Below are 72,089 nucleotides of genomic sequence, written 5' to 3'. Positions count from 1 at the left end.
TATTAGTGTTTCGAAAGTGTCTGGCAAAGAGAAAGACATGGGGAGAAAGAAAAAGAGAGAGAGAGAGAAAAAAAGAGAGAGAGGAGAGCTGCTGGCAGTTAGTCCACTGATAGTGTCTGCCACAGTCTCGGCAGAGCCCAGCAGAGCCCAGCACTTTGGGTAGATATGAGCAGGAACACGCTGGGTATCTGCTCTCCTCCGACTGATTACGTGACGGATGATGTGAGATGAGGGGACACTAACCCGAGGAGATCGCAAGGCCGTCCGAAAAATATGGAAACTCTGAAACTCTGGCTCGCTGTTTCTCTTTTTTTCTTCTCTCGTGTCTGTTGTTTTCATTGTGGGTGGGGGGCGGGCAGGCAGGACCGCATGTGGACGACGGTGCCTCGGGATTGGAAGGCGAGAGGTAGTGGATGCCTCCTGACGCCAGGTTAACACACATTTCACACACACACACACACACACACACACACACACACACACTGACAAGCACAATCAGACCTCGCCAGAACACGCCCGAGGTCACTGTGTCAGAGGACAAATAAAAATGAAATGAGAGGAAAAAAAAAAAGAAAAACAGAAAAAAAAAACGAAGTTGGCAAACTGCTACTCGCTTCTGATGACAGAGATGAGCCGCCTAATGAAGGCGGCGTCAAGAATCAAGACCCCTTCCTTCCCCCACTCAGCTGGTGCTGCCTGCGTTGCCATCAGAGCTCTGCTTAGCCGCGACTCTACCCCCAGTCCCAGTGGACATGCCAGGGCACCACCAACTGGGCAATGCCCTTCTCCATGACAGTGGGCAGGCCGGTCATTAAGGCCGTGGAGTTTGTGGCGGAGGGTAAAGAGAGAGAGAGAGAGAGAGACAGAGAGATAGAGAGAGAGAGGGAGAGAGAGAAAGAGAGAAAGTCCCTTTGTTCATGGTTGCGCCAGACGTGTCAGAGGCAAGAGTGAGCTCTTTTGGCTGGAGATGGCAGAAAGTTTGACTAAGGCCTTTTGGGTGAGTGTGAGTGTTGGTTGGTGGAGAGTGTCTGAGAGTGTGTGTGTGTGTGTGTGTGTGTGTGTGTTTGGGGGGGGGGGGTGTGTTGAGGGTAGGTGGAAGAAGGGGCAGAGGACACAACAGTGACCATATGCTCAATGTGACCCTCATTATTTTCAATTACGCCAGCCATCCGTGGAACAGCCTGTGCCGAGCCGCGTCCCCCTGTCACACCTCTGCCCGGGCCACTCACGGGCCGGGGAGCAGCGCAAACGCACGCCTAGCGCGTAGGGGGGGGGTCTGGAAGTCGCGGCGGCAGGGTGGAGGGGTGCACGGCGGACGGAGATCCTCAGCGCTCCACTGCAGGGCGTCTGGATGGATGAGTTGATTGAGAATAATGGGGGTCACATTGAACGCGTGATGTAAACGGCCCTAACCTTATGCCGACTCGTTAATGAGATTATGAACTTGGCAGTGGCAATCCCTCTTGGTTCCTCCGGCGGTAGGGGTACTACAAGGAGCGCTTGGCGCTCGGAGTGGAGACAAGCGGAGAAGAGGAGAGTGCGGGTCTTTGTCTCGGCCCCCTTACATAAATAATTGCTCTGATGATGAGCAAGGTGACCGTTAGGCCTGAGGAACATGAGCAAGAGGAGGACGAGGAGGAAGAGCAAGAGCATCACCAAAGACAACACCCTGGTGTCACTGAAGCACTAACCACTTGTCAACTCTCTGACACTTTGTCGCCCTCTCTGTCTCTCTCTCGCTCTCTGTCTCTTTCTGTGCCTGTCACCATCTCACACATCTATCACTATCTTGTCCTCTCTCTCTCTCTCTGTTTATGTTTTGTTTGGAGATTGTTTTTCAATAGTTGATAGTAGAAATACAGTACTCAAAATTACTCTCAGACTCACTGGAGCCAATATGACAGGACATTGTCTTTTATAGTAATGAATGCAAACAAAGAAATGCTGGGGCGGACAGTTGTCTCAGGCAGGAGGATGACCCAAACATGAGCATGGTGTTCTGTAGATCACTGTAGATTTTTTTTTTTTTCATTTTAGGTTTTAGGTGTGAATTAAATATCACAAATATGTCAGTCATCGTTTTATGTAATTTTCTAATTTTCGCTGGAGACCTTAATGAGCCTTTTAATCTTTGTTTAGAGTGTGAAAGTGGCGACCTTCAGACCCACACAAACACTCTAACAGAGAGACCCTCTCACAAGAGTCATGCGCACGCACACGCAGGCACTCATCACGCACACACACACACATACATACGCACGCACACACATACATGGGCACATACACACACACACACACACACACACACACACACTCGCAGTGTAGCACCAGGGCCTCTGCTGTGGCCAAAGATACACAGACATACATCGAAAAACACCATGAGCCGCACACTCCTCAACAAAGAATCTCTAGAGTCTCTGGTAAGACCTGAGCACCAGGACAGACAGGCACATCAAAACCCTGATCAAGAGCCTCTGTGAGGGAACGGAGTCATGTTGGAGACGCGGGACAGACAGCATGGCCACTTCTGTCGGAGGGCAAAGACAGACATGAAGACACACAGCCAAGACAGACACACAGGGACTTCTGTCGAAGGGCAAAGACAGACATAAAGACACACAGACAAGACGGAGCAAGGCCACCAGAACCTCCATTGGGTCTTTCACAAGACACACACATGCATCGACATCGAGAGAGACAGACCGGAATGACTGCTATGGCACTAAAGACATGGGAGACAGACAGGCGAGATGTCTGTGGTTCTCTTCTGGAGAGCAGACATATCGCTTACTCCTCAGTGTCTCTGACATGAGAGAATAGCGCCTAACAAACCCTACATGTTTCATCATCTAGTTGATGTTTCAATCTATCATACTACTGAGATAAACAATGATTGAGTGTTCAAAAAAATAGACATTTGAACTCAGAAAAATACAGCACACATTTAGTTACCCATGGTTACATTTCAACATAGACTTCAACACAACATGCTTCTTACAGCCTTTCTCTCCTCCCCTGCATGTGCAACGATTCAAGGACTTTTATTCTTCACATACAGATAGAATGTAAGTCATGTAGTGAAATAATATATGGTTGCTTAATTATTCCTGATGGCTCACCAATGCTTACTAAAGAGAAATAAAGCCTCTGTATGTCTGTTATATTATGTGTGGTTGTATGTCTGTAGTGTATGTCTGTTATATTATGTGTGGTTGTATGTCTGTGGTGTATGTCTGTTATATTATGTGTGGTTAGTTTGCATACTGACAGTAAGAGAGAGAGAGAGATTCTCCTCCTGAGATGAAGGCACTCAGAGAGGTCGTGACCTTGGTGTCCACTGCGCTCCGGTCCTGTTTGATGGTGACTCTCCGTTGACACAGCGCCAGGTCTGGACCCTTCCTGACCATGGCCGCAGACAGAGATCCGCTCAGACCTTCACCCTGACCAGCCAATCAGCCCTGCTAGCCAGGTGGCCAGCCGGTCAGACCCCTCACAGGTCCAGGCCTCAAAGTGATGAGTGCGCTCGTTTGAGTTCACTACTCCTGACCCTACAGGCCATTTGATCCCCTGACACGAAGTTTATTTTCCTAAAGCTTACAGCCTGATATTCCAGCACTTAATTTAAGAGCACAGTTAAATCACAAAGGCCATAATGTGTCAAGAGAGATCCCAGAGGAGGGGGTGGGGTGGGGGGGGGGATCACAGGCAGTGCATGGACGGGGGGCAGGAGGGGACAAAAGAGTAAGTAATGAAAAAGCTATGATTGCTTTTCTGTCCCTCCAAATGACAGTTATCACCTCAATGACCTGCTGCAGGCAGACCCCATCACCAAATGACACGCCGAGGCAGAACGTCACCTAACAGGGTAGTTACAAAAATCAATACAAAACCCATTTCAGAGATACTCAGTGCGTCTGAGTGTGTGTGTGTGTGTATGTGTGTGTACGTGTGTTTGAAGGAGAGAGAGGGAGAGAATGGAACCTGCTGTACCATTCATTTATTGACTAGGCCCTTAGGGGCAGAAAAAAACAAACTTTTCTGATACACACATTACCAGCCCAACAGAGGTGTTTGTGGTGCGTGGGGGACACTGAGTCTGTAATTGTATTCTCAGTCTATCACTTAAGCTGGTCCACTTTCCTTTCTTTCTTACTTTCTTTCTTTCTTTCTTTCTTTCTTTCTTTCTTTCTTTCTTTCATTCACCATCACGACTCTTCGGCTTAAATCCGAACCTATGTGCGCCTCTTCTGATGCCATGAAGTAGGCTAGGCATTGCTTATGGAGAGAGAATTACTCGTGATCTGCTCTCCTTCTCCCTCCCACTCTCTTCATGGATCAATGGCGGCTTAGGCGGACACTCACAGCAAACATGTGTACACTGGACGATGCTCAACCGCTCCGTCTTGTCTTTGTGTCAGGCTCACAAACATCGCCATAAATTGTGGCCTTTGATTTGTTGTCAATACGCAATCAAGTGGGATGGCGGATGGCATGATGGGTGTGTGTGTGTGTGTTGTGTGTGGAGTGGAGGTGGAGAAGAAGGGACAGCAGCAGACAAACGACCTGGAAAGACATCAATCCGCAAGGCCGCGTCAGCCCAGACAAATGAGGGGCAAAGAGGCCGGCAGGCGGGAATTTATGGACAGTGACGCGGGTGAGGAGTCCGCTGGGAGGCAGTGTTGCGACGGAGGGTGGAGGCGGTGGGGAAAACCGTGGTGGTGGTGGACTTGTCAGACTGGCTGCCCGTTAAGCAGGAGGCTGTTTCATTGGGAGTGCAGCTCACCTCACAGTTCACTCGCACAGACTAGCTGCCTGTTAAGCAGGAGGCTGTTTCATTGGGAGTGCAGCTCACCTCACAGTTCACTCGCACACTCACTCAGACAGACACTTTGACTTGTGTTGTGTTCGGTGTGTTTACTTCTGAGTGGACCGTGCTGCTTTGTGCTGCAGGCAAACGTGTGGCAGAAATGTGGTCCTGTCGTCTGTTCTTCCCTCTCTTCTCCACTCCTCATCCTCTGCCCTCCTTGTGTTTATTCTCTACGCTTTCACCTCTATTTATTCCTCCCGTCATCTACAATATTCGCCAGAGCGTGCATGTGGTACACTCAACAGATATTCACAGTGCATTCAACAACACACACACACCTACATCTATATACTGGCACAGATATACACACACCCATGCAAAGACACACACATAGATACGTTCTAGTGTCACACACACACACACACACACACACACTCACACACACACACACACACACACAAACACAAGGACCCCACACACAAACGTCATAACACAGGTGGTGTGGAGTGACTTCTCGGTCTGATTCTTGTAATCAAAAGACGGTGTTGCAATCTGAAAAAGACACAAGTGGGAATGCCCCACTGACATGCCAGAACAGAGACGGAGCAATCAGCGGGACTGAATGCATTTCTGTATAGTATATATTTAAAGCCCTGCCACCCAGCCACACACATACACATGTTGCGCTTTCTATTTTGAAAAGAGAGAGAGAGGAGAGAGGGGAAGTATAGAGCGGATATGGCTGGTGATAGTCTATTACGAGCCATCATCAGCCTACTCTAGCCTAGATAGGAAAAATTCCATCACGCGCTTCCCGGCGAAAATGTAATACAGAAACCAAATTATGGCTGGAATTGAAAAGTCACAGGCTCATTCTGTCTTAATCAACAGCTGCCTGGAGAGCAGTGCACAGGAGTGCAGACAGGGGCAAAATGCACTGGCTGGATTATCAGTTTTGACATCTGCTCAACGGCTTTGGGGCTCCGGAGGGCAGTCGCTTCTCTCTCTCTGTGTATGTGTGTGTGCATGTGTGTGTGTGCATGTGTGTGTGCATGTGTGTGTGTTTGTACTGTTCTGATATAAGAGACGATCTAACATAAAGGTGAACTGACCTGCATAAGGTCTGCACACTGTCTTAACACAGACTCCTTTTTTGTGGTGTGTGTGTGTGTGTTTCTGTGTGCACGTCAGGGTCTACCTTTGGGTGCTGATATTATTTTCATAGTCTTACAGTACCAGTATATATATGAATGTCTCACAAAGAAATATTCTGGAAGATTCATCACCTTGCATGCTTGCTCTTTTTTGTTGTGGTTCAAACTATCACCAAGATGAAGGAGAGGAATGCTTACTGTTTAATTTCACAATCACAAAATGCCTTTCTCACCCAGCAGTACATACCTGTATTTTAACCAGTCCTGGAGACCATAGAAAATAGAATTTAATCAATAGTTTCATCAATAATTTAGGGTCATAATATACTACTATATGTATGTATGCGTTCCATGTACTATGCATGCTAGAAGACAACAAGCTCATGTCATGCCATGTGATGTGTGTGTTTGTAGCAAAGTGTAAATGTAGAGCTGAACTTCCTCCCTATTCAGGTAAACCGTGCCATTGGTCTGATCAGAAAATAAAACCATACAGTAATGTGTCCTTTTTTATATTGAAAAGCTGATGTCAGAACTTGGTCTTCATCCTAGCCTTACATACTCCCTGTTCTAACCCACAGCATTTGTTTTATTCATCAGAATTACATATTTATTTCCTCACCAGTTTTACATTTTGTTTAATATCAGAATTATACTTTTTGATGTATTCAAATAAAAAGTTCGGGTATCACAGTGGTAGCACGACTCCTCTGTGTTTTTGAGGATCAGATAAGCTCACCCTGACACACAGGGGAAGCTTGACCTTTGGCCTGGTCGAATTCCACCTTGATGCTTAAGAAAAATAAAAGGAACAAAAAATATTTCCAGACATTCTCTCTCTCTCTCCCTCCCCATTTTCTTCTCTCCCCCTCTTTCTCTCCTATCACGCTACCCCCATTTTCTCTTCCCATCTTTGTCTCTCATCCTCCTCTCCTCCCTCATTGTGGAGTTCACCCGGATAAGGAGAAGTCATCCATATTTAACAAGCACATGATTGAAATTTTAAATGTTCTGCCTCAGTGATAATAACAGTCAGACAGGGGGAGAATAATGAAACAAGTGGCACAGCGCAGGGCCCTGTTTTGAATAGGGTCTCAGGACGGCGTGATTTGTAGGTGACAAAGCTCAATTAGTTTGGAGTACGGGGTCCCTGACGAACCCGCGCGAGATTACAACTGACAAAATCCATCAAAATGTCTGATTCCTGAGAGGAGAGTGATATCAGGACTGTAACAAGCTAAGACTTTTCTAATGCACACAAGCACACAAACAGAAATAGACTCTGACACACACACACACACACACACACACTCCGGTCTTCATATCTGGAATAATATAGCAGAGTATAAAACATACTGTGAAGTGCTGGGCACCAGTGCAGTGTCTCTATGTTATGATAGCTGTTAGAATGGGCTCCATATGATGGGCAACACACAGTCCCAGCTCTAAGCTGCTAATTCATCTTATATGATTACGCTGGAGTGATAGCACTCCCCCATGCCAAACACGTACATGCGTTAGAGCGTGCATGTGTGTGTGTGTGTGTGTGAGTATGTGGTATGTATAATGTGTGTGTGTGTGTGTGTGTGTGTGCGTGTGTGTATGTGTGTTTGTGCGTGTGTGTGTGTGTGTGTATGAGTATGTGGTGTTTATAATGTGTGTGTGTATGTGTGTGTTAGGGGGTTGGAGGTGTTTCCAGGGTTCAGCAGGGGTCATGGCGATCATTCCCCCACGTGTCCTGAGGGCTCTCATATCTCTGCATCTTTATGGTGGGGGGAGGGCCATATCTGCTGGCCCGTGTCTGATTGGCTGCCCTAATACGCCATTTGTGGCTAATTCTCAACCCACTAAGTCACAGGTGACGACCCCCGTCTCGTAAATCTCCCCCGCCCAAATCCCACTCCTCCACCCTGCCTCTCTCTCCCTCGTTCTCTCCCTCCCTCCACCCTGCCTCTCTCTCCCTCGTTCTCTCCCTCCCTCCACCCTCCCTCCATGCATATGCAGCAGGCTGTTTATGTGACAGCCAGCGGTGTAAAAGTGACGAATGGCCGGGTGTGGGCCATCAAAGTGCACCGGCCTGCTCACGCTCCAACCTCCGCAACGCCTGCGATTGTTTTCTCTTCTCCTCAGTAATGCCCTGCTCGCCGGCCGAATGCCCCGACTCCCCACGCCCCCTCTCTGCTTGGAGAGGGGCAGTAGAGGTAACAACACAAACAAACAGAGAGGTGTTTGCCCCATTCTTGGGGTAATTGTTGACAGAAGTCCGATGCTAGAGAGTTAATGAGTGCCTGTGACTGGTCTTAGAGAGCTGTAAACAGGCTAGGACAGGTGAATTAACATGCGTCAACACGTGGCTGTATGCTTTCTCTTCTTTTATCTGTGTTTCGTAATCGATCATTACCAGAGAGGGTCTATCTGTGTCATGTCATTGTTTGTCTTTCATTGTTTTCTGCGTTCTTGGAGGACAGATGCTTCTTAGGCCCTGTCCACATTAAGCTGGGTAAATATTAACATGCTGAAATCATTGTACCGTTTAGCCCTTCCTTCCACATTAAAACAGCGTGTTCTGACAGTGAAACTTTTTAAAAACAATACAAATGATACATTTTAACTGCAAATAAAAATATGTGTATTTATATTTACATAGTTTAACATACACACAGCCTTGCCATTTATTCTCTTTGTTCTAGAATATCTTGGGAGTTTGAGTGTCTCCATGGCGCTGATGAGATCCATCGGAAGGCTGCTGTCTTGACTCTTGGCTTGGTTCAAACAGGCATGGAGTGTGCGGTGACCAAGGTCACGCAGACCAGAGTGTGTGCGGGGGAGTTTGAGTGTGTGTGTGTGTGTGTGTATCTCAGGGGCATATGAGTGTCAGAGTGTGTGTCCGTGAGTGATGTTAAGGTTTCAGAGGGCATGATGTGGGCCGGAACGTGTGAAGATTCATAAGGTGATGTGTAAGAATATATGTGTGACTGAGGGAGACATTATGGGCTCCCTGGCCCAGTATCGTGTCACGGTCGCACACTAACACACAAAAATAGTCCATCCAGAAACAAACTATGAGTCCCCTCAGAGTCAATTCCATTGCCCTATAACCCAGAGAATGACCCTCCCGTCCCAAGAGAAGTGGGCTAAAGCACTGATCATTCACACCCGACTTCTGAGAACGGACAGGTAAAGTCTGTCCACTCCCTCATCCCCATCCCCAGTAGCCTGTTGGCATGGAGCAAACCGATGGTTAAAAATGTAGGCTACTGAAGCTCCAGTCCACCCACCTGCAACCCAGCACAGTAAACATTAATCCTACTATCATGAAAAAGCATGGCTAGAAATAACACATCGTAGATATGGTAAAGCAGAGCCTTGACATAATTGACCGTTCGCAAGCCCCACCCATCGAATGCAGATGAGCCAGTGGCAGTCCAGTAGCTCCGCACAGGCAGACACACTCCCGACAACTTCAGTTCACGGCACTATTCACCTTCCGCACGCCAACAAGGGGGGCGCCATATTGTTCTGTATTGTCGTCGAACTTCTGGTTGAGCAACTCTGTCCATTGCATTACATTGGCACATCAGCTATTTTAGTGAAGATGTCCAGCATTATGTGTTCGGTGCGGGGCTGTCATAACAATTGGGTTAAAAGACGGGCAAACAATACTGCCCATCTGCTCTTTAAATGTTGTTTTTTGTCTCTTCCCACGTTAGCCTCTCCATGCTAATTCGCTGGGTTTTTCAACGTAGCTAACTAGCCGTATCTAACAGAACGGAAATGTACAGACAATGCGTACGTTTAAAAATGGGCAGGCTGCATAAGGTGAATAGAAATGCATTGGGAGCCGTGACTTTTTTCAGGTGTTATGGAATTTTATAGTGACGTGAGTTGAAAAGGACGGCAATCTTGATTATGCTTTCTGTCGTGGGCAGCCGTGGCCTACTGGTTAGCGATTCGGACTTGGAACCGGAGGGTTGCCGGTTTGAACCTCGACCAGTAGGAAGCGGCTGAAATGCCCTTGAGCAAGGCACCGAACCCCTCACTGCTCCCCGAGCGCCGCTGTTGTTGCAGGCAGCTCACTGCGCCGGGATTAGTGTGTGCTTCACCTCACTGTGTGTTGAGTGTGTTTCACTAATTCACGGATTGGGATAAATACAGAGACCAAATTTCCCTCATGGGATCAAAAGAGCATGTATACTTATCCTTAATCAAGGTAAATTAGATGAAATTCTCCAAATGCTAGCTAGCACCGTCACGTCAGAAAAGCATGGGGTTGTGCACAGTAGTGTAACATTTATTCACCATGAATTAATAAAGTGGCTCTGCAATGTAGAATCAACATGAACATTTTTCTCATTAGTACACACAGGGATGTAGCTCAGTCAGTTTCAGGTCACTCTATGACGCAGGAGACTGGGGTTCAATTTCTGCTCGCTGCAGCACTTTTGAAGGTGCATTTCTCACAGCTAAACCAAGCTAGATAGATAGCCCACAGTAGGTAGAGATAGAAGGTCGGGCTTGTGGAGCTATAGGCTACATGGTCCTCGCTTTAGATTGGGGGGCTGCAAAATGTACTACAAATAGGTAAGAAAGGTCTTATAAGCATATTAGTTATCCACCTCTTTGTCTTATACACCATTAACAAGCTGCTTATTAACACTTATAAGCTGCTTGTTGACTGTTTACAAATATGATTGTAAGTAACTTAAAAGGCTGCTTATTAACACTCACAAGCTGCATGTTAACAGTTAGTAAATGTTATGTAAGGGATAATGGCTGCCGAGGTGTCCTGTTATACGGAATTAATGGACAAGGGCGAGGGGCAAAGAACTCCCAGATGTGCAGCGGCCCATTAATCCATTAATTAGTCCATTAATTCCGTATAACTGGACACACCTCGAAGGCCGTTATCCCGCTTATCACCCGGTTGCCACTGTAAAGCAAAGGAAACACGCGGTTCCATTTAAAAAGAAGCCCACTAGTTCAGCTTTCGTTGGCCCTATAACAGCGATAGCATGGACAGTTAGCTTGTTTACAGTTGATTCCATTGTTGTGAAGCCTGCCTCCAGGCTCAACCCTCGTCCTGCTATGGTTGTTATAGTTACCATTCATAAGCATTGATATGGAACAGCGATTAAACTTTTTTTTTACCAGATCTACTTCATAGGTGTCCCGTTATTCAGAATTAAAAGCCACCCCGCCAGCCAATCAGAAGAGTATTTCTTCTCTCCGGGTGATAATAAAGGATAACAACAGTTAACTAGTAATGAATTGTTAACTGCTTATTATGCACTGTTAATACCTAATAAGCACATGTTATTCTACAGAGCCCAGGCGGTGTCATTGCAAGATATTTTTGTGTATCGAGAGACTGCGCGCTCATTTTACTAAATCGTGCGCTCAATTTACAACAATTGAAATGAGAGCACAATTTAGTCAAATGAGCGCACTATTTAGTAAAACGTGCGCACAATTTACTAAATCGTGAGCACAATATACTAAATTTACTAAATCGAGAGCACAATTTAGTAAAATGAGTACACAATTTAGTAAAATGTGCACACAATTTAGTAAAATGAGCGCACGTTTTCTGGATATACCAAAAAATATCTTTCAATGACACCTCCTGGACTCCGTATTATTCTAACGTATTGCCCAATTATTTTTTGGTCCTGTTCGAATTGTGCCATGAATTTCACATATGATGTGTGTGAATTTAAAATATAAATTTCCACATCAAGAAAGTACTGTTGTTTAAGGCTGCAACAGTTATGTTTTGTGTGAATCCGCTCAGTGGACTACATCTCTCAGGGCTGCTGTGGCCCACTGGTTAGCACTCTGTACTTGTAACCGGAGGGATGCCGGTTCGAGCCCCGACCAGTGGGCCGTGGCTGAAGTGCCCTTGAGCAAGGCACCTAACCCCTCACTGCTCCCCGAGCGCCGCCATTGTAGCAGGCAGCTCACTTCGCCGGGGATTAGTGTGTGCTTCACCTCACTGTGTGTTCACTGTGTGCTGGTTGTGTTTCACTAATTCACTGATTGGGTTAAATGCAGAGACCAAATTTCCCTCACGGGATCAAAAAAGTATATATACTTATACTTATACTCTCACCTCGACGGTTACATCTTGCTGCCAGCTATGTCACTTTAAAGTAGTTTATGTACAGTCTATGGACAAATACACCTTGTTTACCTGATTTGTTTTATCCTGACTCATAGTATTTTCATCAGCAAGGGAAGACCAAGTAAGACCTGTTGCTGGTATGCTTAATTCCGGTAAGGCTGTGAATGGGCTAACATCACTAGCGTTCGTTGGAATTTTACAATGTTGTAATTCAATAGTTATGAAACAAACTGCAAATGGCTCTACATGAAAAAATTGACAAACATCTATGAGTAATTCAAGGCACAAGTCGATCAGGACCAGAAAATAATTTCTCTTTTGCCATTGACTACCGTTTTTCCGAAAAATAGGTCCCATGGTGGCAAATGGAGAGTAGCCTACCTCCATGTCCTTGTCTCCATGGATTTGTTCAAATGAAGCGTAATGGAGAAGCCTATTGAGTGACAGCTCCCACACACCAGTCTGCACCCCTTTTAGTAATGTACCTTCGGTGGTTCTTGTGTCTACTGTTGAGTGCTTGTGTCTACTGTTGAGTGCCCATGATTCTGTGCAAGTGTCAGTGTGAATGAGATAATGTGTAATTGTGGGTTATTGTGGTTGTTTTTGCGTTTAGCATGGTGTATATTTGTTAGCGTGACTTTGGTTCTGCCTCATGTGTCCTCTTGTTGATGTGTGGGATTACTCTTGTGTGTTGCGTGTGCAGTTTAGACTACCCTTGTGTTCCCCTGTATTGTAATCTCTGTTACAATAAATGACCATGCTGGCCAAAGGTGATCACTGTCTGCGAATGTGATTGCTGCAGTATAGCATTATGCTATTGTGAGTTGACTAGCACCCAAACTACATTAACCCACTCAGCAGCCCTCAGGCAGGCCCAAGGGTGGGCTAATGACTGAACCCTCAGAGGAAGCAGCAATCCACCACAATGTCAGCTTCTTAAGGTAACAAATACAGAAAGGTCAAACAAACACTTGCTCTCTCTCTCTCTCTCTCTCTCTCTCTCTGTAGAGAGAGAGAAGCCTTGGAGCCACTAAATGATGTGTATGAGAGATAGCAGCAGCTAGCCATCAGCCCTAAGATCACACTGCCCCCTACAGGTCTGGGGGCTACTGCAGCCTGCCGTGAAACGACTCCAGGATGCCGAGGGACATATACAGACAGACCGAGATAGAGCCAGGGAGAAACAGCATAATGAGATGGAAAAAGAGAAGACAGGGAAATAGAGAAAAAGAGAGGAGGAGCGAGAGAGGAGGGGTGAAAGAAGGAGAACACATATCACACAGATAAAGATCCCTTAAGCTAAAAAAGAGCTAGATTAAAAAATCCATAAATGACTGCACTTTCGTTCCACTGGTGAGTTCTCAAGCTAATATTGGCTATTTCAAAGAAACATATGTATGCTAATGTCAAATCAAAACGTTAGGCATGGGAGCAAGCACAAAGTATGATAATATTAGTACAAATAAAAAGACAATTATTTAAGATATGACTGCCAGACACAACAACCTCAACAAAAACAGTAATTTCAGTATTGTGTACAGACGTGTGGTTGTGTGGTGTGATTGTGAATGCACAAACAGTGACCCCAGGCCTTGTTAAATTTGTGCAGGAAAGCACACACACACACACACACACACACACAAATACTCATACTAACACACATAAATACACACCCATACACACACACACACGTACAGCTGGTAGTCGTCAGGAGTCAGCCGTTTTCTTGTTTGAGAGACAGCTCCTTGTCTGACCTTGGCAATTAAAATATAGAATATCTCTGGGATGATGTCAGGCCTATTACAGAAATGTGATAGTGGACACCAGTGGTGACACTGAGCAGAATACACACACACACACACACACCCAAACACAACTAAGCCCGATTTGGTGGGTTTTATGAAACAATATGTGTTGCCTAACAATGAACCGAAGCACCTTGGCGTGGCATGGCGTTGTTGGGCCTGTACTGGCAGAGACATGAACTTTGGGCACGCTGACACCCGCACTGATGCGGTGCGGCTCGAAGCATCGGCGGCGTAATTAATGCACTCACCCTGAGAAGAAGGTGATCTCCCCTGTCAGAGTGTGACACAGCCCGTAGCAGCAGGTAGGAGCCAAACCATTACATGCTCGCTAGCAGCTGGAGAGAGAGAGGAGAGAAGAGAGAGAGAGAAGAGTGACTCAATGCGTGAAAGCTGGGTCTCATTGCTGCTATTTTTAAAGACAGATATTGTGTTCAGTCTTACATACAGTCACAGTTAGTGTGTGTGTGCGTTTGTGGAGGGGGGTGCAATAATTCATCAAAATAATTAATTATAATGTCAGACATTTTTTTTAAATAGATATCATGAAAATTAAAACAACAACATGTTTGCAATATATCATATGATCGTCTTATTAGTAATCAGTCAGTCAGCCTTTAAATTATTGTTAGTTTTTAGTGGTATTTCTTTCTTATTTATAAATCTTTTTTCTTATTTCATTTGCATTGCAAAAATTTTAATCTGCATTGTATTATTTTGTTCTATGTGTTTATTTTCCCCAATAACTAAAATGTCCATAACTTTCAAGACAGGACTGTAAATTTATTGGAACTAAATGTCTCCCTGGCTTCGCTGTCAACTTGTTTATTCCACAGGCCTGACCCTCTACACACACATTCACTCTCTCTCTCTCTCTCTCACACACACACACACACACACACTGACTGTTTCTCCCTTTCTATATATATATACTCACAGTATATATATATATATATATATATAGATAAAATACAATATATAGTATTGTGTGTCTCACTCACAAACACACGCACACTTATTGTACATATTGTTTGCGGTGGTGAAGGCTCGTGCCCATGCTCTGGGTCTATGAGGGTATCCTGAGGTGTGCTAATATCCCTGTAACACACTGGGACTTTCCTCACTGTGCGCACGATTGTAATAACAGAGACACTAAATTATAGAGCGGCTCCTCGGGCATTACACGGCTCTGGCATGTTACAAGGGCTGCACAGCCGATTGGGTGGTCTGTGTTTATTTACGCGCTGTACCCCATTGCTTAGGCACGCTCTTTACACTAGCAATGCAGTGGAGCAGAGAAATTAAGCTTTCATGTTCTGTTTTACCCATGGCAAGATATTAAGCGGCATGACAAGCTTATCTCCCGCCAAACCGCTTTAAACAACCAGCGGTTCTGTTCAAGGCAATTTGTGCGCCGGACTTTTTTAGGAAAGACATTGTCACAGAGATGTTTTTGTCCTTTCACTCAAATGTTTCGTCTGTTTAGCATGAATTTTGTCCCTGGCATGTTGCCATAGGCTCACTGGCGGGGTCGGGCTCATGTTCGGCTTTAAAGTGTCGTTCCGTGACAGTCTGTCGTTAAACGCGGCAGCCATGCAAATCACGCCAAGATGAACTCAAAATATGAACTTCTGTTTTTTTTTGTTTTTTTGTTGTCTCAGCCCAGCAATCACAGGTCAACATTTGGCAAGTCTGGGCACTGGGTTTGGGCTATTTATCAATCAAGCCGGCTACATTAAACGGATTTCTTAATGAAGTGCGATCTTTACGGGGATTATCCTGCCACCTGCAAGGTGCCACCTGCTCGCCCGACGTAATTGGCAGGATGGCAGCGCCCGGCGGTGTGGCGTTGCGCGGTGTAGTGGGGGGCGGCAGGCGGGCGAGGGCAAAGGAACGCGGCGGTGGCGGCGTGTCAGAGCGGATGCAGATGATGCGGCTCGCGAGTGAGTGAGCGTGTGCGGCAGGCAGCAGCGCTGACAAATAAGACGCTCCCGTGACACCGGGAGCGCCGCTGGTGGCTCGCGGCTCCGACGAGGCCCCCTGACAGGGTTCAGCCCTACCCATGCTGCACCGGGGCGCAAATCTGCCTATGTGCTAATGAAGCGGCTGTCTGTGGACGAGACAGTCAGGGGGGAGCATTGGGGGGAATGTCAGCCCACGTCACGCACACACACACTCACACACACACATACACACTCCAATCCCCTCACACACATTCTTCCTTCAGTCCTTATTTTACCCAATCCTCAGTGATGGTTTTCCTGTTGCCACTCTGAGTTCTGTCTTCTGTGGAATACTGTTTGCATATGTGTGCTTGTATGTATGCATGTTAGAGTGTGTGTGTGTGTGTGTGTGGCGGGGGTTTATCTGTGTGTCTGTGTGTGTGTGAAGGTAATGTGAAGAGCAGGGACACTGAAGTTTCATCAGATCACCGCCCTACCTGGGTTAAGAGTGCACACCTCCCGTTTGCCGGAACAGCAGTGCCGAGAGCCTCTCTGAGATGTACACGATGTCCTGGCTGCAGCGTGTTGTCTCTGCCGACCGACATGGTGGGGCCAGCAACCAGAGCCGGGAGACAGAGTTACTTTCCACACCCAGCAGCACATTCACACTCTCTCACACACTCACACACACACATATGCTCACACACTCTGTCACATACACATACACAGGCACGTGCACACACACACACACACACACGTACACACACATGCACTCTCTCACACAAACTCTCTCTCACACACACACTCTCTCTTTCTCTCTCTCTCACACACAGGCACACTCTCTCTCTTTCTCTCTCTCTTTCTCTCTCTCTCACACACACCTGCCCAGAGCTGCTATCACCGGCTGCCAGCAGAGAGATGCGATCAGTCTGTGGTGAGCCGGCTCTGAACTCCCCGCCCCCAGGAGGAGGTGTTAGTGATTACGCCGGCCGTGCCAAGGGACCGGGGCGGTTGGCAGTGCCAGGGTGTCACTCAACATGGCGGCATGACGCCACCACATGCCCAGGGAGGTGAGAAGGACAGACGCGCTGACCCCCGTTCAACCCCCGTACCCAGCTCCGGACAGAGAGAGAGAGAGAGAGAGAGAGATGGGCAGACTGGATCTGACCTGACCTTACGTGCCAACTTCTCCTGGGAAGTGCATGATGTCTGGAGCACTCAGAGGAAGTCTTTCACGCCACAGATCAATGACAGACTACACCCACCGACAGAGGGCACACAAAATGAGGTTGTGGGCACTGGGCAGCCTTTTGGAAAGACACAGAGACAAAAACTTTTCCAAGATCATTACTTCATGTCAAAGCAAATGTAAAGATAATGAAAAGAGCTGTTATTGTAAAGTCTAGTGGATAAAGAGGCACGTAGAGGCACATTTTTTATTTTATATTGTTTTTTATATTATATACTTTTAATTACTTTTTTCTGCTGTTAGTGAATGTGTGTGTGTTGTCTGTATGCTACTGAGACCTTGAATTTCCCTTGGGGATCAATAAAGTATCTATCTATCTATCTATCTATCTATCTAGATGCACACACAGTGAGGAATAACAGTGCACATAGCATCACTGGCATTACGCATTGACTAAATAGACTGGCTAGTTTAGTAGACTGCATTTATTGCACTTACTTGCTTATTTATTTACTTTATCCTTAAGTGTATTTCTTTCAGGAAAATGTATTCAGTGGAAACATTCTAAGTGAATCTGACTGACTAGCATAGCCCCCTGCACATTTTTTTTTTTTTTGTGTCTCATAAATGGCTACTTTCAATAGACTATGAATAAGTCAGTTGATACAAATGAATCCCATGTAGAGATGTAAAACGATCAATTGTAGTCTAGAGTCGAGGCATTGTGAAAGAACAGTGAATCTCCAGCACTGCCTCAGGCAATGTTAGCTTGGCTCAGTTAGTAACACTCTCAGTCTTATGTAACTAGCAGGCTAGCTAAAAGTGTAGCACCCCATGACTGCAGATAGGTCAGGGGGTTTTGATCTGTGATTATATTGCTGGTGTTCTGAAGAAGATGTAAAGCTTGGGTGCAGCTGTTAGGGCAAATCCTCACGTCGAGTGGGGAATTGCCCCTGGGTCTGGGAGTTTTTGCCCCCTGTCTCCTCTTGGGGTGTTACAGCTACAAAGGCAACTGCCAAGCACCAGAAACCCTGAGGATCTCATCAAAAAGAAAGTGCAGGCTACCCTCAGAGCCAGAAGAAAAAAGAGACAATGAGAGCAAAGGAGAGAGAGAAAGAGATAGAGAAAAAGAGAGAGAGAGACAGTCAGAGCAGGGGGGGGGGTGAGGGGTAGGCTAGGTCAGGAATGAGATTCCACGTTAATTACGCCTAAATAAAGAGGTAATCTGGAAACACACGCTGAACAGATTTCCTGCGTCTCTACCTCGGCCTCCAGCTGTGCTGAGTGCTAACAGCCATAGGGTATTTCCCAAAGCCTCCAGGTACCTGCCCAGGCGCTCACCTAGCCTAGCGCATACTCCTGTCCACATACCTGCAAAAGCGATGGTCTAATTACGCAGCAGATATGTTTGTTCAGGTCTACGGCTACAGCTCACTTAGTTGTAAGTGCTGTTTACATTCCCCCCACCTCCCTCAGAGAGCAGGGAGCTCAGACTCAGGCAGCTTATCTCAAAGACCTCATTATATTAATGCCGGTAATTATGTGTTTTGCTTACTTTTGATGTGTCTCTATTCAAATGGGTACAGGGAGAGAAGGAGGAGGGGTGAGGCAGGGGGGGTTTCTGAGAAGAGGATGACTGCAAATATGTGGGGGGGTTGGGCTTTAGGTTGCCTCTGTTTGTGTGTGTGTTTTTATGTTCCACAGAAATCCTCTGTGTATCATAGGTCTCCTAAGAATGGCCTTAGTCTGAGGTTAGAAAAGCTTAGGCTGCCTTTTTCGTGTATTATTCATTGCCCGTCCCCCTGGCATGAGGATCTGAATAGGGTGGGGCCACATGAGAGTGTGTGTGTGTGTGTGTGTGTGTGTGTGTGTGGGGGCATTAAGGGAGTGGATGGGGTAATTTGGAATGGGATGGTGAGTAGTGTTGGGGGGTTTGTGTTTGGGGGGGGGTCCTTTGTTTTTCACCCACAGTTGAGGTTGCGGCTGCCAAAAAAGGGCCTGCTTGCACACATGCACACATACACACACACACACACTCCTCCTGTGGAGGCTCACACTGGCATACTGAGACAGCCTCCCGCTTAATGAGCCTGAATTAAATACAAAAAAAATGCACAGAGAGAGAGAATGGATATGAAGACAGAGCAAAGCAGATTTGGGAGAGAGCCATTTTAAATTTCTCTCATTCCTTTTTTTTTTTTTGTTTTGTTTTTTTGAAGAGCAGACATCATATTCAACTAGCCCTGCTAATGAGTGAGAAAGACTCTGATGTAGGGACAGGTGTTACTAAAACACATTCTGGTGCTTGAATGCATTAGCATCGTTGTTCCTGTTTATTTATTTATTTTCTTCAGCCGTGATTTAAAACAAACACTGTGTGACAGCTTCCCACAACAGCAATATGGAGAACCACGCTAACTCTCACTTTCTGACAGTTTTCCTTCTCATGCCGAACATATGTTGAGTGTGTTGTGTCAAGGTGACTGTTCCAGGAGGATCAAGTGTAGCATGTAGTTGACAAAGAATGCTTGTGGTAAAAAAAGTGTCAACATCAACCATCTGAACCCATCTTTGATTAGCCTTTAAGATTTAAATGAGGCGAACACAATCTATATTCCCCTGTGGTTGCTGTCATATTTTATGGAAATAATAATACAAATGATTTCAGCTACTCTGAATTTCACGATTCTCCTGACGATTGATCATTTGTCATAAACTTTACTTTTCAGTCCAGCTCTCAGCTCACTACACCCGATTTTTCACACCAGATTTCAACAGTCTTGTCTTTAAGCAGTAAACAACACTTCTCTCTCTATCTGTGTCTCATGACCAAGCTCTGCTTTTAACATCTCTGTAGCTGAGAAAACTCTATTTATTTATTTATTTATTTATTTATTTTTTTCATTTTTGAAGTGAAGAGCATGGCCCCATTTACCCCAGTGCTTCTATGTAAGCACTGTCTATGTATTTGAGATGGATGGTAATGGTTTAATGTTGCCACTTTCCGTTCACACCTCACTTCTAAAATGGCCTCCACTTTAGCGAGTTTTCTTCTGTGTCTCTGTCTTCTCCTGAAGAGGGTTGAGTGAGAGAAAGAAGGGAGGAGATGAAGGGTGCAAGCTTACTGATGATACAAACCATCTGAAACCACCGTACACACACACACACACACACACAAACACATACACACATACATACACACATACGCTCTCTCTCACACACACCACCCTTCTGCTCCCTTGCTCACAGAGCCTGTGGTTCCTGGCTGGCAGAACGCGGCTCAGGTTGAAACATGGTGCGGTTTTGCCTTCCTCCAGTGTTGTGACAACAAGTTTCAGAAGGGCCCTCAGATGTGGCTTTCTCAGGCTCTGCGTCTTCTCCAGCCTCCGTGAAAGAGCTCCTTTGAATGGAAGAACATGCAAGCACTCCTTCAGAGGATTAAGTCGACAATAAACATAATCTCAAGTGTCAGCCACTGGGCTCAATAGAAACAAAAGGGAAATTTACATCTCTTTCAACAAATGGAAAGGTTAGCGCTGAAAGGTTGAAAATAGAGCCTTAGGATGGGCTGGGTGAGCTGCCATACCAAAAGCTTGCAAGAGTAAGATTCAATAGCTTTATCATCATTTTGAGGAAAGTATCTATTATCCTAACAGGCAAAACAGAGCGCAATCTCAAAGACAGCAAGATGTTTGTTTATTGGATATCCAGCAAAATGACTTCACAAAATTCTAATCCACTTGATGGTAGTTTTAGTTATGTTTTTAATGAAAGGTCTCGGTATGGCAAATGAATGCACATATGTAAATAAAGGTCAATCGTTTGTTGTCGTTATCAAAAAGGCCGCACAACCTACGTCATTGATATATTCATTCAACATTCATTCAGTAAAAGAAAAAAATATAGTGTAGTTTTAGCACCCATCAATTTTGCTTTACACTGCTATTTCACAAACTGATTAACATGGCAAGGACCTGCTTTGTGTCTAGCTCACAGAAGATAACATTGGACACTGCCATTGCTGAGTATTACATTAAAAGTTGTACTAGAAGCACAGACAAGAAAATTGCAAGCGCAGGCCAAAAAGCCAGTCTGTTAAAATGCAGAGTGTTAAGCTCCACTGTTAAACATTAAGAGTGATCAGAGAGGTGTAGAGAATTAACGGTCTAATATTCCTGGCCAGATATTCTGTGCACGGAGGATTAACACACTCTGGATTAGACGACGTGAGAGGAAGAGTCGTGTCGAACGGGCTGCCCTTTTATTTAACCTCGGCAGATAGTGGGAAACGACTCCTCACACAGGCTCCTCAGACACGAGCTCATGATGTAACGATCTGCTTAAATATGTAAAGTATCCACTTAAAAGTAAGAGTGTGATTAAGACCCCTCAACTCAATTCCACTTGGCGATATACGTGGAGATAGATGCGTATATACACAGAGATCCATGACAATTCGGAGTCTTATCTAGCCCGAGCTAATGGAACGAGACGTCGATCTGAAATAGTTCATTTGCGGCGGCTCTGATTTAAAGGCCCAGTGTTTTCCAGCAGGAGATAGGCGAGCTGACCGCCCCGTCTAGGCGCTGAGGAGGAGATGGAGAGAAGAGAAGAGAAGGGGAGCGTGTCCACAGGTGTGGAAAGCCAATTAGTGTCCCCTTTGGAGAGAGCAGACCGGCCGTATCTGAGCCAGGGCTATTATCTCTGGGGGAAGTTCATTTTACACCGACCAAGTCCTTCAGGAGTGATAAGACAGCGTGTGTGTGAGAGAGAGTGTGTGTGGTGGGTGGGGGATTCTCCTTAACCTGCCCCCCGGGCTCTAACCTGCTGATGTGACGCTGCTTGATCCATGCCTGATTTGGACAAGAACTGCTCCAGTATCAGCCATCCCTTACCTCACAAGGTGCCCAACATACTGCATGATAGCAGCACTAAAATGATACAGTATGTATGTCCACATTTTAGATTTATTTTAAAAAGCTGCATTTCAAACCCAGCCATGCTTACTGAACTCAACTGAAGAAAAGTCCTTAACGTACCATTAGTTGTGCTTTAACAGTCAAAGTGGAGGAGGTACGTTAAATTGACTTGGCTCTTAAATTCATGACATTAGAAGTCAATTTCAGCGCTCGGGGCATGCTGACAGCCTCTGTCAGGTCATACAGTGTAGACTAATCTTCAAGGGCACAGTGTTTTGCACAGAAGCACCTCAGGGATTTGAAAAAAAGTAAAAGAATGAGAATTTGAAAGAGTCAAGAATGGCTCTGAAAGAAATGACAGTTTCAGTGTGTGGTTTGCGATGAAGCGGTGGTTATGAATAGTAACACAAACAGAAAATGAGCCAGTTGGATAATTAGTGTCATCGACCACTCGGAGCCTAACAAAAGATCAGGGCCTTCTACAGGGGGGTCTTCAGAGCCGTTCCCTTATTGTCAAAGTCAAACCAGAACAAGACTATTTGGATCAAGCCTCTGAGGGAGAGAAAAACAACACGGAAATAAATAAATAAATTAGCGAATCTGCTCCGGAGTTGAAGTGATATGTGAGGAAAGGATGGAGAATGATGAGAGAGAAAAGAATGGAGGGATCAGAAAGGGCAGAGTGAGAAATAGAGAGAGAGGGAGGATAATGACATTGGTATCTAGATTTATTCCAAAGGCGAAGAGGGGGTTGGGGTGATTTTCTTCTTTCTCCTTTGTCTCTGCGCTCCCCTCATCTTCTCTCCTGAATGTGAAGGGAGACATGGACGAGGGTCAGAGGTCGTCCAGGAGGAGACAGCATTGTTCCGGAACCCTGTCATGCCCCGCCACCTATTTTGACATGCACAGGGCTGTTTGTTGTCTGTCGAACATGCAAATGACCCTAGGAGGGGAGCCTGCTGTCATGTGTGTATATATGTGATCAAGGTCTCTGTGTGTGTGTCTGTGTGTGTGTGTGTGTGTGTGTGAGGGTGTGTTATGGTGGCAGTGGAGGGAATGGGACCACCTGTAACTGCAGAGAAGCCTGATGGACAAGCATCAAATCAGAGCCCCCCAACCCCCATCGCCCCCACCTCACTCACACTGTGTGGGGCATTTTCACATCACAGTCTGTGTCTCAATGTTCAAAATTGAGGAGGAAATAAATGATAGCTGTATGTGTGTGTGTGTGTGTGTGTGTGTGTGTGTGTGTGTGTGTTTGGGGAGTCTCAGACTGATGTTTTTTAATGGGTTTCTGCCTGACCACAGCTGTGAGTTAAGAGAATCAACATGGACATTTCGTGTAGGCATGCTGCTCTTTGACTTTTCCATGGGTTTATACAATTTCATGTGGAAAAGCCATATTTGGAAACCGTATTAATATTGCATGAATAACTATGCTTGTATGCATGCACTTTGCTTTTATTTGATTAAAACCTTGGTATCTGATTTATTTGATCTTAATAGAACAGTGAAAATAAAGGTGTAATAACTGCTGTATTGAAACATTAACATATTGGTTTTAAAGGTATCATGCAGCATGAACCCCAAATTAATGAATGTTGAGTATGATTGTAATAATAATAATAATAATAATAATAATAATAATAATAATAATAATATATGTAAATATATGAATGATTGATTAATGTGTCTATAATCTGTTATAACCCCGTATTGACATAGAATGCACTATAAATTGTGAAGATGCAAAACACAGTGTTATATATTACACTAGTAAAGTATTTTATAAACGTAAATGTTATGATGACTATCTGTTTTTTCGAAACAGCACCCAAACATGGTTTATGATATCAGTATTGCCTGCCGCTCTCTTACAAGAAACCTACTTTCGTTGTTAATTTGGTTCTATTTCTTCCCCAAATGTGCCTTTAGAATGAATGGTGAAAGAACAGTGGGTAGCAGGCTAAACAGCATTCCATCACAGTGTTAATGACATACACAAACCCCATGCAGACAAGACCATGTAAACTTGCATTTCCCCCTTCTGATTCACCTTTTGCTATCTGTGGCTGCCAGTCAGTTTAGTAGCTTGTTAATAAACGGCATGGCCTGGCCTATCCTCCTTGCAGCCTTGTGTGTGCTTGTGTGTGGCCTGGGAGTGATATTTAATTTATGGGCATTCAGAGGAAAAGAAAAAAAAAGTTAAAAGAGCCATTTTATTCCCTGCAGGCACCTCTGAACTTCAACATCAAGAAGAGAAAGAGGACTAGGCCATGTCAATCCAACTTAATTTCAGTCATGCTCATATCCATGTAGGCACGGAGCGCTCAGGAGTCTCTTGTTGTCAATGTGCCGGGCACATGCATTCTGCCAAATGGTCCATTAAAAAGATGGGGGATTAGGCAGAAACCCTTTAATGATACGGCTGTAAACCATTCCTCATTATATAATTTAGTTCACTCAAATGTATTCAAATGGCACCTCCATCACCCAGGAGCTGGTTTGCATAAATTGAATAAATCTAGTCAGTTATTCAGAGAGAATCAAACATATCAAAGGTTTCCTGTCTTTGAAGTGTGGTAGCCTTTAATTCCAAAAACAGATTTTCATGATAAATAAATACATTATTTATGAAATGAGACAGCAATACACACACACTCACACACAAACATGTAGAAAAGTGTGCATGCATGCACACACACACACACACACACACACACACACACACACTAAAAATGCATGAAACATTTTAAGCCATGAAAATGTCAGGAGAGACAGAGTGACACATCTAGCTCATCAGCATCTCTCTCCCCCTCTCTCCCCTGTCTCTCCCTCCATCCCTCTCTCTCTCTTTCATTCCATCTCTCTCCCCCTCCCTTCCCCTATCTCTCTCTCTCTCTTTCATTCTCTCTCCCTCCTCCCTGTCTCTCCCTCCATCTCTCTCTCTCTTTCATTCCATATCTCTCTCCCTCCTTTCCCCCTGTCTCTCCCTCCATCTCTCTCTTTCATTCCATCTCTCTCTCTCCCTCCATCTCTCTCTCTCTCTTTCAATCCATCTCTCTCCCTCCATCTCTCTCTCTCTTTCATTCCATCTCTTCCCTTCTTTCTGCAGCATATGTTGGGCTCATTATGTACACAAAGCCTAAATCAGAATAATACACCCTGACACATGTGAGAGCTCTGTGGATAAATACGTTTCAATTATTCATTGGGACCTGAAGGAGGCCTCTCAGCTGTCTGCACACAATGCTGTACTTTAAGTCGGGTATTAGTTGAAGCTAATTGGCCCAATGGCATGCAGGCTGGCCTGTGTACTTCTGTCTGTGAGCATTTCCCCTTTTGCCGGCTTGTTGACACTTCCAGGAACACAGAGAAGTAATGAATGAGTGGCTTAACAAGAGAAGAGATGAACTAATGAGTGATTGATACAGCGATGCATCAGTGAATTAATGAATAAATACTCTGCATGAATGCATGGATGGTGAAAAACCAACCAAACAAAGTGAAATGATGCATTGCATGTCTAAAGAAACTATCTATCATTTCATATTGGCCTTTTTTTTTGGTTTCTCTGTATATCGTCTCCATTTTACAGGTTGCCTTACAATAGGGATCAGTGTTGATGCAAAGATGGAGTTCAAAGGTCTCCTGGTGCCATTGTTGTGCAGCATGCTGGAGCAGACGCTGGAGCAGAGTGTGGAGCAGAGTGGTCCCTCTTGGCCCTCGGCAGAAAGAATGAATGGGGAAATAATCTTTAGCGCGGTGGAGATCAAAGCCACCGTAGAGAAGGACCATCCATCACACTCAGACCCTCAGAGGAGTTAAACACAGAGGCTGGTCAGGAATGAATGGACAGTACTGGACATGCAAAGGGGGGTCACGTGGTTGACCTTGAAGTCACCAAGGTGACACAGGGGGCAGGGGGCAGAGGTGTGAGTTGAGCTAATTGACATGTTTACTCGTGCACAAAGGCTCAAACTAAGGCTTTCTTTACAGAGTTCAGATCTATTCTTGACCTTTAACAACTCTGTTACTTGAATGTACAATGTGAGGGGACGAAGGTGTCATTTTCTTCATCCACTTTTACTCACAATTACTGATTGTGCAGGCCCCTTTTGGAAAACAGCAAAGATTTATATTTTGCCAAGTTGAAGCCAATCAGCCATGGATGACTTGAGGGCCTATTTCATACCGCCATCCATACTCAGTATGTGTGCTTCTTGACAACCAAACCCCTGACCGTGGTCACTGCCCAACACTGTTGCTTAGACAGACACAGTATGGTGGCAGCACTCTGTGAGGAATAAGTGGCTGGGAGATACCATTTGGCCTGTCAGCTTCACTCCAAGTGCAATTAAAGTGCTTTGTCCGAGTGCTGCTGCGTCTCCAAGCTCTGCCCTGTAAAACACTGATCCGTTCACGGCTGGTGTTTGGGGAGAGCAATGCGGGGTTGATTAGATCGAGCACGCCAGAGAAAAACGCACCGCAAATGGACACTCGCTGCAATGTCAGAAGTGGTGCAGGCGATTGTTTCATTAACTTTGCATCCAATTGAACATGACCATATACACGCATACACACACACATGAGAATGAAAAAAAAAAGAATCATTCTCCCCCAAGATCACCAAGGAGACCACTCGAGGAACAGGAATGAGCAAATTAGACAGGGAGGCGCACACAAAGGTGAGCGCTACAATAGGAGCTGTCCGCTCGGATAATGGTGAGGAGGAGGAGGAGGTGCTGGTGGTGGGGGTGGAGAGAGAGAGCTGCTTGTTTAACCTGCCACGCCACAAGGTTATTCTGGGATGTTTCACAACGGCCTGGGCTGGCCAGCCAAGGAGGAGAAAGGAGCGAAGCGGCCGGCCTGGTGATTTATGTCCAGACGCGTCCGTCGACACGCCCGCCACCCCCTCACCTTCATCCTCATCAGCGTTAATTAAGGGAAGGTCACACACCCCCACACCCACCCTCAACCCTCAGCACACACACACACAAACACACCCTCCTCACTCTCCTTAACATAATAAATCACCTCGGGGCATAGACGCCCACACTAAGGCACTCCTGAGCCCACTCTGTGGACCTCCAGATGTTTATTTATCAATAATAAACAGGCTCGGCGGGACCGCCGCCCCCACCAGTCAAAGCGAGAGGAGGCGCTGGTGGGGGCGAGACGCGTAGACTGCACTGGTTGTCCATCAGTGTTAATGTGTCTGTGACAGCTGTATTAATGGTGCATTCACACAAATTCAACCAAATCCAACTATTTCATCATACATCACTGTGAATTTACCGGCAGCAGATCCAACAGAATCCCCAGTGCTCAGTAGATCATGAATCATTGAGCCGAGAAAAAGATGGCTCCATGCAAATAACATGGATCTGAAGACTACTGGTAGAAATGTTGTGGGTATTACACCTGTCAAGCAACTGAATATCAACTGAACCCTCTTTACCCTTCCACCAACAACTGTAATGCCACATTGTATCTTGAAAGTAATTGTGGTGAGTAATTACTTAATATTAATCTTAGACTGGCAAACTTCAGGAAAACTCATTTATTTCAGGAATCAGGTTTATTTTGTTACAAGCAGAGAGGGAAAAAAATCTATGGTCTATGTAGGCCATGGCCTCTGTTGGATCAACCTCTCTCTCTCTTCTTCAGTTCTCCATCTTCTCATTCTAGTTCTTCTAACAAACAATGCAAGTTAGTCACTTTTGTATGGGTTAAACAAAGAAAGAATTTGACGTCAAAACAAGCCAACGTGGTTGGTTCTCCAGATGGCATCAGACACACCTACTCACACCTACTTCACACCTACCCATTTTTATCTGATCATCTAAACATCAAAAATATCACTTATAGAACATTCCAAACATTCTTACAATTAAATCATTACAATCCTTGTACTGAGACTATTATAATGATGCCAAACATGAATACATTTACATTTCATGACATGGATACAGTATAGCAAGGTAACATCCTTTGTCTTGTGGATCTGATAGCCCTTGGAACCAGTACATTAGCATTTCACTGGGGGGGGGGGGGTGTCTTTGTTTCATGTCAAGAGGGGCCACATGGCTGACTAAAACTAGTCTTGAAACTCCAAAATTATTGCCATCAGTCTTCAGTGGACTGAAATACAGTAGGTCATCTTTTTAGTGAACAAGTGCTGATGTTGGTTGAAGTTATCATTAAGTATTACAGTAGTAGATAATCTTTTTAGTGAACAAGTGCTGATGTTGGTTGAAGTTATCATTAAGTATTACAGTAGTAGATCATCTTTTTAGTGAACAAGTGCTGATGTTGGTTAAAGTTATCATTAAGTATTACAGTAGTAGATCATCTTTTTAGTGAACAAGTGCTGCTGTTGGTTAAAGTTATCATTAAGTATTACAGTAGTTGGGACTCTGCAGGCGTGGTGCCGTTTCTTGGTATTTTATGCCCCCAACGTTGTCTTCAAGGCAGTGCTGCCTGAAAGGCACTAGGGTTAGGCATGGGTTAATGTTAGGGTTAGGGTTGGGGTTAGGTTTAGGATTAGGTGCCTTTAAGTCGACGGTGGCAGCGCTGCCTGGAAGACGACATTGGGGGCATAAAACACCATCGAGCTCGTGGTGCCGCCCAGTGTAGTTAGGTGATAATAGGCCAATTATCTGGTCGCTAAATGAAAACCTGTGTGTGTGTGTGTGTGTGCGTTTGTGTGAGTGTGTGTGTGTCACACCATGGCCCTCGTCCCTCAGTTGCGGTGACCTTTTCTGTTTGACCTGCTCCCGATCCGTCAACGAGTGGCTCCTCTGCCTCCCCTTACCTGCCCAGGTGAGCGATGTAAGGGCGTGGGAGGTCGCTGTGAGCTGCCACTTCCTCTATCGCCATGCCAACGGGGGTTCATGACCCTTGGCTGCTGAGGTCACCAGTGGATACCAGTGTTGGCTGACAAGGTGTGTCTGTGTGTGTGTGTGTGTGTGTGTGTGTGTGTGTGTGTGTCTGTGTGTGAGGGGTGGGGGGGGGGGGTTACCTATGGTCTACTTTACCAGCCTGGGAAGCCACCTACCCCTTCATCAAGAGACAAAGCAAGCATCTGTTGTGTGAAGGGAAGTATGCTGTCACTGACATCACCTGCAGAGTCTCAGCATGAACTTTACAGCCTATATCTATGGGCTATACATCTACAATCTACAAGCAGACATAAATGCCTGAATGGTCTCAAATGTACTTTCATGATTCCATGAAGAACTTCACTTGATGAGCCATGGGAGTATGGCAATGACTGTTTGAAAGACATGTATGTTCACATGCACACCATAATCCTGTATTAATCAGACTAGTAGCAATATTCCAATTGTGTATGAGTCATATTACTACCTTAACCTGACTGGCATAACCCGCAAAGGATCATAATCAGATTATTTAAAACCAGGACAAGACACGTCATGGAAACACACATTAGGCAGAAAATGCCCCTTGATGGATTATTATCATTATTATTATTAATAATAATAATATTTGTGTGTGGGGGGAGGGGGGTGGAGGTGGGGGTGATCCGATAGGATTCAAACCCGGGTCCTCGTTGGGGCACTTGGACCTAAATGTAATACTGACACACCACAGCCAATTGCACCGCAGCTCAGTTTATGTCTGCACATTTTAATGCAAGGAATGTTGGTAACTTGGTTGCTCTGACAACACTACTGGAGTGAAGATTAGACCAATTTATGTAGCCTATTCACATTATGGAGGTTTAAATGTCATGGAATTCATCAATGGGCAACGTCATGATGCTGCTATGACTACTACTGTACGTCGCTGGTGTGTGTGGAATATGCTGATAAACATTTAAGCAGCAATATTCCCATACAGTAATTTCCTGTGTATTAGCTGCATTGTGTATAAACCGCAGGACAGTGTTTTATGCAGGTTAAAAAAAGAAACCATATTAAAGGGGTGATAGAATGATGATATAGGGTATTTTGTGCTGGTCCTTTAGGTCTCTGAATAGGGTGTGTAACATTGGTTGGGCTGAAAATGGCATATAGCTGTTCTATGCGCCCTAATGCAAGCCTGGCAAAAAAGCCCTAGAATGAAACGAGAGGTTTTCTTCCTTTCATGGTATGCTCATGAATATTTAGATGACCTGCGTGCTGATTGGTTGGTTTACAACGGCGGCGGCTCGGAGCAAAGACGCATAAAACATGGCCGACAGCACTCACTGAAACAGCCAAGGTGGAAATACTATGGAGATATAGGTGTTGAACAGCATATTTGAGCCTGAATCAGAGGAAGAATCTAAAATAGAGGAGCAACCAGTCGCCCATAGATTGGAAATGACTACATCAGAGTGGTAAGTTTTGTCATTTACTTGAGTTTGCCACACGAAGCCCAGTTAGCTAGCTGTAATACTCGCACGTAGGCTATAACGTTATTGCTGAAGTGAAACGAGTAGCCTACTGCTCGCGTCAATGAAAATATTACGTTTGTGTCAGTAGGTCTAATGTAATCGTGTAACTACTATCCTGCTGATTAAGTCATCTGATTATCGAGATTTTTACGTTCTTTCCATGTAGTAATGTATGATCTTACAACGGGACGTCCAGTTAGCTGGGCAGGAGCTCTGTGCAGTTTGTAGCCTATGGCTGAAGTGAAAGGTCAACGAAAATATTACTAGGCCAATTTGTGTCAATTCAAAAACACTTATGTATCCCCAAGGGGCAATTTACATAGTAGGCTACTTAAAATACAGTAGGTACAGTCAGTGTAATGTAATCTTGTAACTATCCTGCTGACATCTGACTGAGATTATTACCTTCTTTCCCTGTAGTAGCCTAATATGTGATCTTACAATTCTGGTAACTAAAACTGGAGACATTTGCTACTTTGTGCTACCTGCTCATTCAAAATTACGAAATAACAGCAGGGAAATTATGTTTGTTTTTACAGGTTATTAAAAGAATGACCCAGGTTCCTGAGGAGCTGACCTGAATGACCATCATGGCTTCAATCCGTTGTGCCTCTATATTCTTTGCAAAATGCAATGAATATTTACAGAGCTGACCATGGCCGTTTGAGAATCAGAGGAATGGAAAGGTGAGGACAATCTGATACAAGTGTTAGCAGTTACAGTATATAAATAAAATATTTTTAACCAATACACATTCATTATTGGTTCAGCATATTGCAAAAACACAGTTTGATCAACACCACAAAATGATAAACTTTATTTTTTTTTTCAACAATCGTCCAGTAGTAAAAAAAATGTGCTTTTCCACCCTGTTCTCGTTGCAGGCAATGAAGTGACTTGGCCTACAGGTCTTTTGTGAGCAGGAGCTGGGGTTTCCTTAGAAGAAACGTCCGTGTCATGATCCCCTTGTGTGTGGTGCTACGCATATGGAGGGAACTTCCGGATACTTCAGGGTAGTACGTTGGATTCAGACCCCTTTTCGACTGAACCGCGTGACATGTTCAGCAACAGCATCCTCCATGGAAGGTCTGTCTAGCTGAGCACACAAGTCCTGGGGCACAGGAATCCACTGGACGGCATCCCAATAAGGAAGAGGGTCTTTGATGATCTCGAAGAGGACAAGAAAAAGGACTTATATTGGATACTGTAATACAGTGCATTGTAGGCTGTATACTGTACAATAAACAAATTGTATGGCCCTGAACATTGTGCTTTGTTTACAGTACTGATGATGATTTTGACACCAGTAGCACAAGACAGCCTGTTGTGTGTGAATCGATAAGTTCTTTTTAGTGCCTATACTGTTGCACATTTTGATTTGTTGTTTGTAATAAAAACATATATTTTATTAAACTTACAAATTGTTTGGCAAGTCTGTACATAGTTTCTCCTTGGCTGTCTTCTGTTGTGGGGACTCAGCATTCTCATTGAAGTGCATGGCTGCTAGATAAAACCTAAACCAAACAACAGAAATGTTGTAACACAAGTGAAAGTCACTTTTGCATGCACACACCAAGCTGTTAACTCACAGCAAAAGCATTTGCTAATATTCTAAGCTCCGCAAGATGCCACACTTAGAGCATCTTTGGCATGCTGTCGTTCTTGTAATGTTCTAAAATAAGAACGTGCAAATAAATCCATTGTATCTAGACAACACGGTTTTTAACATATCGACTAGATATCATTTTGAATTGATAACGTGAAGTTGTTTCCACTTCTGACGTCAAAAACGTATGTGTTATATGGCTATGGGTTATATTACAGCTTAGCAACCAAACTATCGTGTTACTCAGCTTCAGTTAGCTACTGTATCTTGCTGAGAACATAACCTGTCAGAGATCTCGACAAACATGCATAGTAAAATGTAGGTTAACATGACAACACATGTTTTATCCGAATGACACACAGGAAAATTAAATAGCCTTGCCAATGAACTAAATCACACATTCTACTTGCTAGATACACGTTAGCATGGCTAATAACAGCTTAGCGACAAAATAATACTTACAGCATGCGGTTATGATGACCTTAAGGTCGGAACAGCCCCTCGTTTCAGTAACAGCAGCTTAGCAAATCGTGCTTAACTGTACAAGGTTTTGAAAACTGCCTTCGGTGAAATGTTTTGCAAATTAATAACGGAGTGTCGAACTTTGCAGGGATCTTCTTCTGGTAGAAAAACATTATCCATGCCCCTCGAACTTTTGAATCCTTGGGAAGAAGACTATGGAAAGTCTCAGTTTTCTTTGTAGCCTAAGTTTCAACCTGGAACACTGCATTTTTTAACCGTGGCTCATTTTGATATCCTTGAAGAACTGTCTGCTTTATAATTCCTGTGGAAGTAAACGAGCAGGCAGCTAAACTAGTGTTTGTCTCATCTTCGCTCTCCATTCACGTTCCTGGGCTCAGAGCACCAGTGGGCTGGTCTGTATGTAAATTTTGAGGCGTGACAAATGTACAGGCCAGAGCCAAATAAGGTACCACCTGCGAGTTTGCGTAAACTCGCAGCTTCGTTGGGATTCGCCCGTTTTATGGCGGGAGTTTCGAATTGTGAGATTTGCATAGGAAGGAAGTGTCGGTGGGGCTTTGAAGTTCTCTGTATGACCATTTCACCCACTGAACTATCACTATTCATCTATGACAAAGTAAACTCGGTTTTGCATTCTATGACCCCTTTAATACCATATTAACTGTCCCGTGTATTAACCTCATATCTTAAGACATTTTGCAGAATCAATGTATAAAACTTGGCTTATAGTTGGGAAATTACGGCAGTGCAACACTCCGCTGCATGTGAACATGTTATGCGGAATAAGAACTTAACCAGACTATGGACCTTAATGGGAACATGGTGTGCATGTAAGTGTATTCAGTGACAAGACTTGACATGAGGAGACTTAAGTCCATGATCAACATCACAATAAAAAAAAGGAGTCTGTCTGTTCAGTGAACTAATGCTGACACTGTTAAGTAAGCATGCAAAAATGAAAAAGAAATGCCGATCAACACCCACACACAAACACATACACACTAATACATGGCAACCCCCCACCCCCACGACACACATCACACACACACACACACACACACACACACACACACACACACACACACACACACACACACAGGACAACACCTTTAAACACACAAGTGTGGCTTTGGCATTGATTGATTCTGTGATCTACAGATCTCTGGTGAAAGCATCCTGACGCTCAACATACCCTGCTCACTCAACCAGAGCACACCCTCACCATACAGCCCGTTTTACTGTGTGTGTGTGTGTATGTGTACATATGCTTGTGTATGTGGGTGAATGTGTGTGTGTGTGTATCATGCTCTCCCTTAATCTGCCACTTAAAGTAAATGGGAGTTCCCAACAACATAATTACATTGTATATCCTCCTGTGTCAGCATGTTCATCAATAATGTGAGCGACGTGGCCCAGTTCTTTCTCAGCCACACACTCCCCACACACACTCAAGCTGCAGAGTCCACAAAGAGCTCGTGCAGACCTGCCAAGTCCTCAACAGTAACTTCTTGTTTTCTGGAGAGCTGTATTGACCTTCTGTCCCGCCACTCAATGGGAGTATTGTTAAGGCAGGAGACAAGCAGAAAGGCCCCATCCCAACATGCGCACACATCCGCATGGACAAACTCATGTCAACGCAAAGAACGTTTTTTTCTTTTCTTTTTTTTTTTTTCTTAATGCTGGTTCCTTTTCAAGATTCTTTCCCTGGGGGTTTTCTATTTAAACAGCAGGCAAGCTATACAGATTTTTAGTTTTTTTTTGTGAACCAGTTTGTCATTATGGCTGATGCCTGCGCAGCCATATGGTTCAACTCTGCACTCGTCGCCTCTCCACTCGCAGGCGTCTTTGCCTCCTCTGATTGTCCCGGATCCCTGACAGTGCTTGGGCCGCTACGGTTTATCTGGGGGGTGGGGGGCTGCTAGGTTAGGCTACGCTACGTTATGTGACGCTAGCTGCCTTCCCCACCACCACTACAGATTATACAGGTTATACTCTCACGCAAGACTACAGATCAGAGAAAGATATTGCGGTGTGTGCGTGTGTGTGCGTGTGTGTGTGTGTGTGTGTGTGTGTAGCCTATCTAAACCTGCCGTCAAAATTTGGAAAAGACCATAGCACCAAACTTTATGTATGACCCACTACAAAGTTGAAGTGAATTGTAGTGAACTGTGAACAGACTCACACAACACACATACATACATGCATGAACTCATACACACACAGACACACACAACACAACACAAACACAGATATGCATTCACTCATACACACACACAAACATTACACAGTACACAGTCTAGTGCATGCATGGAAACACAGGCATGACAAGTATACACACACACACACACACACACAATCATTTTACATGGACATATGGACGTGTAAACTCAGAGCTCAAACATTAACTCATTCAAATAATTAAATACAGTCACAGGTGCACAAACTTAAAAGCATATACATACAAATGAAAACAAAAACAACATCTAAACCACAAACACACACACAAATACTGCAATAGTTAAATGTGGACACAAAAGTGCTTTCACATAATCACACGCACATTCACACTAATACACAGACTGACAGATGCATGTGCATGAACACAATCACAACTCGCACACAAACATGCACAAACTTAACCATATACTCTCACAGACATATATGCACACACATTCAGACGTGCATACATAAATACTCAAACACTTTAGTGAAGGACAGCACTGCCCTCACATGGACACCTGATGGAATTGCACAAGATTCCCACAGAATTCCTGGCCAGCAGTCGGTAAAGGGGAATATTCAGTAGGACTTGCTTCATACGTATGACAGAAAGCAGAGCACCATAGGTATCATAGGTGGACTAATCTAAACTAATTGTACACTTATTTAATCTGCCAGTTTATTTACTTTCCTACTAGTTTAGGATTTGTGGGTGTGTAATGTAATTAAAATGAGCCTAGTAACATTGTGATAACTCCATAGGAAATTCTGTTCTGAATGTAGGCTATTGAGTAAAACTGTCATGAGTATATCCATCTGTGACCACAGCAGATGAAATTGGTATGACACATAACATTCAGAGTTGTGTATTCCATTCCTGATGAACAAGAGTGTGTGTGTGTGTGTGTGTGTGTGTGTGTGTGTGTGTGTGTGTGTGTGTAAATCACAGAGAGAAAAATCAAGAAAATATTCTCCAAAGAGGTGACATTTACGCAATTGGCTGTGCAAGACCTAGCGATGTAAAAGACACCAGTGTGGATTTCAGAATTATGCATGATTCAGAATTATGGTTACTTTTGCAATAACCAAAAACAGCTGTAAAAATGAGTTCACTCAAGATTTAAGACTTGCTACCAGTTTAGAGACAACCACAAAATATGTTGGCCAGAATCTTTGAGGTCTTGTTGGGATTTCTCTCTCTAAACACATTTCATAAATCCATCCATGATTTATTTACTGTAGACTGATAATTGGTTAAAAAACAAACCCATCTCACACAAAAGTGTTCCATTCAGTGAGATTTCCGGGTGCAACCCTATATCAGGCCGATTTTGTTTTGTATAAAAAAACATGTCACACATTACAAAATGCATGTTTTATTGAGTCATGTTTTTTGTATTATTATTCCTCAAAATTCTATTGTTTTACCTGCACACAAATACAGGCACCTTGACCTTCCCAAGCTTCCCAGTTTATGGACAATAATCCCACAATTTCGAGAATCTCTGATGTTTCAGAGGAGAAGTCTCTGTCTGAATATGTTTTATTGTTTTTCTGTATATTTACATGTGTGTTGTTGTTATACAGGCTGTTAAATTACGCATGTTTCTTAGAGAAGAAGAAGCAACTGAGAAAAATACCAGAAAAGGAAGAGAAAGAGAGAGTGTGGGTGTGTGTGTGTGAGAGAGAGAGTGATAGAGAGAGAGAGAGAGAGAGAGGAGTGTGTGAGCAGCACAGCATTAAGGGAAGCAGAAACAGAAATATGGATGTGATATTCCCCCTGGTGTTTTTAAGAGTAGTATCAATTCATACAACACTTAAGATTTTTTTCTCTCTCCTGGTTGCCAAGGAAGAGGCTCTCAGTAGGCTATCTTCTGAATGGTCTCCAGAGGAACCCACTTCTCATGGAAGCAAAACCCACTCACCAGGCAGGAGTGTGTGTGTGTGTGTGTGTGTGTGTGTGTGTGTGTGTGATACCTCATAAAAACCTAATGAAGTGAGGGGAAAGGCTCATTAAGATGCTCATACCTCAGGAATTAAACTAGCCGGCCCTCTAGAGGATTGGGCCTAACTGCAGTGGGATTCAGCCTCTCATCACACACACATACTCTCTCACACACACACACACGCACACACACACAAGGTGTAATACCCCCACCCCCAACACACACACACACACACTCCAATATTTCATAAACCCAGTGATCATTGTGAAATGGGAAGAGAAGCAAACACCATGTGGTTGGTGACATAACCAAGAGCTAAATTAAAAACATACTTTTTTCGAAGGCAAGCAGAGAACCCCCACAGATACCGAGTTTAAAATGCAGCCGTCTCTCTGGATAATTTTAGAATTTGGGCCCTTTCACAGACATCTTCCACAGAAATGTATTTTTCTACCAAGAACCTCCTCAGATTTCCGCAGGACCAAAGTATGGCCACTTACAAGATGAATTATTCAGTAGCTTGAGAGCGCTTTACATCAGTTCAACACATCCTTATAAATTATACCATGGGTTTTCATATTTATTATAACACTGGCTATTTCTCATGCCTCAGAGACATTTATCACTTAACAATTAATTATTAACCTGAGCCTGCATATTAGTGCAGAGCCGTCACAGCCAGTGAAATGACTGTTGTACATTTTTGAGGAGCGACATCGCTACTTAAACCTCATTACCTTCAGAGCCCTGGAGAGTGGCTATATTCAACTTGACAGAAGCAGCGCTTTCTCACAGGCAATGGCAGCCCACCCAGCTGAGTCGGGCCAGGGGAAGGGGGGAGGTGGGGTGGCACATTATGCGCAAAAAAAGCTCATTTTGTGAAAATGTTGCAGGTACTTTGTGTGAGTTCTTACCTCAGAATGAACACATCCTTGAGATGCATTAAGAGGCCCAGAGCTTTAAATAATTCACTGGAAACTTTAGCATTCGGATGTCAGAGACTCCCCTCCACACAGTCACTTAGATGGAAATTCAGCTCTTCACGACATGTTCGTGTGCTAAGGTCATATAATAACAATCAGAACTAAAATGTGACTTTATTAATGGACTAAAAGGTGGTAGGAATTAAAATGACAGGGCTTAGGCATGTCTCACCCTCTGCTGAAAGGGAGTTGTACTACATTCAAAATAAATGAGAGAAAATGAGTCCTTACTCTCTGGTGTTTTGTTTAAGTGCATCAACATCAACATTAGCAACAACCATTGTGACTTAGATTGTGTTTACTGTTACAAATGGTTCTGTTTAAATTTAAGTTAATTTAGTTACATTAATCTTTGCAGCAATAGTCAACTGTCTTGTTTTTTTCTTGTTGTTTCTTCTAAAACTTTCTCTACTTTTCTGATCCCAAGTGACCTGTCTGCAACAGCGATCTGGCTACTTGAGATAACGACTTGAAAAATGTTCGAAGCAATCCACTCTGGCCGCGTTAAGACCTTTCCGATTCCCCCTACTTCATTAGGAGTAGACTAATCTGGCAAAGCTCTCCAGCTCGACCGATAAGAGAGGACCAGTCACTAGTGCTGGAGAAGTCAGAGTTCAAACCACCTTCGATGTTTTGATGCTTAACTTACCAAAGTTCCTGTATGTTCATTAGACTCTTTTATCAGGTCACTTCCTCCAGCACAGACCTTCTCCAATACCCATCAGGCTTTGGGTGGGGGAGAGGCTGAGAGGGGGGGGGGGGCAGGCTTGTGGTGAAGAGCAGATAACGCTCATCTCATTCCCAGTCAGGGACAGAGGTTTGACCACTCTTGGCCACCTCATAGTAAGACCCATGTCAGGATGAAGATGAAGATGAAGATGGCGGGGGAGGCGAGTGTCAGAGTCGAGGTTTTGGGGGCTGGGAGGCTTAAAGTATTCGGTGGGCGTTCAGAGGGAGAGCACAGGAGTTTGTTGAGGTTTCTGCAAATTAGGGCACAATTGTTTCATCAAAATGCATAGTCTGAAGCATAAAGTGTAAGTGCATTTAGGACATGTCTGAATCCTCTTATGCTATTTTGACAGCAGGAAAAATGGTCCCTGTGCCAGACGCATGGTTCAAAAGGTTTGTACTTAGCATCGGCATCAATTTAGCATTGGTGTGTTTTGGGCTTAACATATGCAAAAAAACAATGACAGTGCCATTTCCCATTGCATTTATTGCAAGGAGCGCTTATACCACAGTGTGTTGGTATTATGATGAGTAAATGCAGGTGTGTATGTGTGTGTCAAGATAAGTACTATGCATGTGTCTCACTAAGTTGCTTACATTTACAGTATAGGGTAACAATGATTTACAATCGAAAACATAGTTAGAACATTATAAAACAACACTCACCTCAATGACATTCAAATGAGTGAATAAAAGGACATTCTGCCCAGCACACTAGCACAGTCTTTGCATTGTGTTGTCTAGGAATCGTTACCAGGGTCACGCCACTAGACAGATCACAAGCTAGACTTCTTGACAATGTGCTCTCAAAATAACAGTGAAATACTTTGCCTTTCACTTGAAACAGCACTGCAGTTTTGGTCTAAAACTAGAGAGATAGCTGCCTTAAAGATATGCAACATCTTGGAAACAGCAGCCAGAGCCTTGTTAGCACTGCTAGCTTGCTAACATGTTAACCTGTGTCTGTTGGCGATTTAGACAGCAGTGTTGTGCTGTGAAATGTTTTTTTTTTTTTTTCATTTTACCAGTGGAACTCCTGGAAATGGGAATGACATATGCATTTATTTCTCATTTGCATAATCAAATGAATTTTAAGATGATACCAAAACTATTTGGCTCTAAAAAGCGTAACTGAAAAAATGGTACATTGTGTTGCTTTAAGACAAGGTTTTTCTTGGTCAATGGCGTCTACACAACAGCAACGTGTAATCAATGTGCTTTACCACACCTCGTTTTTTCACTGACACGCCGTGGGTGCACGTTAATTTCCCATTTAGACAACATGCATGCCTGGTGGGATAATGATAACTACGTTGGCCACAAACTAACAAAGCAGTTGCATTGCTCCTAAGTCGCCCCTAAATCCTCCATGCGTAAGCTAGAGCCCTCACCCCCCCCCAGCAGAGCCTCGGAAGCAGAGCCACGGACTCGCCTTGATGTCCTTGTGCCTTCCCCAGTCCCTGGTGGTCCTCTACCGACAGGCCCTGTTGTCATCAATTTTGCATCACTGTTTGTAAATAATAAACAAATAAATAACTAAACTTTTTCTTGCCTTTGGTAAGTTCAAGAAACATCAAGACATCCAGTGTGCCCATGGTACATATTTATATATATTTATATACAAAAAAACTATTTATACAAATCCCCCCTCACTCTCTCCCTGCACTAAATAGTTTTTCAAAGCAGGGAGATATTATTTTGTACCCTTCATGTATCAAAGGCAGTGCATCTCTGGAGAAAAAGACCCTCACAGAGGTCCAGTGGCTGAGGAGGGAACATGCACCACTAGAAGCTTACCATGTTGTCTCGCTCCAGTTCTGTTTGTGAGCTTGCTTGATGTCATTTCTGATTGGGTGACATGTGAGCAGATACTAATTGAGTAAGACACAAAGCTTTGAACAGTTTTTAAAGGTATCAATATTCTTGATGTCAACAGAAAACATTCTCACTCTGTCTTAAGTCATGTTGCAAGTACATTTTGAACATTTTCCAAGGGAATCTATATTTGTCAACACTTCAGGCACTAGTCCCATCTTTGTACGTTTTTTTGATCCCCCACAAGAAAAATATAAAGTTGTTTTGAAACAGATATTATTTTTCCTGTATTTCAAGGCATATAATTTAGATTTAACATCATTCTGTTTGGCGTAATGTACATACATAATCTATCCATCTCATGTACACATTTTTGGCAGTATGTCAGTATGTATGTGCTTATTTTTTCATTTTAAAACACAATATAGCATAACTTATACAGTATCCTTCATTTCAGATAAACCATAGGTTCAGACAATGATACTTTTTTAAGGTCCAATCTTTGTAACCTGAACAGAAGTGTGAAAGCAACACCAAAGAGTTTTTTATACCTTAAAATAATGTTTCCAAAATTGTTTCAGTGGTTCATCAACTCGTAACAGGGTGAACGGCACTTCTGCATTCGCTTTGCGGCCCTCTATCGGCTATAACCGCACTATGTAAGCATTCAGATCGGGTAGCGGATCTGTAGTTCGATGGAATGAGACATCAGAAACTGCAAATTTCACTTGTATGATGTCGCAATACATCATACTTTCATAAAATCATGCAACATATTCTACCTTGTCTGTGGACATCGTTATTTGCAAAGCCGGAGCTGGATAAACAAATAGCGTGCGTGCGACAAAGAAAAAGTTCTTTGGTGTTGCTTTAAGACATTGTTACGATGTCATGAATTATGGTCCAGAACAACCTTACGAAAGCAGTCTTTCAATGAAGCTATACCCTAGTTAAGGACAGCCTGGGGAACACACACTTGGATTCTAATTGACTAAATATCCTGAGTTTATATCCTGTCTTCTGTTTGACATTTAAATATCATCCTGGACTGTGCTTCTTGGTGGGGAAAATACAGGCTTTATGTCTTATGTTCAGCATGTTGTAAGAACAAAAATAGGGGCTGTTTCAAATTCATGCTTTCACAATTAAACTAACATTAGTTCTTTAAATCCAAGTAGCCAATTACCTTCAAATATCTTGAGAGCACCTTTTCTTCATGGACATTTATATAGCTCTGGTTAACTATCCCTCATTAAGTTCTTGAGGATAAAGCCTTCCATCTTAGAGTGAGCTTCTCTGTTCAGGGTTTCTGTCCTTTTTAAGTTTGGAATGCAGATAATGAACACGCTGGTGTGGAACTCTGACCTCTTACAGTCCGTCAGACTCTTTGCTCTTTCAGCTGAAGTCTCACAATTACCTGCAGTCAGAGGCAGAAGAGGCTAAGCATTGTTCATCACAGAGCCTCCAAGCCCTTCCACCGGCAAAGCACAACTTAACCCCACATCCAATACACACATACTCTCTCTCACACACACACACACACACACACACACACACATTACACTCAGGCTCATTGATCAAAGCCATGGGAAAAGCTGCTTTCTTAGTAGCAGTGGTTGAGTGTGTCTGCTGAACTGCTGTGCTCTTCTCTGCTTCCCTCCCAGCTGTTTCACGATGCTGTGACTTTCAGCTTGGCCAAAGTCAAAGGTGAAATGATGAGACCAGGCAACCCCCCCCCACCCCCACCCACCCAAATGCCCTTTCAGAAGGAATGATGAAGACCTTCCTCTCTCACCTAAAATGCCCACCCCCCATACCCACCTCCCCACAACCCAGCAATCTCAATCTCAATCTTCAGAAGTTCTCTTAATCAAAGTGCTCTGGCAAGGCTAATCAAAGGGGCCTAAATAACTGCAGCCCCACAACACGGGCCACCAGAGGATTAAAAAAAAAATCCACTCGCCCGGCCTCGGGTTCGCTTCGATCCGGCCGCTCGCTGCCTAATGAGAACGACCAAAAGCCCGAGATCACAGGCGCTGGCTTGCCCTGCCGTCGGCCCCTCCGCAAGCACCCGCTAATTCCCGGTGAGATCCTATCAAGCTCCCGATGAAAATAGATCTTGGCCTCTGAGTGTTGGGATGATTAGAAGAATGGCAGCGGATTAGCGGGGTGGGGGAGATGCTTCTGCTAGCTTAGGAGTGTCTCATGTACACGGCATTAGCCAGTGACAGATAGCACGCTAGGAGATAGAAAGAGAGAGAGAGAAAAGGATAACCTGAAGGCGGGTTTTAAGAGTGAATTAGCGCTATCCCTGATTGACTCAGATCTTAAGGGGATTAGAGTGTGTTTACGGTGACACCAGTGAAACACCTTTGTCTTCTAAGTCCTTGATGACACAATTAGATCACAATGTGCACCAGTGTTGCACAGCAATTTGCTTTTAGCACTTTGACAAGTTGCCCAGTGACTGTGGCTCACAAGCCTATGAAAACAAAGCCATTGTTCCACAAATTGAATTTGATGCGTAATATGTGGTGAAAATACAGTCATTTGTCTTATTTTTTTTTCCTATTCTGTCAATGGAAAATGCATGTCTGGTAACTCAATTAAAAACCACCCTTGGAGGCACCATGTCTTAACATTTAAGGATATTGATTTTAGGGTAATTATAGTCATAATTCCCTTTGTGATGATAAAATTGCCCAGGGAGAAATAGACACAATAAACTTACAGAATGTATTTAGAGGGATAAACTCCTTTCAAAGAGAGCTTGTTGAGGAATATTCCCACCCCACACAGGGATAAAACTGATAATATAATATAATAGCTCAGTGAATAGGAATTTCCCTCAAATCCCTTGCTGATGAGCTAGATTTGAAATGTTAGTCATGCGGCAGGATTGCATAAGAGGAAAACATCACACACAATGCTGGCATACATTACTAGATTATCTAACATTTAAGAAAATAAGAAATGTCTATTTTTAACTATAACTGTGATGTTGCATCATAAAATAGCTACTCAAACCTGTAGCTGAGAGACAATGGTATACCTGGACAATTTGTCCTATGAGCAGATTGTTCAGAACACTGCCTACATCTAAAGTGATTTGCTGAAAACTTCTGCTGATTGCGTGAATACATAGGCTTTAAGTTCCATTATGCTAAGAAGTTCCATATGTTGTAACTGTAAGGTGAGGACCAATCCCTTAGGCAATTCTGGGGCTAAGTTTCTCTTCGTAAGTCATGTTATAAATTTAAAGCCAGTCTTGCTCTCTCTAAAAGGCATGTCATCATCTGTTTCTGCTGTTACCTGATGCCATCCCGGTGTTTTCTGATGTAAGCAAGTTAGGTATCCACATCATCCAGTCTGCATTCATATTTTATGTGGTTGAATGACTAGGGCACGCATGAAACTTTAGTAACACTTAGGGTTGGCTGGTAGGTATATATAAAAAAGTATTTGGGTACTTCATGATGACTGAGCAACATTTGTAATTCAACAGGAAGCTGGAAGCTATGTTTTCTTTTTTTTTTTCATTTGTCCATTTATTTGTATAGGCCCTTTCATCAATAAAAACAAAAACAATGCTTGAACGTTCTATTTGGGCCCCAATCTACTTCCTCTACATTAAGATAACATATGGAATGTTAAAAAGGAAGTCTTGTAGGGCCAACTATGATGCTGATAATGGAACTCTCTTGAAAGAGTCCATAGGGTGAAAATCAAGACAATGAAGAAGTATACAGTAGCTTCATCTGCTGGCATGGATATGGACACACTGAGCTGTATCAATATTAATGACAACAGAAATATTGGTGATATGCCAATTAGTCCATCATTGCATTCTTTTCCACGTGTGTGTGTGTATCTGTATGTGTGACTGTGTGCGTGTCTACCTGTCTGTGTATTTGTATGTATGTGTCTGTCTTTCTCTCTGAGAGTGTGTCTACCTGTCTCTCTCTTTCTCTCTCTCTCTCTGTGTGTGTGTGTGTGTGTGTGTGTCTGATGTGACGGTGGAGGCAGCAGGCGAGTTACCTCCTCCAGCTTAGATCTGACAAGCTACTCTTCTGTCATGTTGCTGCCTGTCCAACTTTAACATGTTCATGTCTACGCTGGCAGCTTATTAAAATAAATGAGAGGCTGCTTAGGTTGCGGTGCCACTTCATGCCTTAATAGGACCAGGGAAATCTGCAAGCCAACAGCATACACTGACTACTAGTCAAGTCCAGGAGGACACACTAAAGTGCACAATTAAGGAAGATCTCTCCTCTCTCTCCCCTTCATATTCTCTCCCTTTTTTTGCAAAAGCATGATTAAACATTCCTTGTTAGATTTAATAATGCAGTTGCAGACAAATTTCCATGCACCTGATTCTCTTTTTTTTGTATGTAATTGTAAGAGTTTGCACGATACACATGTTCTGTTGTCACTGGAGGAGCCAGTCCGTCCGGCCCAGCGTTAAGGATTCAGCTTGTTTTTCAAAGGTCTGTGTGAGCACTGTGACAGGCCCATGCCGCTAGCCAGCCCCTCAGCACTGATGAAACCGTGTTCCTCAGCTTAAACTATGGGCTCAATCTGACATAATAGTATGCAAGTGTGCCCATCACTTTTATACTCTTCTAGGTTTTTTTTTTTTTTTTTTTTCCAATTCGGCACAGTGTGACAAGGCATGGCTGGTAGACGTGTCAACCTTCAGCAGGTGATGCTGACAGAGGCACTCACACGGATACCCATTTAGTATATATGGATGTACGCTTCTTATATTATTATTTTTCATTTTTTGTCAGCTGTTGCATCATGATATAGACAGCACCAGAGGATGTGTCTAAAGAATGGATCTGTCAGAACCACAGCACATCCAGTGCCTACTGGACTGCCTGCTTCATATAGCTATAGGCTGTGGAAGCCGATGTTATTCTATCCAACTGAGGCAGGGAATATTGACTCCAATCATTCTGAATCCAATTATTGAACTACAATAAATTACTACTACGACAACTAATGTCAATTTTTTCACAATTCAAAATCATTACATGTATCTGTTATCAACACTTATTTGATATATTATATAATATTTACATATTGTACTATATCATTTAGCAACCTTACTTGAGGATGAAATTAGCTCAGCTCAGTTAATATTCCACATTCCCTTGCAAGATATGACGTTAGTTATTGTTGTTTCTAATTGACTGCAAGTCATTCATGTGCTTGTTATGTCTTCAAGCTCTTTATCTAATAATTGTGTCCTCACGCTGCTTGCTGTACTAAAGACTTCCCTCCACTGAGTGAATATTTAATCACCTAATCACCAGACCTTGCTGGTGTTCAAACACCATCACTCATTTTAGAACAGAACGGAGCGATTACTTCTAAAGACAAGTGCATTTTGTGTCTGTGCCGACACAAGGGGGTAAGTAAAAGATCGCCTCACTCCCTCTCCTCTCCCATTCATCAAGGAGGCCAGGCTCAGCCGACCCCTGACACCTACCCATCCAGGGCACAACAAAATGCCCTCCTACGTGCCGGGGTATTGTCAGGGAGAGTGAAAGGGGCAATGGGGTAAGTGTAACCCCAGCGTTTTTATTTTTTTCTTCTTTCTGTCGCTGCGATAATGAGAGCCTCCCTCCCTTTCACTCTCCCTGGTGAGTGATGACAGCTTGAGTTAACTGATAATGGCACGCCAGCAGCCCTTGCGGGCCACTTATGTTATTTTTCCTGACAAGGCTCAGGGGAAGGTTTCATTTTTTTGACATTTGACCATGCAAATTTGGTCCCGCTACATTATTCCACATCATCCACATCTGGTGTGTGTGTGTGTGTGTGTGTGTGTGTGTGTGTGTAGGGGTACTCAGATTGGGTAGGAGGTTAACGCACGGGGGGAGGAGGAAGCTGTGCTAATAAAGGCTTGACTTGAGGGTGCTGGGCGGGGGGTGGTGAGGGAGAAAGGACCTGGTTAAATATGAATATGGGGCCCCGGACCTGTGCGCGATCCACGCTCTCTCCTCACGACTCTCTCCACCAATCAGCCACTCCGATGGAAGCCTGGTTAAAGCATCGGGCCAGGGCTGTAAATAGAAGGTGCAACCTGGTCTACAAATAATTAATCAGTGTGGTGGCCGAATTTCAAATGTCCTTTCCGTGTCTGTGGTGCATCGCTGGTACCAAAACGCTTGATTCGCAAATGGTTTGGATGGCACCTCACTGGCGAAAAATCACTCCCCATTTGCAAGATTTATCATGGAGGGAGAAAGGCGAGCCACGAACAAACTAACTAAAGCGGGAGGCGCGGAAACAGAGACATGAGCGTCCAAGTACAAGTGCAGATGCCATGGGCCCCAGCGGTGTTGCCTTGTGGTGCATACCTAACGTGCCTTCAGCACAGGCCTACCTGCTACGAGCCCAGCAACCCCCACCATTCCCATCTTCACTGGTCTTGGTTCGGCCCAGTGCTAATAAGCCACGTCTTTATGTCGACTCTTTATTTATTAATCCCTGAGTGTTAGTAAGCCCACTCATTTATTCATGTGTTGCTGTCTCTGCTGTTGTGTGTGTGTGTGTGTGTCTGTGTGTGTGTCTGTGTATGTGTGTGTGTGTATGAGTGTATTGCACATTGTATGAGGCTTACAGGTATATGCTGTGCACAGAGTATAATAACCCAAGAAAGAATATGTGCTGTGTGTGTGTGTGTAATTGTGGGGAGGTGGAAAAACAGCAGCCAATGCCAAGAGATGCGGCATAGATGTGAGCCACACCTGGCCCAGATCGGTGGCCCCATCCTCCCCCAGTCCCCCTCCGCCTCCGTGTGGGATGTAATTGGCTGCGTCTTGTCAGCGGGCTCCAACTGCTGAGCGATGCCAGCAATCAGGGCCGGTTAATGTTCTCCCGGCTGACAGACCCCCGGCTCGGCCGTCTCGCTGCCGAAAGATTGCCCTTGTAACGGCTAATAATGTGCCACGGCAGGCTTTAATAGGTGCGGTGGTAGGCAAGCCTTTGATATGTTCCTCAACTTACCATCATCCCCCCACCCCCACCTCACCAAACCCCATTTCCAACCTGTCAGCTTGGTTTAGTGTGTTGTTATGTGTGCGTCTGTATCGTGTGTGCTGATGTGTGTTCACATGTGTGTGTGTTTGTGTGTGTACAATGTGTCAGGAGGAAGTAAACGGACTGTTGCCTGACAGGTAAATAAACCTCATTAGAGGTCTGTGAAGCTGCTAGGCTTTGTGACAGACAGTGGGGAAGCTTTACTCCGAACACCTGAGCACCAGACAGGAAACCGCTCGCTGACATGCGAAACCCACTCAACGTATGGAATGTATACGTAGCATAGAGGTCAGTTTTAATCCAACAGTTTTAGTCTGTTGGAGGAAGTAAAGGAAGTGGGTTTAGAGCTACTAGTGCTTTCCTGCTCCACACAACTTCCCAGGTTCACATTGTTTAACTGGTTAACACAAAATCATATTGTTATTGTTTTTGTTCAGCATCTGGCTATCTTCATATCTCGTAAATGATTAGCATAGTCAAACACAAAGGGCAAGGAGTGCTGCTAGGGTGTAGGACTGGGTGCTCCCCTGGTGCTCTTCAGTTAGGTATCCAAAAAGTTAGATGTGTTTCCAAGCAAAGTCTGAGGCACTTGTGGGCTAATAAATGTGGGCTAATAAATAGAAAGCCTTTATTCTCACATGGCTTTACGTTTTTTAACCCTTAAAGGTGTAGATTTTTGAACATTCTAAGTTCCGCAACAATTAAAGGTTCTAAAATTCTATGTTGAATTCAATGAACCCAGATATTCTTTAGAATGTTAATTTCCCAACATTCCCGTCACACCGGTGTGACGGTACTCCTTTAAGGGTTAAAAATGCTAAATTAGCATTTAGTATTGTGTAGTGTGTGTAGACTGTGTAGTGTTCCTGGAAGTGATGGAGAAAGCCATGTAGCCTATTGTAATATGTCTAAAGCTACATGTACAGTATATGCTGGGAACTAGCATAAGCACAGTCGAGTAGCATCTGCCCAAGTCCACATGGCACCCAGACCAGACCCTGTGAGCGTGTGGGGTAGGTGTCCCATCCACCTTTCATCACATGATTAATGAGCCTGTCAATCATCCCAAGCTTCTGCTGCATTGCCTCGTGACCTATTGGTGTGACAGGAACATGGGCGAGCATTAAGTTCCCCCCTTGCCTTTTTGTCGAGGTCCATGAGCGAGTTGATTTGTATGAAGTCTGGCACTAAAAAATGGACTTTTAATCATCTGGTGGTGGAACATGCAAAGCCAGGTCACAGCACCTTCAAATATTAATGGCCTTTCCATCAATGAGAGATGGCAAGATATTCTAATATGTGCTGAATTATTCATCCACATAAATAAGACTCACCTAGACGTTGGTGGTTCCTCTAAAAGCAGGAGTTGTGCTGTGCCCAATGGCATCACTGGTGGTCTGTCTGAGAATGCTGATGCACCCTCTTAAGAAATATAAATATGCATTAACATCTGATCTGAGCATAACTTAAAGGACCGCTCAATACAACCAGGTTTACCTGTTCGCAGTTAAGTTGGGGGTTGTACTTGTTGTAGTACTTTTGTTGTTGTTGTAGTACTTTTGTTGTTGTTGTAGTACTTTTTGTTGTTGTTGTAGTACTTTTTGTTGTTGTTGTAGTACTTTTGTTGTTGTTGTAGTACTTTTGTTGTTGTTGTAGTACTTTTGTTTGGTGCTGTGTGGGCTTCATAACCTTTTCCCTCTTTTACTCCCCAAGATCATCTCTCTCTCTCTCTCTCTCTCTCTCTCTCTCATATCTCTCTCTCTATCATACTTATACTTATACTATATACTATATATATATATATATATATATATATTTATTCCACTGCTTGGTTGAATTTCCCATTGTCCTACTTAATTTAGAACGACCATTAACCGTATGTTATCTGCACACCTATAAAGTAGATCCAATTTTTTGGCATTATCACACTTGTATATTAATTAGCGAACTTCGTTGTGAAGTTTAAATGAACTGTCACGTTGCATCCGAGCTGTAAAATGCAGGCGTTCAGAACATTGCAACATTGTAGCATATGACGGAGGTGGCTTTTAGCTAGATGGATGACAGCAAGCTAAGTAAAAGCGATGTTTCAAAGCTAAAGTTCATCAGAATCTTGGGATAAGCCCGCTTGACAACGGGAGAGATAGAACTAACGACTGGCCTTTGGCGTAGCAACCATCCATTTAGAACTAGTAGCGGCAGTTTGTCCTGTGAGTTGAGAAATTAGTTGATATGTGTCGGAAGAAATTAGTTCTACAAACAAGATAGTTTTAGCGATTAAAAGCGTTTAAATTGTAACAGGAAATGAACACAACGCAAGTGGCAACAGTGGAATAAAGCGGGATAATGGACTCCGCGGTGGTCTGTTCACAGAAGTTAATGCACTACTGAGGTTTAAACCTCCGGCCGGCGTCGGGGCCGTTTACAACCTCGACCGTTGCATTAACTTCTCAGAACAGACCAATCCGGAGTCCATTATCCCTTACATATAAATATACCATTCTCTCCCCTGTCTTTTCTTTATTTTCTCCCTTTATCACCCTCTCTTTCCCTCCCTCTCTATCTCTATCTTTCTCTCTTTCTCTCTCTCTCTCTCTCTTTCCCTCTCTCTCTCTCTCTACCATTCTCTCCCCCTGTCTTCTTTATTTTCTCCCTTTATCGCCCTCTCTTTCCCTCTCTCTCTATCTCCCTCCTCTCCCTCTCTCCTTGCCCACAGCAGTGTCCTGATGGTCTGGACACGGTCCTCTGATTGTCCCCCTCCATCTCTGCCAGGCCCCTGCCTGTCTGTTGGGCCCCTTTACTGTTTGATATGGCCCAGGATGATCTACTGTGTTGTTGACACTGATTTCAACCACCTAGTGCGTAGCTCACTCGCTAATACACACATACACACTCTAAAACACATGCACACACACACACACACACACACACACACACACACACACACACACACACACACACACACACACACACACACACACACACACACACACACACACACACACACACACACACACACACACACACTCATGCACACACACACACACACACACACACACACACACACACACACACACTCATGCACACACATATACACACGGACACACATGGTGGTTTTCATTTGCTGTGTCTCGGCCTTGGGGAACATCACACCTGCCTTTTGACTAGGCAGACCCTCAATGTGTGTATGTGTGTGTGTGTGTGTGTGTGTGTGTGTGTACCCCCATATGTGTGTGTGTGTGTGTACTCCCAAGAGTGCTGGACAGCTCGCTAAACCAGGCAGCCTTCGATGGCTTTAAATAAGTCTTCGCTGGACTGCTTCTCTCATCGGTAAGGTTTGGTGAGGCCTCCACGGCACTGTGTTACTTCACCCCACACAACTCATAATTTTTGTTTTGAGTGCTTTGAGATGTTTATTTATTTACGTTTTGTTTTTGTTTGATTGTTAAATTCTCTCTCTCTTTTTTTTTTGAGGCCCTGAAATCTTCCAACTAAAACAAAACAAATCCGTGGATAACATTAATTTGGAGCTGCTCGTGTCAATATTCCACTTTCACACAACTTAATTGGAATGCTATCATGCTAATACCTTTCATCTCACAGTTCTGTCATGAAAAAATGTAATTATGGATGACAAAATTAATTATGAAGTCAGCAGCATAAACAAATGCAAAACACAAACATGTTGACAGAGCTGTCAGCTAGTCACGCAGTGAATTGTAATGGATATGTAAAGCATCTAAAGCAAATGGTAATGACAAAAACAAATGGATCTTTTTAAAATTCACTTCCAGATGCAGCTCGAAGCCAGGAGAAAAGATTTCCTTCAGCTGGGTGGACTGGCATAGATGGTTGTGTAATATGTGCAGTAACAGATGTTGATCAAAAATGATCAAAACATCAGAAGATATCAGCCACTGTGAATTTCTCAGTGCTTTCAAACATTGAATGAACTGTTATTTGAAAAACTGCCTGTGCCACGTTTGACATGTTGAATAGGTTTCATAAAAATAATTGGTTATATTCTGCAACAACAAGTAGAATATAATAAAAATAAAATGTATTTATATATTTATTTGTTTTGTTTCTCTTTCATTCTCTCTTTTCTGGTTCTTTTTAAGCTATTAATTTTTTCTTTTTTTTTCTCTGCAACCTGTATCGCTGCTAATTTCAGCAACAACATACCCACAGCTGTGGTTCGGCTGGAGGCTTTGAGCCACCAGTGACTATAGCAATTGCTATATGCTTTACCAACATCAGGATAAAGAGTTACATAGAACAGTTCCACTTAAGACATGAAATTATGTTTTTTATTGTACATTTTGATTTCTGTTCGTAAACAGCCCCCAAAATAGTTCCAAACAATAACTGGTGTCTACTGTTGCCAAGCAACAGAAAATGTTACTCTGCAGCCCATGGAGGTATTATAACTGGAGAGTGTGATTAAGTCCCGCCCAAATGAATAGCGGAGGCTAGGCTAATAAAATCCGGCCAATTCATAGTCAGCGCCATATTGAACACTGGGGCTCGGATCCAGCGCCAGTCGGCTCTGACCATGCGCCAAGTTCCAAAGCTGGAAATGACGCATTGGACATTGGATTTTCATTGGACATTCTGTAAAAAGAGAGTAGTCCTCCAGTTCAGAGGGTGGCGATAATGCACATACCTTGCTTGCCCGAGTCCGAGTCCAAGTGGAATCATCCGTTTGGCTGTAGCCGCCGGATAGGTACCCTAGTGTTAATTTCGTCAGACGAGACGAGAGGAAATATGTTCGTCAACGACCTTTTTTTTCATGACTAAGACGAGATGATGACGAGACGGCAGTAATGTCCTGAAACACTGACTAAGACTATCTTAAGATGCATTATTGTTGACGAAAAAAGACGAGACTAAAATGTTTTGCATGAAATAAAAACTAAGATAAAATCTCTCTTCATTTTCGTCTACAAAATAATAAGACAGAATATCTAGCTGTTATGTTTTCAAAATATTCCGAATAAGTTCATACGTTCAGCTTTCCTGTAGGCTAGTCTACGTGCTGTTGCTGCAACCCTGTGGCTGCAACACAAAACTACATAGAACAAGAACACTGCAATTTCTGCCAGAGTTAGCAAGCTAACTACCTAAGCTTTATGCCACAATTCTACATACCCAGAAGTTGAAGCTTCTCTCATACAAATTAACATCCCCCAGAATGTCCATACGAAAATGTTCATCATGTAATGTCAACTATTTAACTGATGATGCAAAGTTTGCTAGCAAGTAAGCTAATATGGAAAGTTCGCTAGCAAGTTAGCTATGGCTAAGATGGAGAGTCTGTTTGGGGAATGTGTTGTGTTTGGGCGCATATCGCCATCTAGCGAGGCGGAGTAAAACATTAATACTTTGGCCTATGACAGTGTTTCTCAAACTTTTTCAGTTTCAGGACCACTTAACTAACCCTAGCTAAAAAAAAAAAGATTAGACCAATAGCCTATAATTAGTCTACACAATAGGCCTACTCACTGAACCACCTTGCTTATTGTCTTTGCACTTTGCTTATTGTGTGGATTCATACTGTATGATTTAAACTGGCATATCTTACATAGACAGTGTTGCAGAACTTTTTACATACAAGTTGGTTCAATATTGCAAACAACTCATCTATATTATATTTTACCACGTCTGCTCACGGACTACTTGGGATAGCTTGCGGACCACCAGTGATCCCCGGACCACACTTTGAGAAACACTGGTCTACGAATATGACAGTGGTCCAGTCAAATCTTTTACTGTCTATGGTCAAATCCCAGCCGAGCTATAACTGTAGCTCGACTTACCTGTGCATGTAAACATACTGACTGACAAAAAATCTGAATGAGTAATTATAACAGACGAGTAGCCCTGTGGACACACAATATTGTTTGAAAATTGAGATGTGTGAAACACTATTTGACTCAAATGGTAATCAGAAATAATTTGTTATAAAAAAAGACTAAAATGTGTTGACTAAAACTGACTAAGACTAAGATACCTTTAGTTTTCTTTTGACTAAAAATAGACTAAAATGACGAGACTTTTAGTCGACTAAAACTTGACTAACAAAAATGATATTTGAATGACTAAATATGACAAAGACTAAAAAGGACATTTCGTCACAAGACTAAGACTAAGACTAAATTAAAAATAGGTGACAAAATTAACACTAAGGTACCCGCCCACCAACATGTACGCGCATGAGAGCTCGTGCCCAACACGGACTTTCGTGGTTCCAAATGCTTCATGCGCACGCCGTACTTGAAAATGGCGTATGCTAACATGCCAAAGCTAATCTGCATGCTCTTGACCTCCTGCTGCAGCCAATCTGAGCTGTGTGCAAAATAATTTGTATACATGCATTTCCTCAAGTTTCATCTTATTCTGAACATTCACCCTACTCCATTTACTCAATTTTCTCACTCAATAAATGAGACATTATGAAATCCCTGCTCACCCTGACAATTCGATGCAAAATGCAGAGTGATTACTGGTGGTTAAATGTCTGAGTAGGGATGTCCTGAGATATATATGACATATATTCTATATATATGGAATGCTTATCGTCCTGTCAGAAATGAATAAATACTTTGACCAGACCTGTTGACTGGTCGTATACTTACTGTCAGAGTCATGTAAAGAGAGTCCCTTCATGGCTCTGATAACTGCTAGAAATTCTTAAATCCCCTTACTCTGTTATTGTCAGTTCTATTGTGCTCTAATCTATTCCATTCTAGTCTTTATTATGTGTGATCAGGCCACAGACTCACAGTTCTCATGTGGAGATTCTCCTGAAGTGATGCCTCCCTCTTTCTTTTACCTGGCAGCAGGTAAATAGACAACACGCAGTCGGGTAGTGTAGAACAACATTTCTCTGGAGCTACCTCAAATCAAAGCTGGAAAAGAGAGTCTATACTGTATGTATAATATCCTATATTTATATAATAGGTTTCTTGGATTTACCACTGGAGCTGTCATCTCTTTGTTTGAAAGAGAGTCCCATTTATTATTCATTTCATTATTTTTGTTTTGCATTTGTGTGACAAATGTCTGTAACACACCAGTTTCTGAGGGCCTGGCTGTGTCGGGGTAAATAACTCACTGGCAAACAGCATCATAATTTAGTTTTTTTCTCCCCACATAATTTTTTCGCTTCTTCAGACAGCTTGATTCTTTTATCACTCTTATTGCTATCTAAGTTTCATTCCTTTACCATTTTTTAATATCAGCATCAAGCTCTTGTCTCAGTTTGACTGTAGCCACCAAATCCTATAAGTTCTATTATTTTACAGGCTTTATTATTTCACTGTTTTTATTTATTCTGTGCATGGTTGTCTTAAATGTAATAGAGCTTATTCGTTTATTGTCGAATTGGATTGCTTTAACAGCTGATCGCATCACAGTTGTCTCTAAATTATATTTAGATTCTCTCAAAACTCTCTAAATATATTTTCTGATAGATTTACAGTAACACTAACTGAGAAACCTAGCATATGACCTTTTCACCTTTTTCACTGTAAATGCCCTCTCTTGTGTGTGTGTGTGTGTGTGCGTGTGTGCATTATGCCTAGGGGCATACCTAAATTGGTGATAAATAATGTGAATCATTTATGTGGTTAGACCTCTTACACGCTCACATGCAGCTTGTAATTCCTGTCTCCTTCTCACACAGGCACGCAAGGAGAGAGATCCATTTGAACTTGCAAGCAATATGCCCAGTTAGCCCCACTCCTGCTCTATGGAGACTTGAGATGATAAATCTGTGTGTGCATATTGTTCACTCTCATAGAACAATCAAAATAAAATTGTCATTGTCACCCCCAACCACACATAAGTTTACTGTAAGTGGACATTTTCTATGATATTTAACTGACATCTATCAGTTATCATCTTAAGCTGAACCTTATATTTCTTTTAACCATGTGGGGAACATCTGGACGTCAGTCTATCCAGAAATCCTGAAGCTTTACAGAATCACAAACAAAACAAAATAAGAAAAAACAAACAGATAAAGCAAAAAAATAATTAGTAGGCTTGAGGGAAGTAATATGCCAGGCCAGCCAACCAGAGCAGAGGACAGAGCGTTTCCTCCAGAGGCCTGGTGCTCCCTGTCCCTCCTAGTCCCCTCCTCACACAGTAAGGGAACACCACAGGGCAGGCCTGCCCTCCCGGGTGACCATCGACCTGCTGTAATGGAGCCCGTCTGAGTGGAATGAGTGGGGTGCAATCTGGAGATTCTTCTGCCTGTGGTCAGCTTCTCTTACACCGGGGGGCTTTGCCCCGGCCCATCATAAGACCAGATTCCTGTCAAACACGATCAGCACCCCGCTCCTGTCAAAGCCTGGTATGTGTGTGTATGTGTGTGTGTGTGTGAGTCTGTGTGTGTGTGGGGGGGGGTTGGCAGGCCTGGACATGACGTTGAGCAGAAGCTTAGCTGAAGGGACAACTGTCTGGGAGTACTGTGTCATGCATCAAGATGATATGATTATTTTCGCTTTGACATTATTTAGCCATCAACACTTCACCACTACAATACTACCACAAATTTATGACTTCATTAATAAAGGGCTGTGTTTCAGAGGTAAAAGATAATGGTAGGCATCCTGGCTTTGCAAGGGATGTTATTTAATGAGATGACTACGTAAAGTGTTGTTTACAAACATGATAGGGAAGGAGTGAATGTGGTTTATTTTTATACATCTAGGCTATGTGGCAAGACATGCCTGGACAGGATATTAACCAGAGGCTTAACTGAAGGGACAACTGGGATATATTATTATTATAACTATATTATTATTATAGCTATTATTTTATATATTATATTATTATTGTTAGGGAAGTATTGTTATATGCAGCAAGATGACAATATCATCCCTTTGACAATATTTAGCAACTTTACACTTCACACACAATACTACCACAGACATTGATTTATGGGTGTTAATTTACATAATGTCTTTGTTTTGGACGTAAGACCTGACTAAGATATATACTGCATGCCTTTTATTATTGAGGGATTATTAATCAGATAAATAAGCAAAACATTTGTTTTTGTATATTTTGGGGGCTTTTTGCCTTTATATCGATAGGACAGTGGAAAGAGACAGGAAGGGAGTCTTAGAGGTTGATGGGGTGGGATCGGGATGTGACTGCAGGCCAGAATCAAACCTGGGTCCTCATGGTCCCTCCATCACTATCATGTTAGTGATGGAGTAAATGTTACTTCTCTCATGTCATGATGTAGGCCTATGTCTTAAGTTATTAAGACGTCTCAATGAGCCACTGTAGGCTTCAGGTCTGACCAGAAGAGGGCAGCAGCCTACCTTGGAAGTGAGCACATAACACACACTCACACTCTTAAGAACACAATCTTAAAACGAATGGGTTGTCCCTATCTGGACACAGAAATGTGTTAAAAAAAAAAAAAAACTAAAAAATGCAAGTGTGTTGTTTTCAATGTTGTGTTATTTTCAACACATATTGTGTAACAAATAAAAAAGGAAACAACACAAATTGAGTTGTCCCCATCTGGACACAGAGATGTCCAGATGGGGACAAGGACCATCTAACTAAAAAAAAATCAGTAGCCTACACCTACTTCAACAGTATATTACACAATAGGCCTACTCTCTGAACCACCTTGCTTATTGTCTTTGCACCTTGCTTAGGCTATTGTGTCAAAGGATTAATATGATTTAAACTGGCGTAGTTTACAGTACAGGCAGTGTTGCAGAACTGTTTGGATTTACATAAAAGTTGGTTCAATATTGCAAACAACTCATCTATATTATATTTTACCACGTCTGCTCTCGGACCACTTGTTATAGCTTGCAGACCACACTTTGAGAAACAATGACATAAACATAGGCCTACTGCTTTATTTTTATATAGATCTTCTCTATCACCGGATTACATTCATTTTTTCTACCCCTTTTGGACCTCAGGCATAATGAAATACATCTCCATTAAAAAGTCATATTCCAGCCAGGACACTTATAGCTACAGTAGGCCTAAACATTCCCTATGGTTATGGACCAGTGTGTCACACGACGTCACTGCCTACTCTTCTGCGTCTGGTGTAGGCATCCATGAACAGATCAACACTGAAGAACCCTTCGCTAATACCTGCTGAAATATGGATGACTGTGCTGTATATGTAAGCGGTGTCCTCACTGTCCTGCTTATGTCGGGCACAGGGTGGAGGCCGACCGATGATGGTTGTTGGACTGGTCTGCCGGCCCTGACCTGCAGCTAATTTGTTTAGTCCCTATTCGTACAGTTGCCTGCCCTCGTTCCCTGACAGCACAGGCCTATTGTAATTGATTGTGGTGAAGCAGTGATTGAAGAAGCACAGAATGTGCCCGCTGGAGATATGCATGGAGGCTATAGGCCTACTGCACGTGTACACAGAATTATTCTCCGACATGCCTATTTTTTAACCAGAACCGAACTATAGGCTACTTAGCCTACTTTTTATACTAAATCAATCATTATTTTAGCCTATATTTCAGTTGGAATAATCCGCGGCATATTCAGAGTTTTAGCCAATTTACTGTAGCCTATGCTGGGTCACATATTAAGAATGCATGCATGTTTAAATTGTAATTTATTTTCTGGAAACCAGCTGATTTATCCTAACAGTCTACAAACATAGGCTACCAGAATGTCTCCATTAAAATAGCAACGGAAATAATAATAAAATAACCATAAGCTAATGCAGACTGTTTTATGGCTTCATAAATTGTTCATACTGTATGTGAAAGCCATGGGTGTCACTGGCAGTGGATCAACTCTCATCAATAAAACCGACACATACAGAAAAGGCAAGTGCTGAGACCGGAGCGATTTCGAACAGCTGCCAGGCGCAGATTCACGTTTCCACAAGCTGCAGTTCCGGCGTGGGTGACGAACGGTGTCCGGAGGCGCGCCGTGAAAGATGAACACAGGCTCAGCTGTTGTTGGGTGCGTGCGGGAGAATCGGGAGGCATCTGGCCCAAGGATTAGCACCTCGTGAGTCCAGTGAGTGCCTCTGCTTGAGAATGTCCGGGAATAAATGGGATTCCCCCGTTTCCCAGCTCGAGTGCTTCCCCTCGAGAACAAGATTTAAAACTCAACGTTTAAAGTGACTGAAAACACCCTCTGACCCTGGAAACGCCTTCTCCATCTAAATACTGTGCCCATGAGATCTAGCAAGGCTATGTTGGAACTCTAGAGAATTCTAAGGGGATGCGTAATGGGACTGTCACCGACGAGCTTAGAAAAAAGCGTATTTAGTTTATTTCACAGTCGAGCATTTGACATTGTTCCATGTGAACAGCATGTTTTACAATGTTTTCCATCCTAGCCATTCACATTTGGATGAATATTCAATCAAGACTAAATTGTTGGGATTTTTTTAGCATCGGATTCTTGCGAACTTGGCTCCCTCTAGTGGGAAAATGGCATGACTTCTGATTGGTACAGATACTAGGTAATGTTTTGTTGAAATGTGTAATACTTGACGGGACAGTGACAATTAATGGAGTCAATATCCAGGGAATGATTAATGAAGGAATACAGATAAAAAAGCATAATTTGTCTACTAAACATAGGAGTTTGGTGGGGAAGCATTTCCTGAAATAACATATTTGAAACCTTGTCAGAGGGTGCTCGCGTGCCTCCGCAAAGGGTCTGTGTGTTTGAGGATCTTTCAATGGAGTCCATATTTCCACTAAGGTAATAACAGTGTGCAGTTCCATCATGCTTGGGGGTTCCCAATCATTTGCTGCTAATGATGTTTTCAAACTTCTCTCTAAATGGACTGTGACGGCAGTATGCGTGGTGCTGGAAAGGACTGACTGTTTGGCAGGTATCTCCTGATCATTACGGAGGTGGGACGGGGTCTGGCAGTATGCCTCTGTGTGTGTGTGTGTGTGTGTGTGTGTGTGTGTGTGTGTCTGTGTGTGTGTGTGTGCGTGCAAGTTTGGGAGTTGGGTGAGATTCTCGACTTTTAAGATTCTCCTCCACACACACACACACACACACACACACACACACACCACACTCCTCCTCTCCCCAGAGGAAAACCTCAGAGGAGCCTGTCTCACTTTCACTGGCATTATCAATCATACATGGGTGATTACCCCCAAGGCCCCCTCCTGCCAACAATGCCACCCTTTGTGGGCACGCAGAGTTGGCTCAGAGGCATGGAGTGCAAGTCATCACAGTGAGCTGTGAGCTGTGACTCACTGCAGAGCATCTCTCTCATGCACCTCCAATTTACTCTGCTCCAATTTACGGCAAAAGAGTCGACATATGAATACATTGTGCCGTTTATGTGGTATGTTGTGAACACATTGTGCCAATCATGTGTTGTGATCTCGCCACTGGAGCAAGGCTAGTGTGGTGAGGCCTTGCGCACACGCATTTCTGCCGAAATATGTACCCAAACAACTTTACAATATGGCCACCAAGTGGAGGGATTGCCTAAAAGTACTTTGGTTAAGTGCCTTGGTCAAGGGCACATCAATCAATTGCACCGTTCTTTTTTTTGTGAGTATGAGGCTTCAGGTCTGAAAGACCATTATTTTACTTTGGCTAATAAAGAATATCTTAATCATCCCACATCAGTCCCACAGATATGTATGATTAGGTATGAAGTATCTATAGTCTTCTGCCCATCTGAAACTGAGCTTGGTGTATGGGACTAACTGTTCTCAATCCACAAAACCCTGCCTGCTTATATCTGGGATTTTTCGGTGTTGCTTAATGTAATGAAGTAATTTTCGTCTAACACTTAGCCTCCACAGCCATCTCCCAACACCAGCCCCAAGCCTGGCACAAGAAAAGACAACACACACACAGACCCCCAACACCCCACACAAAGACCCTCACACACAGACACATGCCAGTGTTCCCGACATGTCTCTGGACAGGTCTCCACAGTTTGTCACAGAGCTCAGCACTGGGATGGATTGTTGACGTTGGCATCTGTGGTCATTGTGAGGTCTCTCATCTGTCTCATCAAATGTTCCGTCCATCCACTCATCCTCTCCTGAATGCACAGACCAGACCGCCTAGTGCTCCAACACGGCCTGACATTTCACACAGTGGGGGCGTTTGGATGGTTATGCAGTCACAGGGGACCTCCCACACAGCACAAGTGCAAGGCTCTCTCTCTCTCTCTCTCTCTCTCTCTCTCTCTCTCTCACACACACACACACACAAACACAAACACACACGAACAAACACACACACACACAGACATATACAAAGAGAACACAACACTCACACATGCACACACTCACACATATATGTACATACAGAAAACGACACACACATACAAACGCACAAGCACACACACACACACACACACACACATACTCACTCACACGTAGAATGACGTTTCAACATTGTGGTTAACACTAGGCTTGCAATTGTAGCAGCAGTGGAGAGAGAGAAAGAGAAAGACATGAGAGGTGGTGGAGGGAAAAGTGTGGGGCAGAGACTGGCCATGCAGGGGTAGGGGGTAAAGAGACTGGCCATGCAGGGGCAGGAGGGGTAGAGACTGGCAATGCTGGAGGGGGGCAGAGACTGGCTATGGAGGGGCAGGGGGTAAAGGCTTTGTGCCGTAAACAAACCACTCGTTTGAAGATAAAAGGAGCGGGATTGCTGCCGTCTGTGTGCAAACTCTCACATCATGGATGCAGTGTAGCGTATGTGGCAGCCCGTCCAATACATTAATGCACCACTTCACACTCTTGGGGGAGAAGAGTGGTGGCGGTGAGGGTGCAGAAGATGTGTGTGTGTGTGTGTGTGATAATAATATATTGATAATAATATTATTTATAGATTATAATTCCTGTTGAGCAGTTACCAAACGGCATGATATAAGTCTAGGAATAATAAAAAAAACATTTATCTCTTCCCAGGCCTCTCAGCCTGCCCGTGCTGATTGGTATTGACTGGTGAGGTGACCTATAATGTGTCCTGGTCAGTAAGGTCAGTGCTGGGAAGTCTAGCTGTTTGTTTTGTCTGTGTGTGTGTTTGGACATGAGCGTGTTTGTGCTATTTATGCCTGCACACAAAGGTTTCAGTGTGAACATGCACACACACAGACGCACACATTGGAGGTAGACATTTTATACTCAAGTTCCTTTATTCATTTTCCATCTTACAGCATCACACTGATCTATGTTTTCCTCTAAAAATAAAACTCCATCTTGTTGAATACAGCTGGATTATCCTTCCTCCATTCTCCTGCCCTCAAAACTCATTCACACAGTTGATATACCGGCATTATCTCTTTGTGAGACACATTTTATTGCATTGTTTATTCAGTAATGCCATACTCTTCAGCCTAAATACTACTAAAACATGCAATTAAGGAAAACTGAAACATTTAGTCAGCCAGTGTGTTTTATGTTGACCTGATGACATGATTCCTGTGAAGTGTTTTCACATGGGGAAGAGCAGATGACCAGAGAAGGTGTTGTGGTGGTAGCCATTGTCTCTCACCCAGGCATTCTGCCCCAGCGTCAGGTAGACCACATCTCCCACCTCCAGCAGCAGAGAAACTCCATTAGATGGTGTCACAGTGTGGCCTGATGACACATGAGCGTATGCAAGCACTATGTGTTCCCCATTTTTGTGGAGAGCGACTGCATTCTGCCTGCCACCATCCCCAAACACAAAGTAAACAAAGTGATAGACACCTCGTACAGGAGCTGTGAAGATCCCTGTAACAGTTAGAACAGAGAAATAGAAAAAAGAAAGAGAGAGATATAGGATTCATATGGATTACAGACACTCCATGCACAATAATACTATACAATTACTGTATGCTACACCTGACTGAGCTATTGTGCTTTTAGCTCATCCTGTGTATCGCTGCCGATTCCTGTGTGAGTGAAGAGGGCGGGTTGAATGTGTGTGTGTGTGTGTGTGTCTGTGTGTGTTTGTGTGTGTCTGTGTGTGTGCAGGTGATGGGAGACTTCTGTGGGTCATCAGGGGTCACATATCACGTAACAGTCACATAAAATATCATCGCTGAATGACTTTCTACTACCTGTGTTTGGGTTGTAGGCATTGCCAAAGTTACTGAAGACATGTTCGTAGACCAGGATTGGTGAGTTTCCATATGGTCCTATTGTTACAACAGCATCAGATGAAAAGAGTGCAGCAGAGAAAGACACCCTCCTCTCCTCTCTCCCTCCTCAGCTCCTCCACCTGGCTCCATGTCACGTTCACAATGCCTCCTACAGCTCTCACAACTGCTGCTTGCTCCTCCTGTTTCTCCTTCAGCTCCTGAATAACAGCTCTCTGCTCCTCTACAGTATTCTCACTGGCTCTCAGTCTGGTCTCCATAGTCTCTGCGTTATTCTCACTGGCTCTCAGTCTGGTCTCCATAGTTTCTGCTTTATTCTCACTGGCTCTCACTCTAGCTTGCACGGCATCCAGTTGTGTCTTAGTGTATCTGAGCTCTACTCTCTGCTCGGCTATCAGAGCGCTCATATCTCGCAGCACAGTGTGGATGTCTGGCTCGCAGGTTTGTTGGATAGAGGCTGTGGCTTCAGTTCTCCATTCTGCATACTCAACCTTGTTGTCTCTGTTCTCAGCCTCACCCAAGTGTTCCTCCTGAGTGATGGCATTTTCACTGATTTTGTCTCCACTAAGCTGTGTGTCAGTCAAACAACAGCACAGCAACATCCACAGTCTGCCAAGACCTTCATATGCTGCTGTAATCAATTTCTCTTGTTGTATGCATCTGTTAAGTCACCATCACTTGATTACACAAGACCTGTGTCCTTGCCACAAGGTGTGAGTGTTCTCACTGCTGCTATAAATGAATAACGAACAGAGTACAGATGTGTTTTCTCAAAATGTTTGGACATTTGAGTGTAATAGCCCAAAGTGTACAAAAACCATGATGACTGAAAGAGAGTGTTTGAAATTCTCTCAAATACAGTGAATGACACCAGAGCAACAGAAGTCCCTCTCTCTCTCTAACCACTATCTGACTTGATCTCAGTGCAGATCACACAGGCACTTACATTCTAGCATTTCCTTTTCAATATCTTCCAGACAGGCCCATTACTAGATATAAACTTACCAACTACTCTTGTATTCACCCCTGTTTACCAACTACTCTTGTGTCCACCCCTGTTTACCAACTACTCTTGTGTCCATCCATGTCCACCCCTATTGGCTGAAGGTCTGCTTCTTTAGCATTCTGTTCCGCCCCCTCCCAATCTCAGCCACAGCATTCTCACAATTGCCGTAGTGGAGAGACACTTTCTGGATTGTGTTGCTGCTTAAGCGCCCTGACAACTGAGCACTTACATCATTGTCAGGTGCACTACAATTTACTGGGAGAAAGAATAGAACGTTGTTCCCAGTACTTTAGTAAAGCACTCTTTTTTTTTTTATTACTGACGGTATATTTACATGGGTAACATCATGCATGAAAGAGTAGCACATTGTCAGCTACACCAGCCGTTGTCTGTCTAATTAGGGCCAGTGCCGTGCCAGATTTGGGCCAAATCTATGCCACATAAGGACCGAATCTGTGTCAAATCAGGGACGAATCAACACCTTAGCAGTGACGGCCGTAACAATGAGATTTCCTCGGACCATGACGTCACTCTTTGATCCTTTGGCACTACTGACACTTGGACATGAGGACCAAAGGCCGTAGCTGATAGATTTAATGGGGAATACATGAATTCAGACAATGCCCAAGAAATAGAGAAATAGAGAGTGTGTGTGTGTGTGTGTGTGTGTGTGTGTGTGTGTGTGTGTGAGAGAGAGAGAGAGAGAGAGAGAGAGAGAGAGAGAGAGAGTGTGTGTGTGCTGTTGTAGAGTGTGTTGAATGGGCGCTACAGTGAATGACACCAGAGCAACAGAAGGCTTCACACAGCATCAGGACGCATTGGTCCATCCTGCCCTACTTAGTTCCTCTTTTCCTCTCTCCTACATCCTGCCCTACTTAGTTCCTCTTTTCCTCTCTCCTACATCCTACCTTTTGCTCTCTCCTACATCCTGCCTTACTTAGTTCCTCTTTTCCTCTCTCCTACATCCTGCCCTACTTAGTTCCTCTTTTCCTCTCTCCTACATCCCTACCTTTTGCTCTCTCCTACATCCTGCCTTACTTAGTTCCTCTTTTGCTCTCTCCTACATCCTGCCCTACTTAGTTCCTCTTTTCCTCTTTCCTACAGCACTACACTCTAGGGGCATGTTCATGAGCTCCCACGGAGATCTATGTGAAAAATCGCCAGATTTCTCTATAACAATGTGGGGATGGGGCTTTACCTACTCACTTTATAGCTACTGTACTAGCTGGCTAATGCAACACATGCATTGGTTAAAGTGTATGGACCAGTTTTGTATGCCGTCTGTGATAACTGAGAAACTAAACTGAGAAAAGAACAAACTAACTGAAGAACTTTGTTCAGAAATTTGAGCAGGCAATTTATGATTGTTGTCGTTGCCGTTATGAATTGTAGTGAATGCATTCATTCATGTTTGTGCAAAATTGTTCCATTAAACTTGTAGAAAATGTATTGTTACAAAATTGGTATGTTTATATGTATATAGTTATTGCCATTTCACTGTTTGGTAGTTCTACAGTCAATCTTTTTTCACCACACGTCATGATTGTGAGTTTCTCTTCAGGAAATTCCAACTTGAAGCTTGAAGAGGGGTGTGAAATGTATGGTCAGGGTGAATGTGGAGCTCTGTGAGCTTTCAATTACACACCATTGTCACATACATTTAATCACTTACACGCCTGTAACACACACATACTCGTCATATAAGTCACAAACAGACAGACACACTCAATCTCACATACACATACCCCCCACACACGCACACACACTCACACACACATGCACACACACACACACTCACTCTCACACACACAAACACACACGCACGCATACGCACACACTCATGCTATTGCATACACATACACACACACACACACACACACACACACACACACACACACACACACACACACACGTAGAGTATTTTATTTTATTTTTAAAAAAGGTTAGAAGAGGAGTTCTCCTAAACAGAGTATAGGTCTATTAGTGGTTTGAGACAGGGACTTAAAATTGAGAGACAATAAATTCACTCACCATGCATGTTTTTTTCACACCTTGACCTATTACACTCAAATGTCCAAACATTTTGGGATCTGTACTCATTTGTTCATTATTCATTTATAGCAGCAGTGAGAACACTCACACCTTGTGGCAAGGACACAGGCCTTGTGTAATCACATCATAGTATTTAAGGGATGGTGTCTGAAAGACACAGCAGCATACAGCAAGAGAGACTAATTGATTACTGTTGATATGAAGGTCTTGGCAGCTCTGTGGGTGTTGCTGTGCTGTTGTTTGACTGACACACAGCTTAGTGGAGACAAAATCAGTGAAAATGCCATCACTTAAGAGGAACACTTAGGTGAAGCTGAGAACAGAGACAACAAGGTTGAGTATGCAGAATGGAGAACTGAAGCCACAGCCTCTACCCAACAAACCTGCGAGCCAGACATCCACACTGTGCTGCGAGATATGAGCGCCCTGATAGACGAGCAGAGAGTAGAGCTCAGATACACTAAGACACAACTGGATGCCGTGCAAGCTAGAGTAAGAGCCAGTGAGAATAACGCAGAGACTATGGAGACCAGACTGAGAGCCAGTGAGAAGACTGTAGAGGAGCAGAGAGCTGTTATTCAGGAGCTGAAGGAGAAACAGGAGGAGCAAGCAGCAGCTGTGAGAGCTGTAGGAGGCAGTGTGAACGCGCCAGGGAGCCAGGTGGAGGAGCTGAGGAGGGAGAGAGAGGAGAGGAGGGTGTCTTTCTCTGCTGCATTGTCATCTGGTGGTGAACTAACTATGGGACCATATGGAAACACATTGTTTGTAAACAACTCTTGTTTACAAACATGTCTTCACCAACATCGCCAATGCTTACAACTCAAACACAGGTACTGTAATAGAATTTTGACGTCATCCTTGAAACAGGACTTGTGTCCATAACAATCCCAAATTTGTAGTTAAGTTTTATGAGGACATAGTATCCATATATTACCTTGTAACCACAAGAAAATTGGGTAACACTTTAGAATAACATGTGCTTATTAGGTATTAACAGTGCATAATAAGCAGTTAACAATTCATTACTAACAGTTAGTTAACTGTTGTTATCCTTTAATAACATTAACTAACTGTTAACATCCAGCTTGTAAGTGTTAATAAGCAGCCTTTAAGTTACAGTACAAGCATATTTGTTAACAGTTGTAAGTGTTAACAAGCAGCTTGTTAATGCTTGTTAATGGTGTATAAGACAAAGAGGTGGATAACTAATATGCTTATAAGACCTTTCTTACCTATTTGTAGTAAATTTTGCAGCCCCCCAATCTAAAGCGAGGACCATGTAGCCTATAGCTCCACAAGCCCGACCTTCTATCTCTACCTACTGTAAGCTATCTATCTAGTTTGGTTTAGCTGTGAGAAAAGCACGTTCAAAATTGCTGCAGTGAGCAGGAATCAAACCCGGGTCTTCTGCATCATAGACTGACTTGTTACTAGCTGAGCTACATTCTTATCTGTCTCCTTGAAGAAAATGTTGATATTGGCTACATGGTCCTCGCTTTAGATTTGGGGGCTGCAACATTTACTACAAATAGGTAAGAAAGGTCTTATAAGCGTATTAGTTATCCACCTCTTTGTCTTATACACCATTAACAAGCAGCTGCTTGTTAACACTCACAACTTAACAAATATGCTTGTAAGTAACTTAAAAGGCTGCTTATTAACACTCACAAGCTGCATGTTAACAGTTAGTTAATGTTATTAAAGGATAACAACAGTTAACTAACTGTTAGTAATGAATTGTTAACTGCTTATTATGCACTGTTAATACCTAATAAGAACATGTTATTCTAAAGTGTTACCAAAAATTGTACAACATTTGATTAGTGTTGTTGAAACTCTATGGGGTTTTAATATCTGAAATTGTAGAATTAATTGAACTGATGCAACTGCAGTGAATATATTTAACAGCCGGGCTACACAGCCTGAACTATAACCATTAGCTTCCACTATAACCAATGGGACTGGCTACATCACATGTCATGGTGGCAAGCACATTTGAGCTAAAAACTCAAATGTGTGGTAGAGTTGCATGGATAAAGAAAAAGATAGTTGTATTAGGCTGTGAGTAATGACATGTGGAGGAACTCAGCATTGTGTGTGTGTCAACAGGGATCTTCACAGCTCCAATCAGGGGTATCTATCACTTTGTGTACTTTGTCTTTGGGGATGGCCATGCATCTACTCCTACAGTTGTTATTCTCCACAAAAATGGAGAACACATTATTATTGCATACGGTCATCAGCCAAGCTATCACATGACACCATCTAATGGAGTTTCTCTGCTGCTGGAGGTGGGAGATGTGGTCTACCTGAAGCTGCGCCACAATTCCTGGGTGAGAGACCATTCGAGTCATCACAGCATCTTCTCTGGCCATCTGCTCTTCCCCATGTGAAATAATTTGAAAGTGTGTTTTACAGTAAAAGTAAAACAAAGCACTTTTTCATGTATCTAGCTTAATAACAGTTAATATTGTGTTAGTTAATGAAATAGTAGACAATTAAAATGTGTTTGTGTGTGTGTGTGTTAGAGAGAGAGACAGAGAGAATGATTTATCAACATGTTTATTGTATTATATTATAACTGCTTTGGCTATACTAGTGACCTTGTCATGGCAATAAAGCGTTTTCAGCAGTAATACTGATGAAAACAGGTAAAGAGAAGTGTGTGTGTGTGTGTGTGTGTGTGTGTGTGTGTGTGTGTGTGTGTGTCTGTGTGTGTGTGTGTGTGTGTCTGTGTGTGTGTGTGTGTGTGTGTGTGTGTGTGTGTGTGTGTGTGTGTGTGTGTGTGTGTGTGTGTGTGTGTGTGTGTGTGTGTGTGTGTGTGTGTGTGTGTGTGTGTGTGTGTGTGTGTGTGTGTGTGTGTGTGTGTGTGTGTGTGTGTGTGTGTGTGTGTGTGTGTGTGTGTGCGTGTGTGTGTGTGTGTGTGTGTGTGTGTGTGTGTGTGTGTGTGTGTGTGTGTGTGTGTGTGTGTGTGTGTGTGTGTGTGTGTGTGTGTGTGTGTGTGTCTGTGTGTGTGTGTGTGTGTGTGTGTCTGTGTGTGTGTCTGTGTGTGTGTGTGTGTGTGTGTGTGTGTGTGTGTGTGTGTGTGTGTGTGTGTCTGTGTGTGTGTGTGTGTGTGTGTGTGCGTGGTAGGGGTATGGACAAACGTGACATGACGTTCTTGAGTCTTATGATACTCATATCAGGGGAACGGGGAAGCCTGCTGCAGGGTGAAGCCTGGCTGTTGTGTACACACAGCCGATAGAATAAGCGCCTTCGTCCTCCACTGGGCACAGACCAGCCAGCCGCGCCTCACGTGGACACCCACCCCACTGGGGCTGCACCTCAGGTCATCCATGCCTACTTCAAACAGAAACAGGGCAACCATACTGAACATATTTGTCTATTTTAATCGGTCTATTTATGGAAGCCTCAGCCTTTGTTGAGGCGAAGGGATATTCACCCAAAAGAAGAAAACCAGCACTGAAATGTCTCTTTCAGGAAGAGGGAGAAAGAGAAAGCATTCCATTTTGTGAATGATTTTCTGTGAATACTATAAATCTGATTAAGAACTATAACAAAAAATTTGTACGAAGTACATTGCACTTTCACTGGAGGGGCATGCACGGAAAATGATGTGATGAATACTTGTGATAAATATAAATATGTGATGAATACTTGTGATAAACATAAATATGTGATGAATACTTGTGATAAACATAAATATGTGATGAATACTTGTGATAAATATAAATATGTGATGAATACTTGTGATAAACATAAATATGTGATGAATACTTGTGATAAACATAAATATGTGATGAATACTTGTGATAAATATAAATATGTGATGAATCAAGAAACAACGGTGTTCATAGGTTTTCTTTTTTATCCCCACAAACAGCCTGATTTAACGGCAAGTCTAGTGATGGTGAAAGTGAAGGCCACAAGCCCAGGCCTGTGGGTCAGTGCACACACAGGGCAGTAGTCTCCCCTTCTAGGTGGCTATACTGTGTGGTGAAGGCTTCATTCAGCTTGTTTCCACAGGAAGACTCGGTCTCAGCTCGGTCAGGGAAGTGTGCCATCGCCAGTTCACACAGAAACATGAGGGCAGAGGCATCATGCCAGAGTCCACAGGTGTGTGTGTGTGTGTGAAGGAGTGAGTAAGTGAGTGTGTGTGCGGTGTGTGTGTGTGTGTGTGTGTGTGTGTGAGTGAGTGAGTGAGTGAGTGAGTGAGTGTGTGTGTGTGTGTGGTGTGTGTGTGTGTGTGTGTGTGTGTGTGTGTGTGAATGAGTGAGTGTGCGTGTGTGAGTCAGTGTGCGTGTGTGTGTGAGTAAGTAAGTGAGTGAGTGTGTGTGTTTGGGCATGTATGAGTTTGTGAGCGACCTAGATTCCAGCTTCTGTTCCAGTGAGAAAGAGAGCAGGCAGGAGACAGAGCTCTCCTCAGTGCCCACTGATGTGTGTGTGTGTGTGTGTGTGTGTGTGTGTGTGTGTGTGTGTGTGTGTGTGTTAAAGTGTGTATATAAGAGAGAGAGAGAGAGAGCAGGCAGGAGACAGAGCTCACCTCACTTACTAGTGTGTGTGTGTGTGTGTGTGTGTGTGTGTGTGTGTGTGTGTGTGCGTGTCGTGTGTGTGTGTGTGTGTGTGTGTGTGCGTGTGTGTGTCTGTGTGTGTGTGTTAAAGTGTGTATATAAGAGAGATAGAGAGAGAGCAGGCAGGAGACAGAGCTCTCCTCAGTGCCCACTGGTGTGTGTGTGTGTGTGTGTGTGTTAAAGTGTGTATATAAGAGAGCAGGCAGGAGACAGAGCTCTCCTCAGTGCCCACTGGTCACTGGGTGGCACAGATGGGCATCACCAAACCAATCCAGCTTGCTCCGATCCCACAGGGGGCAAACGATGCCAGCAGACAAACCAACAAACCGACGTCTACAGACTGCTTCTGTCTAGACAGGGTATGTCTAGATGTGGAGTCAGAGGGGTCACTGTGCTGGTGGTGGAGGGTCAGTTCTTTACTGTATATCAGTGGATGAGAAGGCTCAGTGTTTGGGGTGCAAGGAGGAGCAAATACGGTGTCTCATGGTTTCTCATCAGCCAAGCTGTGGTTGTTGGAGTACTTTTTGGTTGCTTAAAACTTAATTTCATTCTTTTCCTCAGAGACAACAATGCATTTACTGACATACTGTAGTTAGACATGCAGCAGCTTCCTTTTGGTATGTATTAGTAGTGCTGTCAGTTAAACATGTTATTAACGGTGTTCGCGAGATTAACATTCTTTTTGGCCTAGCAAACTTTGTAGTATTTTTTCACATGCTGTTGCAACAACTAGTAACGTTAGAAAAACTACAACACCACACCGGATCTAGCTAGACTGGAAACAAAACAGTCACACTGCAGAATAGTAGGCTTCCTAGTAGGCTTCTGCCTAGTCCTATTCCTGTAGGCTAATCATGGAGATAATAAACACCAACGCAGTTCTGAACTCCCGGTTGGCTGAATGGTGCTTTGAATCGCTGTGGACACGGATGCCGGAATTTATAATGCGTGTGCATTTTGTGCATGCACTTCTGCTGTAGCATTTATTTCAGTCTATATCAGCTATGTTTCTGAACAATACATTGGGGGTGTTCGAAACGGGTAAAGTTGCTGCCTTTTAAGATATCTAACTGGGGAGCAAGGCAGCAAGTGCGGTTGAAACCGAAAAAACAAATTCTGCTGCCTTTTAAGATATCTTAGAATTCCCAAATAGCGGTCATTTTTGAAGGCAGCATCGATGCACACTTCATGCTGCCTCCTACCCATAATCCCTTGCGGCAGCGTCTGAAACAGCTGTGAAAGGTAAACAAACATGGCGGATGACATCGGTAATGGCTGCTGAATCTGTTTAAAAATGTCATTTTGTGTGATCTTATTTTTGCTCAGATTTGCAGATTATTTGAAATAAACAATTTACTCTCTGATTATGCCATTATTTGTAACCATTAATAGCGTCTGGTCTGATATATCTGCGGCCGTAAAACTAATTTATACCGTTAGCCTGCTAGCTTACGTAAGCTAATTTAGTTTAACGTCAGGCCTTTGCTAACATCATACCGTAGTGTTAACCAAAGATTCTAGAGTGCTACGCTCATTTTTTAAAAGATGCATTTAATCCAAAGTCATGTCTAGTGAGACAGCTCTCTATGTAGGGAGGGAGGCAGTAGGCAGCTGTCTCCCGTTTGGAACACACCCATTGTGTTGCCTCAGGTCTGCTGCACATCTTTTGAAATTTGATTTGAAATAATCAAATAGACCTACGTCACACACACACACACACACACACACACACACACCACAGGTACGCACACACACACATGCATAAACGCACACACACACACACACACACACACCTAAAGACACACGCACACACATACACACACAGTAGACATGCAGGCATACATACGCATGCACACACACAGACTCACACACACAGACACATAAAACACATACAAGCAGGCAAGCAGACACACGCACACACACACCATTACCCCCACACACACACTCACAACCAAAAACACACATACAGAGAAGCACACATACACACACTCATTTACACAAAGACGCACACATGCACACACTCATTTACATACACAAAAGTTGCTAGAGTAGGGGATGGAGTAGGAGATGGAGACAAATTGACAAGCGTGATTTATTTTTGCGGAGTGAATGTGCAGGACTGAGCGGAGGTCATATTTTGTACTGCTTTGCAGTACATCTAGTTACATTATTATCTTAGTGTATAAGTA

Source organism: Alosa alosa, chromosome 13 (assembly GCF_017589495.1).
Source record: "Alosa alosa isolate M-15738 ecotype Scorff River chromosome 13, AALO_Geno_1.1, whole genome shotgun sequence".
Lineage (NCBI taxonomy): Eukaryota > Metazoa > Chordata > Actinopteri > Clupeiformes > Clupeidae > Alosa > Alosa alosa.
This window is presented reverse-complemented; position numbering follows the sequence as displayed.